General features: G+C 39.5%; 1 protein-coding gene across 7 annotated transcripts; it reads right to left on the minus strand.

Moving 5' to 3' along the window:
- Window positions 1–14,114: 14,114 nt before the first annotated feature.
- AKAP11 (A-kinase anchoring protein 11) lies at window positions 14,115–60,422 on the minus strand. 7 transcript variants are annotated; one of them, XM_055701446.1, is made up of 14 exons: window positions 59,379–59,483; window positions 51,010–51,117; window positions 45,167–45,283; window positions 41,455–41,502; window positions 40,689–40,823; window positions 39,574–39,838; window positions 37,612–39,107; window positions 34,451–36,594; window positions 32,428–32,532; window positions 31,912–32,067; window positions 26,610–26,693; window positions 25,790–25,836; window positions 23,187–23,347; window positions 14,115–18,544 (listed from the first exon to the last, which is right to left on the minus strand). In XM_055701446.1, exons 2-14 carry the CDS (start codon window positions 51,067–51,069, stop codon window positions 18,398–18,400), a joined length of 4,965 nt encoding a protein of 1,654 aa, XP_055557421.1. In that variant the 5' UTR covers window positions 51,070–51,117; window positions 59,379–59,483; the 3' UTR covers window positions 14,115–18,397. The 7 variants fall into 7 exon arrangements, with proteins under 7 accessions (XP_055557421.1, XP_027671590.1, XP_055557417.1 ...); XM_027815789.2 differs by lacking the exon at window positions 59,379–59,483 and adding an exon at window positions 60,289–60,422 and having other exon boundaries at window positions 34,451–39,107; XM_055701442.1 differs by having other exon boundaries at window positions 34,451–39,107.
- Between the last annotated feature and the right edge of the window lie 5,281 nt (window positions 60,423–65,703).

Here is a 65,703-nt window from a genome sequence, read left to right on the forward strand (position 1 = left end):
TAACATGATTGAACATGACAAGAAGAGAGAGGGAGGAGTAAGAAGGAAGCGATGGAGGGAAAGGTTCAGGGGACCAGCCCAAGGAACAGAAAAACTGCATTCAAAACAATTCAAGTTGAAACCACGTAGCAATTCTGTTCTGTTCTGTTAAAGCAGAACTGTGACTAATTTGATTGATTAAAGGATGAAAGAAGAGTCTGATCTCAAATACCATCAAAGACCATCCACTGCTGTTCTCCAGGGATGGCCAGTCAATAAGAAACTTTAAAGGTCAGGATTATGTATCGCTTTGCCTCTTCCAAGAGAACTGCTGAGATGCAGATGTTTCCCAATATTTTAAAAATTTGGGCATTTTAAATACAGGTGCCTTGCCCCTCAGGCCCACCTAATGTGACAACCTGAGCAGTGCTTTTAAAGGAGATAAATATTTGCAGTTCCACTTGTCTTTGATTGCAAATTCCTTTAAGTTCTTTGTCCCTAGTCAGTCCTCCAAATATTGGAGGCACCGAAAGTTAGAGGCCACTGCTGTCAGCTGAGTTTTTTTATGAATAGTCCAGGACTACGCAACATGAAAACTTAGATAAATACTCAGAAGAGTGATTAGAAGACAAAAGGTGAATTATTGATACAGTGCAAGTAAGGAGCTGCCTGTATTTGGGGCTGGATTTCCAAAGAGCATTGCCTTTCACGACATCTTAATGTCAGATTCCCACCTCTTCTATACATTTTTGTGTCTTAAGAGATAAACGAAGGAAGGCCGGGTGCCTGAACTGGGACTGGAGGTCCAGGTGAGCCTTTGTCCTCACTGCACAAATCTAAGCCCCCTTTAATAGCAGGTTTGCCTTCAAGTCAGCCACTGAGGGATGTCTGAAACAGTGCTGGAGAGCAAGCCAACTCTTCAGCACCGTTGGAGGATTGGGGTTCAGTGCTCAAGCTCACTTCCCAGCTCTTTCATATTTGGCAATGTAGATTTAACCTTAGAATCTTTCCACTGTCTATGAAAATGAACATGTACATCCAGCAGCCTATTCAAACTTTGGGAAAGTTGCCTTGTCTCCTTTGGGAGATGCCTCTGTCCCTTCATTTGCTATAGCAGGACTCAAGTCAATTTGGTGAGTAAATCTTCTTGTAAATCTAGTCATTTATGAAAGAAAGGAACAAACTGAGATTCCTGTGGGATTTAATTTTTTTTTCCACAAATATTTGAAGAGCCATCACATATTTATGAAGATGTTAAAAAGCCAATAATGTTTCAAGCACTTTAGAACATACTAGCTTATCTGAAATTTTAACCAGAAATACATTATTTGTTTTCATTATTATCTGGCTCTACGTGTTTCTAATTAGAAAAAGAAATGGGGTTTTTGATGACCAAACACATATTGTTTGTGTAGGCAACACATATTGTTTGTGTAGGCAAAATGAATAGGTTTTCAACAATTCATAAGCAGAAACGTCTTTAGGCAAAGAGCTGACCAAAAAGAGGAATTTCTATCTAGTGAGAAAACTGGGTGTGTCCAAATCTCTGCACACTTCCAAGTGGGGGAAGAAGCATGAAAACCATATTTTAGGGAGTTACAGCTCAGGCAACTATCTAGGCTACCAGGTCAGATTGTACCTCCATGCTATGTGACAGCCACAGATATCTGTGATGCATCTCACAGAGAAGACAAATTCTAGTATGTCATGAGTCTTGAATGGCAACTGGAATGCTCTTCCCTTTGAAAACAGGGGGGCTCTAGGACTCAAAAAAGAATCCCTTTAGCATTTTACATAATCACAGACTGGTCAGGGTTGGAAGGGACCTCTGGAGATCATCTAGTCCAACCCCCTGCTAAAGCAGGTTCACCTAGAGCAAGTTGCACAGAATTGCATCCAGGTGGGTTTTTGAGTATCTCCAGAGGAGACTCCACAACCTCTCTGGGCAGCCCGTTCCAGTGCTTTGTCACCCTCAGAGTAAAGAAGTTTTTGCTCATATTCAGATGGAAATTCTTGTGTTGCAGTTTATGCTCGTTTCCCCTTGTCCTGTCACTGGGCACTGCTGAAAAGAGCCTGGCCCGTCCTGACACTTGCCCCTAAGGTATTCGTATGTGTTGGTCAGATCCCCTCTCAGTCCTCCCTTCTCCAGGCTACACAGCCCCAGCTCTCTCAACCTTTCCCCATAAGGGAGATGCTCCAGTCCCTTAATTGTCTTGGTAGCCCTCCGCTGGACCCTGTCTCTCTTGAACTGGGGAGCCCAGAACTGGACACAGCACTCCAGATGTGGCCTCACCAGGGCAGAGTAGAGGGGGAGAAGAACCTCCCTCGACCTGCTGGCCATGCTCCTCCTAATGCACCCCAGGGTCCCACTGGCCTTCTTGGCCACCAGGGCACACTGCTGGCTCATTTCAGAGGACATGATTGATATTAATACTAAATTAATGTTGGGTGGTTTTGTTTTTTTTTTCATTTGGGTTCTATCAAGCAACTTACCAAGCATCCTGGTTCATCTCAACTTGAGGCAACAAATGTTACGTGTTGATGGAAACATTTCAGAAAAAAAAAAATAAACCTTTTTCCTGTGGTAAATTTTGATTTTTATGAGAACCACATTTTCCATTTTTAAGACAGAATTTCCAAGCAACTCTTAACTATGGCTAACAAACATATCCATAATCATCAGAAATCATTGGTTAGCAAACGGAAAGAAATCTCAGGTTCAAAACAAACCATGTGGGTTTGCAACCTTTTGCGGTTTCATCATAGGTATCATGATAACTAGACTTTTTTCCCCCTAACATCCAAGAGAATGAATTAATTCACTGTCTCAAAACCTTACAAAGAAAACAAAAATGTGAGCCCTGAATGCTCAACCACCAGCAAGCAAATAAAAACAACACAAAACACATTCTTCTCACGTCTCTCAGTTTTTACTGGTTGGGGTCCTGACTCATGAGTGTCGAAAGTCTGGGGTTGCCAAAACTTCTTTTGTTTGTCACTAATAATCACTCATCCCGAGGAAAATGTGGTTTACTGTCTCATGCCAGGCCTCCAGTGCTAGGGGCTGAGGTTCCTTGGTGAGACAGCCTCTCCCAGTTCCAAGACATAGTCTTCCGCATTATCGGAATACTTTTTTTTTTTTTTTTTTAAGCATCAAATGTAAAATAAATAGGTCTTTCCCTTGACAGACATTATGATTTATTTTTTTTTTTAAGATTAACTTTGTTAGCCACAGAACTTTTGCAATATTTCAAGACCACTGATAACTGAGCAGGATGGAAAAGAACACAAGTACATCCAGTCCGCTGTTTGTTTGGTTTTACTTTCTCTGCTATGGCTAGAGACTTCTGGAATTGTCCTCTTGGTGGAAATAAAGTAAAGCAGTTGGGCTTTTCTATCAAAATACTGAGTCATAAGGGTTGGGGAAAAAGTAACGCAGGATAAGCTGACAGTTGTATTGAGCCGCCTGGTAACCAAAGGTACATTCTTCAGAAGTGCCCAGATAAGTTGCATTTTCTAACGTGATTTCATTACCTGCCCTCTCCCTTCCAGAACAGTCCCAAGACTAGTCACGTGGTTTTCTGTATTGCCTCTTGCAGGCAGATTCAGGCTGTCTATAAATACCACCTGCCCCAGAGAAGCCAACACCGAATCCTTCTTTGGCAGCCATTCCAGGAAGAAGCTCCCACAAGAGAAGACTCCAGTCCATTTTCTACTTGACAATATCTCTGCACTAACAAGCAAGTCCGCTTCAAGTACTGACCATGATCAATGCCCATTCTCTCCTCCCGATTTCTTCCAGGACTATGGTCACCTCAGAACTAGCCCTAAAAATGGTCCTACAAGGAGGTCGTATAGACAGAAATTTAGTGTAAACTGTGGGACTGAGCAGTTTAGCCAAAAGCCAGATGCCTAAAGCAGGATTCATCTCTACTAACATCAAACAACTACTACATAACCATCCCGATACAAGAAAGAGAAGTTTTATAGTGAGTATGGTCATTCACTGGAACAACCTCCACAGTGACATGGTAGAGTTCCCATCACTGGAGGTTTTCAAGATGCAACTGGACAGGGTGCTAGATGAACTCATTGAGGCTCCCTTTCCTACGAATGATTTCTTGAAGTGTCTTCCAACCCGGCCTACTCTGTCAGTCTATGATACATATCAACACATTAGCTAGTAATCCAGACTGCTGTATGGTTAAAAGAAATACAGCCCAATTCATTTGACCTGTTTTCAGATTTCTACACGAAAATGAGACGAATCATGCCGTAGAAGGAGACTTTTCTGTTTGTTTTTGTTTTCAATGACTACTACAGGGAACTTGTGGCAACTGATTCCAACACACGCTGCAGTCCTCCAGCAAGCTGAATCACCCCTTACATGCCTATGTTTCTCACAAACAGCATTTCAGCTTTGATAAGACTTTGCTTTTGAACTAGGAATCTTTTATTACATTGCAGGTTTTATGGTCAGGGTCTCATCTACACCCCAAATCTCTGCTGTAGTTCCAAACAGGAGAGGGAAAGGCTCCAAAACCCTGCTAAATTCACTAGGGAGGCCAGATCCAGTCTGCTCAGTCATAGAGATCTTACTTGCTTCTTGGTAGGAACACTGTTCCCAGAAAGGATATGCCTACTGCTAGGCATGTCTCATCTGAGGGGGCTTTAAACCACCAAGGTCTTGCACTCCAAGAGGTGGTCCTCACTGCTGGACTCCATCACAAAATTAGACTTAGCAGTTTTAATCAAGCCTCATCTACTTGCTGCAAAACATCCTACAGATATCATGGAATAAGCAATAGAAATAACAAGAGTGATCGGACTGTAACCCCATAAACTGGCATCTTCCCATAAGACAGGGAATGTCTTGGCCTCACCTCTAAGCCTGCTTATGCATTTTAGACCTACTGCTTTGGCGAAAATGCATAAACAGTTGTAACAGAGCTGCCAAAAGGCGGTCTCCGGCCCGTTTCTGAAAATAAGACTTAAATCCCTCTTAGCAAAAAGATCTTGGCCTGACTATTCATCTGGCTGGAGCTTTACTGTTGTCAAACATGCCAAAATGAACGAAGGGGAGATGTTAAAGAAGAAGAAAAAAAAATCCATCAGCAGAACAGGTGTTTTAGCTTCTCAGCCCTTCAGAAGTGCACTACAGAAGTTTTCAGGGGGACACCTGACTGAACTGGACTCATGGCAGATCCTCAGCCTGTCCATCAACGGTCTCAAGCTGCCTTCATACCTGAGGACAAACAAACCAACAGAGGTAGTCAGCAGTGTGCCTTGGGCTGGGATAAATGTTTTCCATTAGTGGGCTGATAATGCTATCTTCAGCATGAAGCAGTGCGTGCCACTATATTGCCAAATACTGATATTTATACACAGGCAAAAGGTCATTGTCCTGCATGTTTCTGGAAAGTAAAAGCAAAGTGCTGTAAAATCAGCCTCTAGCGGAAGAAACAGATTCTATCTACGTAAACACACTGCTTTTAAATCCTGCTAGTAATGTTTCAGTCCAATAAAACAAATCTGATGACACCGCTGTGTCTTTATTTGACTCTGAACCTCAAAAAAGCCAATAACCCAGTAAGGAGCCCTAGCTTTACAGTTTTCTCTGGATTCTTACCCATTAGTGTAACGAAGTGGTCATTTTCCAAATAGGCATTTTGACAAATGCATTTTACTGATCCCTTTTACAGAGGACAGACATTGGGGGATATGTAGAAATTTCTGCAGAATATAAGTTCACTGTTAAGTAGTAAGGACATTGGATGTCTCCATCTCAGCTATCTGTAAATCATCTTGGTTTGTCTGATGCATGAGCTTTTAAAAAAGCTCAAAGGTAGTAAGGATACCCACAGAACAGCAAGCCTTGTCAGCTTCATTCTGATATGTTCTTAGCAACAGTCAGTAACAAAGGTGTCATCTTCCCATAGGATTCCTGTACTTCCAAAAATCCTCCTTCATTTACATAATGCTATCAGTCTTGAAAGATTTTTCCAGTAAGTACAAACAATCTCACAGTTTAAATAGTTGCCTAATCAGAAATCACTACCAAATTCTTCAGCATCCAATTCAGGGTTCGAAATATGTAGATTGCAACCATCTGTAACGTCGGTTACAAATGAATCTCTCCAAGTAACCCAAAAGCTTTGCGAATCTGTGAACTTGAGAACTCAGCTTATCTTCCTTCTCTCTCCATCTAAAAAATCCTGCCAAAAGGTGGAACTGGTGATGCTGCACACATTCTCTAAAGAGCTAAAACCTGTGGACAGCTGTAGAGTCTAAACCCTAAAGTTAGATACGCAGAACTGAGTTCATAAAATGCACACATCTTCAGCTGGCCTTAAACCTGGGTATTTGCACATTCATAGCAATTCGGGTGTTGAGCTGAACATGAGCTTATGCTCATAGCCAATCTGAAGAACAAGCAGACAGGCATAAGGTAGATGATGTCTGATTTGGTGACATAAATAAGCATGTTCATATTTGAAAATCCATTACTGTCACTGGGTTTTACTACACCTATAGTTTTAACTTAAAACTTCTATCTGGACTTTTATTTCTGGTTCTATAACCTGTGTCATTTTCTTCTTTAATTGTACACTGGCTGGGAGTGCACACATACAAATTAATAAAAGATCCATACTTTTCTCCGAGGATTCATATTGAGTCCTCACAGCAAAGTTATCTGGTTTCATTTTGCATTACAACTCTGACATGTTACATTGCCTGGTTTTTGCTGTGACTTAACATTTCCCCAGCTCCAACACCTCTTTGTTGTTCCAGTAATCTCTGCTTTTCCACTGACCCATATCCCCGCAGTTCTGCAACTGAGCCATACTGGGTGCACCACTGGTGCCTGTGGGCAACCTCATCTACCTCTCGGCCAACTGCTCTTCTCACTCTCTTGCAACACTAATCAATTGGGGAAATTCCTTTTGCAGAAACCTACCTCTGTCATCTTCACAGCTGGGTAAATCTGCATTTTCTTTTAAATCTAGTACTGAAAGCACTAGATAATCATAAGATTTGTAATAATTTCCTACAATCTGGAATTGCTCTTGCTGCAGTGAAGAGAAAGGTGACAGGGTTTTAAAACAACACAAGGATTTTAAAAGTAAACGCAGCTGTGAGCCAGATTTTGCTGTAATTTCTAGAGCAAAGTGATTAAAAGAGGATGCAGGAGAAAATAAAGAACTAAAAATGGGTTGATATTTAGAGAATATGTGGTCCCTGAACATAAATTATGGGACATTGTTGATCCTGAGTCTCTCATATTGTTTTGGTACACAGTATTTTCTTCAAGGTCAAGTGAAGGTGGCAGGCAGGTGGGAGACACAGAAGATCATTTAAGGCTACTGAAAATAAGGATGCATCTATCTCACAGACACAGTTCATGTATAAGTATTTAATAGGAAAGGTTTGCTTCTTAAGATGTCAAAAAGCACAACTTTATCTTAGACTTCCAGGGTTGTATGTTCACCCTTAATGTAAGAGACATGTATGTTTGAAACCTCCTGCCCACCTACAAAGAGATTATAGCTCCAAAGAAAAAAAACCCTGAGCAGAGGTAATCCCTCTATAGCATTTTGAAGTCTTAATTATGAGTCATTCTTCTCCTTAAAAGGCTGGTTTTTTAAAAACATTCCTTAAAATTTAAAAAAATTCCTTTAAAAAAAGGATTGCCAGCTATTAGTGCAAAGATTAAAGCTGAGCAGAACTGATAAAAAACCATGTGCAAGCTAGAGAGGTACAGAAAAACAGAGTAATACATAACAACAATAAAAAGTGGACCGGATGTACTCACTCATCACTAGACATTTTACATGATTAATCACTTGTCCTCATTTTAACAAGGAAGCCAGGAAATCCACAAAACCTCAGTATGTATGTAATAGTGCATTTCTAGCTAACAAATTACAGCTATCAAGCTACACAAAGAAGCTTGCACTATATTTACTATAATTTAACATACTGGCCTTCCCTGAAAACCTGGCAAAGTTTGCTACCATGCAAGTCCACAGCATCAAAACTACGTATTTCAACGAGGGTAAAAATTCAAGTGTTTAGGATTTACACGAGAGTCAGCCAGAAAGACCATGATGGCTCAAGGCAATTTGTATGAAGTAGCTTGTGTAGGTGATTTTGATGCTCTGGCTAGGCGATCACATCCATTGCTAAACATAAAAACAGAGCGAATGTCATAAACAGGTTGTGGTGGCGCTACCTGGAGCCAAAGCGCAAGCCTGGCTGCATTTCATGTCAAACCACTGACCAGCCCTACTGCCGTTTGGAAAGTATGGCTGACATCCGACTGTGGGCCGCCCCGTGAGGTTCACCAAACCACCAGCAGTGGAGTGGTTATGCTGCTTTCTTCAAAACATTTTTGTGGTTTTCTTGAGAACACAGTATTTGTCAGGTGAGTAGCACAGCCAAGATGGCTTTATCTCCTTGTTGCTATTATCTGTGCTTCGGTGCCATTCCAAAGGCCTCCCTTCTGCTCAGCCAGGTAGTGTATGAAGAACCATTCTCTGGAGGGGCTTCAGGCATCAGAACACATTTTATGGCTAAAAAGGAGCATTTTCAGTCTGAAATCTCATACACCAAACAGGAAATAGCACCCAGTTATTTATTTAACTCTACTTACAGTACTTTTTATTTCTTTCAAGCATAACTTAAAAGAACAATTTTGCCCTTTAAGTTGCAATTTTGTGACAGTCCATAAGCAGTACTTTCTCAAATGGGAGAAGACGGCAATTCTGAAATTGTTACTTCAGGTCTTCTCAAGAGGTGGTTAAATAGCTGTTCAATTAGCTACGTGCATCTCAATTAATCCATGACCTAGCGTGCCTGTTAACATCCATCCGTCACACATCATCCTCCTGACCTGTGTCCCTGGAGCCTCATCAAATTCAGCCTGGCAGAAGACTCCTTCACATGAAGGAGAGAGGGAGACAGTTCTCACCAGCTCCCTGCACAAAGGGCCGGAAGCATCAGTCAGCTTCACAAAATGAAAAACGAAGAAGCATCAGAGAAAAGACCTACCCAAAAGACCTTCCTGGAGCCCCATGTCAGAGCTGTGTAGAGAATTCCCTTACTCCTGTCAAGCAGCGTTCTAGACATCATGCACCTCAGTGCAGCCTTTACTGCTCTGGCTTTTATGCCAATGTCATGCCCTTGGAGACACGACACAAAGAGGGATAACATCATATGGAATTTCAGATCCTTGCATTTCTCCTGTTATCTCTGGGAACTCCTAGACTTTCTGGCCACATAGCCATGGGTTTGCTAATACCTTGAAGGTAAGCCATCATTTCCAACAGGGAGAGACATTTCATCCCTACGACTCATCACTGAAATGTTTCCAAAACAAAGTCAGGTACTTGCCTTACAACGTGACTGGCTTCCAAATTATGAAGGCTTTTCTACATGCAACAATTTTGGACAGTCTCTGACTGATTTCTGGATTTTCCTGAAGAGGCACACAATTTACAAGCTTTATTAAATGAAAGAATATGAAATCGTAAAATATTTGTTCGATTGTATTTGGGAGCATAAGAAAAATGCTAACTATTGTGGGAACTGGCAAATACAAAGAGTGTTCCTCATCTTGAAATTTCAAAACTCTTCAGAAGAGCTTGGGACCGTTGTTCCACTTTACAGAGGGGGACGTACAAGGGCCCTGGAAGGGCACAATTTGCCTCAGGTCAAAGCGAGGCATCAGCAGAGGTAGGCACCAAACCCAGGTCACAGGCAAACTGAAAATACAGTCCTCCAAGTCTCATGTATCTTGTCTGTCCCTCCTCTGACACAGTAAGTTAGGCTGACTTTCATCAGCCATGTGACTGAGTCTTGTTTAGCGGCAGTTCACTGTGCACCTTTCAACAGAAAGGGAGAGGCCGAGCAGCGGAGGGCTGGCTGTTTGCCTTCTCCTGGTTGCTATGCCCCTATTGAGACTGACTCTTCCCAAAGGAGATTTCACCTTCTTTGAGGTTATTAGACCATCTTCAGGGTCGGAGAGGTGTCTGGAGTACAGGAACTGAAGTTGGGAGACCCTTTAGGAGCAGAAAGCAGTATCAAAGCCAAGTCAGAGAAGCAAAAGGCAGAGAAATTCCAGGGAGCAGGTCCCAAGGATACTGTGGGGGGTCAGTGCAATCCACAACCCCTGCTCAAAGTTGCTAGACTGGGAAGGTGGACTGGCTAAAAAGTTCTACCCAGCAAGGACACCACAACCAAGAAGAAAGAAAATCTTTGCAACCTTTACTCTTCTCAACAATCCAAGACTGTAGAAGCTGCAAATGTAAAAACAGATGTTGAATTTATGACATGACTGTGTGTTTGAACATTGGACGTGCGAACAGGAGACAGTTGGTAGGAAATTAATGTTCAAATTAAGAGAGCTGCCAGGGTCAAGCCTGTGTTATGACCACAGTTCATTTGCTTTCTTTATCCTTGTTAATTAGATACAATTACATCAGCTTTAGCTTTAGTGCACTTCCAATCTAATTATCGAAAAAAGGTTCACATTTTAAGAAAGAGAATTAAAAATGAACAATGGCAACAGCCAACCTTCTCATTGCTGAAGTGTATTCAGATTAACGATTATTTCCCTAATTAATCTAAACCACTCATCCAGTGTAATTTGCATGACTGCAGCACAGATGACTTCTTTTTGTACTTGCATTTTCTCTTAACAGTTGTGGCAAGCTAATATGCAGAGAAAAATAAAATAAGTCAAATTTTAAACACACAAACTACAAGCTGAGCATATACCATAAGCAGTGGCATCCCAACACTTGAAGGAGGAAAAGAAAAATCTCACCAAGTAATTTTAAACAAAAATTACCATTACTCCTTCTCTGAAACCATGTCTCTAGAAGTCTCTGAAAAGCACTTTGATCATACTGATGAGGGCCCTCCAGACTCCTTGGGGAATTTCCAACACCCACCTCTTTATTTTCTCAGGCAGTCACAGGAAAAGAGGTTTTGTTGAAGATGCCAGCATGTACTAGGCTTGTCAGGATGTCTCAGGCTTAACCCTTTGATAACTCTGACCACCCTGAAGATATGATCTTCAAGTCATAGTTTACAGCATTAAATTAGGAAATAAGCCAAGTTCCAAACCTCCTAAACTAACAGCATAAAAAACGTGTATGAACTGTTGCCACAGAAATATTAGCTAAACAACTCACAGTCCCACAACAGTTAGCTTGGAACATCTCTTATGCCCAGTGCCTTTTAACTCCAACAGACTTACTTAGCTGTGAACTCTTAACTCTTCCCTGATACATACTATATAACATACCGTAAAGTGTTGTTCAACAGGCCAGTTGAGTATTGCCATTTCCCTTGACATAGTTTCTCTGAACAACTTAATTCTGAGGAGCTTCTTTCACAGTTTGTTTTCCACAGAGTCATATTCTAGCTTCCTTGACAAACATTATGCACCTCCTCTAAATCTACGACTTCCAGCATAAGGAGATGATTCTTTGTTGTATTTCTGTCCATACTGCGTTAGGATTTTTGTAGCAGCATGAACAGTCTGCTTGATTTTGTGTGGTTAATCAATCCAGCTGCAACATCTGCTCAGAACACAGTATTACAGGGCAATAATTATGAAACACGTTTTTAGCAGAAACCAAGACACTGACTGTTTGTTATTAAAGGTTACCATCCATTTAAACCAAGACCAGATGTAAGCAGGTGAGACAACTGGGATTTTGCCAGCTTTCAAAAAGGGTGAGTTTTGCCCTGCCTGTGTCTGGAAGCCGCTGTTATGCAGCACACTGAATATACATCCATATGAATAACATAGTATGTTAGACTTACATTATTTCAGTATCAGCTTAAAAGTTACTTTCAGATCAGCATAAAATGTAAGGGTTTTGCAAGCAATAACTTGTGTTCCAAACCAAAGCAACCACAGATTACTTTCCTACAGGAGTGAAAAACTCAGCCAAAAGCAAGTTTTGCTCTTCTTCACTGCTTGATGATTTCTGGTAGGCAAGCCGTATTCCATAGCCTCCCAGCTAAGACTCCCCTTGCTGGTTTCTAACCACTTCCACCAGCCAAGAATGAGAAGGCCAGAAGTCACATCAGGACAGCAGAGCAGGGTCAAGAAAGAAGCGGAACACGACAGCCATACTACAAGACTGGACAAGGGTCAGAAATAAGTCGAAACCAGCAACGGCCACAAGGAAAGCGTAGGAGGAGACTTGGAAGTTATACAAGGTGGAGGCTGTACAAAGTAAAGGATTGGCAGTAAGTGGGTTACAGGAGCAGATGGCAGGAAAAAAATACACTTCTTTTGTCAATATTCATCTTATTCCTGGCCAAAGCACGGGCACTTCAGGAAACCAAGTCAAGTGACTTGTACAAGTGTTCTATTTTGCCCATTCTTAACTAAAACAAACCAACCCCAAACACACACACAAAGGTTCTTCACGGTCCTCTAAGCAGCAACAACTTTTGGAGGAATGAAAGCAAGACAAACTATATTTTTTGACTACATAAAGGCCCCAATTTCAATCTTTGCAATTCCTGTGGAAAGGTGTTGTGTGGTCATGGACTAGAGCACCAGTACCTTGACCACAGACATGGTCTCATGTTTGTCACGGTTAGTTCCTTGCCCCAAGCAGTCACACACTTTGTGGTTTGCCTCAACAGCAGGGGAAGAGACAGCATTTGATTAATCTGGTGCTCAATAACTCAGTAAGGTTAGCGCTCTGGGTACATTTCTTCTGCCTTGGCATGACTCACTTTCCGTAGCCACCTTCCAATCAGAGGCTCAGAGCAGTAACCAGCATGGAATTCAGTCACACCAGAAGCTCAGGCTATGAAGCGAGAGGAAGGTCCAAGCAACAGCAGCAGAGGATGGAGTAGCACACATGTTGGGCAAAGACTACAGAATAGCTGGAGACTTAACTCTCAATTTAATACACCAAGGTTAAACAAAGTGCATGGATACTGTTCTGTGGTTGAATAAAGCCAGCCAGAACCAGACTGCTGAAAGAAAGAAAAATAAAGTCCAGGCAGGAAGAAAAAAGCTCAGACTGATCTTTCACATGAATATACTCTCCCTTCCCTTCACAGAATATCTTTTGTTGTTGTTGTTGTTCCCAAATTCACCACCCATCTTATTTTGGCTGTTAAAAAAAAAAAAATGAAGAAAAAGCTAAATGTTTACTTGCTTCAGTTAACGTGTATTTTCTATGGGATTGAATGTGAGGCATTAGCCACATAAAAAAAAATCTCTGACACAGATACAGTAATGAAACAAAGAATTCTCTTTTTGGAAGTAATCTCATAAACACTACAGAAACCTCCTTTAAACAACCACTGCACAAATAAAGAATCAAGGAGAGTTGCACATGCTTACTGGTTTAAAAGTAACTTCAGCACAAATTTCCTAATTCGTGAAATGAAACCCAGCTGAGATTAGCAGATTCACAAAATATACATCAAAAAATTTTAAGACAGCTGTTTGCAACAGCAGTACTTCTAAATCTTAGAAACCGTATCTGTGCACATCTCCGCTCAGCATTACTATTTTGGGGTACTTGACAATATGCTGTTTGGTAGATTTCAGAAGATACCAAAACACTTGAGGATTCTGAATAAGCCTATAAAACTTCATACAACATTTTCATTGTTATTCAAGCGTCTTTTTGCATTTGCCCAGAAGACTCTAAAGCTGGCTTTTACGCCGATTCCCCAAATACTGTACAACGTACCACAGACCAGTCCCAGTCCACACGGAAATATCAAGCCAACCGCCCTAACCTAGCTTCCAGGCAAGATGAGACTGAGGTACACTGGTCATTACATCCACTTGTGTTGATGTTAGACTGGATTTCTTGCCCAGTTTCTCCTTACAGAATCCATGCGACACTTCACGTAACCAGAACTATGGCTTTACCTTTCAACCAAAGACGGTAAAACAGCGTTCTCACATTCTTCCTGGGTACCAACTTAATTCTGTAAGAAGTATGCCATCTACTGATGCACTATTTACTATACCGTTCTTCAAGTGCCTTCACACAACCACTGACCAAGACCAAGCTTAGTTGTGTTAGCTGAAAAGAAAAATCATATTCCATGAATTTACAAGAAATGACAGTGCTCTTGAAGCCAGTGAAATGTTTTATTTTAAGCCACTGCTAAAACAAGGACAAACTTAGTGCAACCTGGAGTTCATAATCTGAAAATCGAATATAGTTAAATTACTAAAATGGCAAAACTCATCACCATTATACAGTACAAGACCTTCATATTCATTGAGTACAGTTACATAAACATTTATAGTTATTCAAACTGCTTTTGGTATACAATTGCATCACTAACCAGGCTGTGAATTACTGTAACACTGCACAAATAAGCGGCAGTTCCAGCAAATTATAATAAATTTTAGTATTAAATACTATTCAGACATTACAACAGAACAAAGGCCCTCTAAAACTACAACTCCAGCTATACAACAGGAATGTACAAAGATGGTATAAAATAAAGTGACTACAGTGGCTGGGCTCTGTACTTGCCCCTTCAGAGCTCAAGTACAGTAAATGCGCAACAGTAGTGGCTCTTGCTGAAAAGCCAACATTCTTACACTAAAATCATTCCTGAATCCTGTGTTTTTCTTTGCAAATCAACTGTGTAAAACTACAGGGTTTTGCGCTGGTGACAGTGTTTACTACTTACTGTGTTCCCATCTTCAACAAGATGTGGCTCTTTATAGACAAGGTCCCAGACAAAAGTTACATCAGAAAATGTAACATTTAAGATCTGATACCATTTTTGAGAGACCTAATTAGTCTCGGAATGTGGGTTGCTGGGTTTTGGGGTTTTGTTTGCTTTTTAAAAAGCTTACACAATCTTTTAAAACTCAAGAACAAAGATGCTATACAAATTGCATTCAAGTACATTGTCTTAGCTTACTTTTTCACATCCTTATTTTGAGACAGCAAGTCCTCTTCAATTTTAGCATATGGGTTTGAGTTTTGTTTGGTTTTTATTTTAAGGCTTTCTGCATACTTCTGTATTATTTATGCACCCTCTTCTGAATGTTTACATTTGTTTTAAATTACGGCCGCTTTTAATTGTTAATTTCTAGAGGAACTATTTTCAAAGTGCTTTTTCTAGAGAAACTTACAAAACATCTGAACACTTCCTTTTTCAGAACATCAAATGTATTCCTGAAGTGTTTGAGACAGGGCGTCCTCTGGAACAGTAACACCACTGGATGTATTTTCCTCAACTTAACAATTAAATTACCAAGTCAGGTTTCCCATACAGAAAAAAAGCTGGATGAAACAAACTCCACCTTACTGTGTTTGTTTATAAAGCAGAGTTGTCTGCTTTAAATGGACCAAAATGTGGCCTTTCATGTTTTTAACAGTTTTCATTTAGGCTTCTATATTTGCGGTCAGGAGTTTAAAATAAACTCAGTAATAGCACGATTTTAGACCAGCATTAGCAAAGAACAGCTTTCTCAATAATATGGCAGACAGCACCAGTTAGACACAGTCAAAGTAAGGTTTCCCAATTATTATTAAAATTATTAACTTATAATAATTTTGCCAGGCTAGTTAAATGCTTTTCCAATTCTGATACCCAAAGAGAAAAATCAAGTCAACCAGGAACAAATTTTAAAAAATTTGTATACAAAATGGGTTTGCTTTTTTGTTTAAGTAAAAATGAACATTCTTCTCATGTAAATTAGGAAACTATGCTACTTTCCCCAGAGGCCAATAAATTAATTTCTTCCTTAATATAACACCAATCAACAGTTATGTAATGTATTTGATCCAGTCTGAAAAGAAGATTCCATTTATAAAAATCATTTTTAGTGCAACTATTGTCCACTAACTTTTTGAATAGTTGTAATTAGTTGTAATAGTTGTAATAGTTGGGAATTGTGCAATCTTCTGCCTTTCTCCAGAAAAGTAATTAAAAAGAAAAAACACCTCAGCAACTTTATAAAATCCAACATACTGAATAATTCAGTTTAAAAATGGCTGTTCCTGGCATTTTGTTGGATTTTTTTCAAATGTACAGCTTTGTACATTTATAATGCCTTCAGTATCTTTCTCAGTTTTGTTTTGGACATGTACAGAAACATCATACTATTACTACTGTATCCTCATGTCTTCAAATTCCACTTGGTGAGAATTCAAGGGTCCAAACCCCAGAGCAAAATTCAGTCCTGAGGCACTGTTTTTAGTATTTTATTTTCTTGGCATTTCAATTTTATAGTAAATTTGTACAAGTACATTACTGTTGTGTTAAAGGGAATATGTTACAGAGAACGGTTTCAAATTTTTGTCTGGAACAATTTCAAAAGTCAACTTTTTTTAAAAAGAAAGGAGTATGCGGGGGTTGGAGAGAAAAAAAAATCTAGACAATTTTTGTACAACTCTTCAAAAATATTTGTTACTAGCCCCAACTTCCAAAGACAGGAATTAAGATAACTTACACACACACACACACACTTTGGGCTCTAGAGAAAAACGATTCCTGATGCTTGGCATTATATTACCTACGAAGAAAAGACCTTTTAATGGTTCTTGGTCTTCTTGTCACATGGCATATATAGATCTTTCAATCAGTGAAATCATGTATGAAGTGAGGTAATAATCTATGAGCATTACAGAATTTCAAGTTGGTGGTAAAAATTTACATTATGAATTCGTATTTGTGAGATCCTATACACATATAAATACACACGCGTATCTATGTGTGTATGCACATGTGTGAACGCACCTATGTGTGTATGCAAAAACATTAAAAATCCTCAACTCTGCCAGAAAGGTGAAATTTGCGAGATCCAGGGCAGAAATCCAGACAAATGAGGACTAGAGCAAACCAGATCTCTGTAAAAAGACCACCAAAATGGCTTAGTGAAACACAAAGACACTGCAAGGAGACTGCTCTTGAGTTTACCAGTCTGACACCTCATAGTAATTTAGGGTGTAGGGGAAATAGGAACTGTACATATGCCATTAAAATTCATTAATATATTTAGAGACTTTCTCTCTCCTTGTTTGGGATCAGAAACTTGTGCACCCTATCAACAGTGTATTTTTCTATGAAAAAGCTATTAAGATTCTTTTGTTCATCCAAAATAAATAAGACTCCACGATTTTCTTGCAAGTTATATGAGTTCTGAGGTGGCAACCTTGTAATTACCAGCACGTGCCTTTTTCTCTCAAAGAATGTATAAATAAACCCCAAAAAGCATTTTCAAATGACAGAATACATAAAGGTCCAAAGTCCTCTTCAGACACAAAGGCAAGTCAGCAGCACTGGTGAAAAACCTGATTAGACTGCTAAAAGACTTGATTAAAAGTGCCTTTAAAAAAATTCTGTGAAGGTAGTTAAGAAAAAAATGAAAAATCAATTTGAAAGAAATTTCCTCTTTATGTTTTAATTGGCTTTCTTTGCTAAATGCTTAAGTGCTCACTGAGTAACAAAATTCTCTTTATGACTGAAAAGAAAATTCATATATGAGGGCTAAGAAATAAAGAATTAGACTAGTCAAAAAGACAGCCAGAATCCTCAGAAGTATCTATCTGCTACTTTCAACATGTCTGTGTGAGAGACTAATACACAAATTCTTCAACACAGAATTGGCGTCATAGAAGTATCTGCATACAAAAAGCTTCAGTAAGAAATTTAGCAATTTAAACTCAACTGGCAAGCTTCAGGAAGCCTTGATGAAGAATTGTGTGTGAAATTATGCTCAGCTACCCACTCTGCTCTTCTACCAGAAGTTAGCAGCTCTATAGTAGTCAACAAAAGGGAACATATATTTGGACCTCGATTTCAGAGCAGACTCTCTCATCCTCACATAAAGTTAAACCTGATAAAGACGGCTATGAGGCCGGACTGTATTAAGGGGCCACTTTGGCAGGTCACAATTTTCTTCCTGGCAATGGTGCCCTTGGGCACATAACACCTGGCCAATGTCACTACTTTTCTCCATTGTCTGCTGCAAGGTATTCCAGAACAGATTTTTGCAGAATGTCAGTGCTCTTAGTCCCACTGTGAATACAGCACACACAAATGGGAAAAAGAGGCATCCTGGCACAGCAGGAATCATGAATAGCATGCCTGAGACTGTCCCTTCTGAACTACTATCATAGACAAGGGATTTTTTTCATAAATATTTCAACAGTCTGAACACAGCAGTAAGTACAAGTTATGCGTGGGTGGACAATACCAATCACAGACTGAATAAACATACCATGTGCACAGTATCACAAAGCACAGCACAGCTATTTTGACTTTCACCTCAAAGTCTTTTAAACGCTGACAACTGAACATTCATTAGTTGAATTTTACTTTACATATCTGTGTTCTTTCTATCGCCTTTCAAAAGAGGAATGAAGTGAAGAGTGTTGCATCTTTGGATTTTTCAGACATTTTCCAGAAGCCAACCAACCAAAGACTTATTTAGAGCTTGCTCTCCATCAGATGCCTTCTCTATCATTTCACAATATTTCAGCACTGCTTGCAAGAGATCTCCAACTTTCCAATCTCTTTCTCGCAGTCTTCTGGTAAGCTGAAGGGAAAACAGGGGAACACAAAATATTTTGACCGGCACATCCTGATTAACAGTTACAGAAGTTATTCTTGAAACATTAGCTCATAAGAGATCAGTTGTAATGAGTTAATCATTATTCCCACATGTACAAAAACAAAAACTTCTGCAAGAATCAGGCACTTTTCTTAAAGGCAGTTTTCACAAAATTTTCTTCTGGAGGGAGTAACATTTTCAAATGATGTGGTGCCACAGGTATGAGGACTGTGGTTCATCACGACTGCAGAAAACAGGAAATTCTGAACACAAGATTAAGACATCTGCCACCCCTCCCATGACAATAATGCACATATAAAACAGACAAAACTCAGTCTTAATAAAAGGATGTGGATTTTCCTTTCACAACATATAGTGTGGTTTGAGTGGCACGGATGCCACCCTCAACGAAAACAGTCTTCAGAGTTGGGAAATTATAACATCTTGGGGAGGAGGAAAAGGTGAGGGTTAAATTAAACTACCACTTGGGAGCAGAGATCAGTGTAGCTAAAAACATATTTATTTTTTTTTAATCCAGGATCCAAGCACAAAAAAACCCCACCAAAACCCCCCAAATCTTCCTATGCCTATGTGTCAAGCTCAGCTATATGTGGAAGAAAGTCTACCCAAGACAAGGATGAATTTGCCAGTTTGCCTAGAAATAAAAAAAATCTTTTACTTTTAAAAAACCCAAACAAAACCCAGCACCAACACAAACTTTATGCTCTGTAGCTTTCTGGACAACTATCAATGCTGCATTTAGCAAACACAATTTAGAAACGCACCCTACTTATTCTTTGGAACTGTAGAAGTTTAATTGCCTTTTACAGTCCCTACCATGACATTCTATACATTAAGTTCAAAACAACCCATAAATGGAGTTCAGTGAAATATCTTCCACAACTACAAAATTAAAAATTCATAACGTTTCTTCTATGACACCTGTCAGATTGAAATACGAAATTCTTCTAAAAAATGAAGACAATCTCCACTTCTTCACCTAGGTGATATTCCAATTGCAACAAGGCAGGTGATGGAACTGACAGAAAGAATGTGGGCACAAAAACATATAAAACCATTAACTTCTTGAGTAAACAATTAACTTGAATGAACAAAAAAGATTCTGTCTAATTTTGAGTACAATATATCCTGAACACTGAAACTTTTCTCAGTGAAAAAAAGGTCTTGTCTACTTAAAGAGAGACTGAAATCTGTAGTTATTTCTATGAATTTTAAAACAGAGCACAGAATGTAAGAGTTTTATAGTCCACAACAGGCAATTTTGTAAATGGTGTTTGGTGGTTTATGAAAGAATAGACATTTTTCATATGCCAGAGGAAAGTCTGGCTAAGCTAATGTCCAAAGACCTACTTCAGCAAATACAGTATTAAACTCCTGTCCAAAAAGGAAGATACCACCATGGTAAGATGACAGAGTTGGCACCTTGCTTCACTAATCTTTCTATTTTAATTTAGAGTTCAAAGTTCAATCCCACTATTTCTTTAGCTGACTGTTCTGTTTCTTACTGTCAGACAATTGAAATACTGGAATTTACTCAAAACAGACACCAGGAATCCTAACACAGCTAGATAAAGTCTGATTAAAAATTGAACATGTGTTTTTTTAATCCAGGCACTTGCATATCCATGCTGTCAGGCTTCCCAAAGATGCCAAGAACTATCTATGCTAAGTTACTGGGTTTTTGTTCTAGCAACTGTTTGGTTTCATACATAGGCATTTAACGTCTTTCTGCCTTGCTAAGCATAACATCTATCCTTAAGTAAGAGTTCATACCCAGCTGCAGCATAATACCTTGCCTGGTACCCACACTAGGAGTATTTTTATCTTTTTACAGTCACATCGCATCAATGGCTCATTACCCTGCTGTGATCACTTAACACAAGCCGTTTCTCCCTTCCAGAACCCACCAACTGTTTACAGTGAAAATTACTGTTTTCAGTGTGATCTGAAGTCCAGGCTCAGCCCCCATGTAACGGAGGTAACTTACCGAAGTACCTATGAGATGATCAAAACCCCACAGCTGGCGAGAGATCAGCGTACAGAGGTCAGTTTAATTTTCTGCTGGGCTGCAATGCCCTCTGGAGGTGCTTGTCTGGCTTTACAAGTGACAGAACAGTGACATTTCTAATTTAAGACCCTCAGTTTGGGTCAGAGATCATTCCAACGGGGAAATGGCATGGAATAAAAAGGAGGTAATCTTTTCCTGCCCTCTGGGGGGTAAACAGGATTTCAATTCATTTTAACATAACTGCATCTGGAGAACTAAAAATTAATTTATAAAACTAAGTGAATCAATTAACTATTGTAACATTTTCAGGACTGCATGAGTACTGCCTGCCTGAAGGTCTTGTTTCATCTTTAGGTGTCAACTCAGTACCAACTTATGACTGAAGTGTCAAGTAGAAAAATATTGTAATTTTTTAGGAGTGCATACATAATAGACACTGCTATTTTCCAGAGTGCTCTTCTCAGTATATTCTCTTATTAAGGTAGCTAGAGTGGTGGTCAGACACACAGCCAGCTAGTAACACCTTTCCTGTGTGTCTTCAGGCATTGGCTCAAACAGTAGCATCAAAACTTTGCAATCTACTAAGTCAGAGCTTGCAGAAGAATGAGAGACTTGAGGGCAGAAAAAGAAGCACCTGCCAACTGTTTTTTGTCTTCCGTGTTATGCTGCAGTGTAAGACACAGGTCTCTCTCTCATATAGACACACAAAGGAGATTGCTATTAACACTTGTAGGTCCTATTACCATTCTGCACAAGTATCTGCAACATGGCACTTCACATACGACAATCATGAAATAGATGGATAGATCTTCAAAAAATGGCAAAAACTCACAAGGTCAGAATGATTGTAGTCACTAAACCCAACTAATCCAAATCAAAACAACTTCAGAGAATGCTGAGCCAGGCACGTGTGAACAGAAAAAGTGAAGTATTTTCTTCTTCATGTTAAGACACGTATAAACCATAACAGGGAAGGAACATATAAATACAAGGATTAAACTCAACACTTTCAAAAAAAAAAAAACCAGGAAGGGAGAAAAGTATTGTCAAACTGCCTTCTAGTTTATGTAAGCATGAAGTCACTCTAAGTGTCCGAACTAACATACAGCAAAGCATATTTCTGAAACAATTCTAAATGAAACATACCAAGCTCCAGAAAAGGAGCACAGGGGATGTATTTCAACTTGCCAAAAAAACCACTTCCCAATTTTCTGGTTTATTTTAAATAAGAATGCAAGACTTCCTACTCTTGAGATCAAATACATATACCACACAATTACATAGACAAACAGAAAACAGAACTAGCATTCCTCTTCTGCGCTAGAAAGGGAGAAGCCACTCTTCGAAGAACTCAGCCCAGGTACAACCTGAACTGACCTCTAGGCACCTTTCATGCTCTTAATTCAAGTCTACAGTAACTAAGCACCATAGGTGTGTACATTTGTCTAAGTTTGGGAGTTTATTTGGTCATGCTGGCCTCTGCTTACCAGCCACTCTCCTTTTCTCCCAAAATGATGATTTGAGCTTTGGAAAGCACCAAGTTGAAGATTCATTGCTAAATTTTGAAACACAAAGCAAGCTTCTCCTTCCTTAATGTACTGATATGCGCATTAAGTAGTTTTTATCAAGATCTTAATTATTAAAAACATACTAATGGCATCACATTAACACTTTTTCATGTTACCAGGTTACAAAATAAAAATTTTGGTAATCCATCATTCCTATTGACCTTATCATTAGAGACAATGCCTATAAAACTGTTAAGTTAGCCTTTCAGTAGCCAGGTAATGTTAAAATAATCCCTGGTAGAAGATTAAAAAAAGAAGGTCAAATGTAATAAATGCCACATTATCATGTGCAGTTTTGTGTGTAGCCACAAAAGAATAATTTTAGTGATTTTATAGGAATAAGAAGTTTCTCTATGTTTGTGATGGAAATACTCAGGCCAGTACACATACCAAAATTTTGACCCTTTCCTAAGAAACACAAATTGCTAAAGCCTCATTGTTTAAACTTCCGCCTTCTATTTGTTCATATATTAAAACTGATCTATAAAACCACAATAAAGGCACCTAAAAATGAAACAATCTTAATGACCCTTCTTCCTTTGATTGCCGTTGCTTACAGAATAAAAATATACTTAATATTAATTAGAATCTAAACTTCCTTCTGATAAGAAAATGAGCATTTGCCAGCAAAGAAACCTGAGGCAGAACACATTAAGTTAGAAATTAATTTGCACGACCAAATTCTCAGATTCAATTTAAAGACAATCAAATACTAAGAAAAAATGCTTGAAAAAACAAAACTTCACTAAACAAAAATGCTGTAATTGTATCCTCTTTAGAGAAAAACAAGGAAAACAACTTGTGAAACAAGTTAACTCAGCTTTGATTAATACTGGTTTATGCAAGATATAAGCACATGCTGAACAGGCTGTTTCACTTTGACCTCTCAGGATTTAAATAATTATTTTCAACAGCGAATACTCATTACTGCTGAGTGGCAAATAAAACAGTAGCAGCTGCTGTATCAACGCAAATGGAAATCAAGCAAATCCTTCCCCTTCCCCCCAACCCATCCAACCCAAATACTTACAAAGACGAAGTCCCTTGTAACGCTGTCATGAAAGTAAAGTTCAGACACCTCTGTTTCAGAAGCCGCCAGCCACTGAAGAGTTGCTCTGAGCTGGGGGTCCACTAGATTTGGTTCCAGATCAATGTTCACTATTGCTAAAGTCTTTCGTATTTGCTCCAAACCTAGTATTAAAAAAAAACACAATCAAATCTATAGCTTCAAATTATTTCAAAAAAATCTCTGTAGTTCACTGTTGAGACTATGTTGTCTTAATAACCTCAGTTTAGTACACACAGATAATATGAAAGGAAAAAATCATGCTGGTCTGAAGTGTTTCTGTACTTTCACATAAGGAAGTACTGTTTACCCCATTTACAATTATATACAAACACAGCTGAGTATTAAGACACCTAAACTTTAATGTATATTCCAAATTACAAGGAATTTAACACAGCCTTTCATAAACTGAACAGCAATGGCTCTCACGTTGTCCATCAGTCGTTTCTGTTTCCAACTGCTATTTTTTGGTGTACTTCATGTACTAAATTTTAAAAAAAGTCTGTATTTCAGAATTCTTTCCTGTAAAGGCAGACTGATCAGACTGCCTCTGAGTTTTTTCAAAACAGTGCTGTTTTTACTAGTCCTACCCAATTTTTCAACACTTCCTTTACAGCATGATTTCAAAAAATTAACACATTCTTAAAAAAGCAATTGCATTAGTAACACAGAGAAAATACAGTATTGTCATCTTCTATTCCCACACTGAATTTCTGTATCCAGCTATCACAGTAATCCTTTTTCACACTCTCAGAACCAACTAAGCATATGTATAGTACTCTCCAAGTTCTTCTTGAAGTCTCTACTTCCAGGCTATCAGAGTTGACTCTCTAGAAACAAGGAATATATTTGCAATAAAAACATATGTTCATGTGCAATTTACCTCAATCTCACTACTCCTTCAATCAAGCTTATGAAAATTGAGGTACATAAGGTATTCGTTCCCAATTGGCAAAATTAAGCAAGGTGAAATTGATTCTCCCAGAAGGTAAAAGAGAGAGAAAATTTAATTAGCAGAACTGTCAATGTAAGCGTGCTTTTGGTAGATAACAGAGTATTTGTCTAGGAGTCCCAAAATCTAGAATCTTTATAGGAGAAAGTACTAATCATAAAAAAATTATGACACTTAGTGGATGGAAAGCATTGTGGTAATCTATCGCTGGGAAGTTTTGACCTATTTTTTAGTTCTACAAACAAGATGTATGTTTGGTAATAACAAGGCTTTGTTTCAAATTCCTTGGTGAATAAGGTGCAGTCAGCTTAGAAAAAGCCACACATTTCTAGGTATGACATAACAAAACTTCCAGATGTTCAAGAACAGATACGAAGGTTTTCTGTCTGGAAATGGAATGGAAATGGAAATACTTAAATGGTCCTACAATGAAAGCAACAGAAAGAGTCTTTTCAGAACAATAGTGAAATGGTAAAGAAATTAAACCGGGAAAACGTCACTAGAAAATCCTTAATATAGCATAAAGCAGTCTGTTGCTCTCCAGTTGACACCTAAATTGTGTAAAGAAATAAAGCCAAGCACTATTTTAATCAAGCCATTTGAATATTTGAGATGCTGGAAAGAAAGCAATGGTATATTGATAACCTAGATAAAACCTATACACAGCAGAAAATATTATCATTATTCTGAGGAAAACAACCTCAATAATTTAGTTCAGTTTTATTGACTGATAACCTTTCAGTCAGATCTGATTAAAAAAAAAAAAAAAAAAAAAAAAGAGATGTGGTTCATGTCTATATATGTTTCCAGGAACTTAAGTGATTACCTTAAGCTAAACACACCTATTTCTGCTTACATCAAGACTATTTGAAGATGTGCAACATGGCTGAATATCTTCCGTAAGCAGGTAGCAGGAATTTCCTGAAATGCTTATTTCATCCTCAGAATGTACCCAACATAAAGACAAGCTCTGTTACAACCTTCTGTAACATCAGCTCATCTTTAAATAAGCCTCATACGCTGTATAGTCAGGCTGTTCTCATTTGAGTTAACAACCTCTGGCACTTCAGTCAGACTGGAACCAGTGCAGAGATCATCTACGAACCAGAGAGCGGTAACATGTCTGGATAGACCCTATTTCATATTTCACTAAGAAGAGAGAGTTTATAGCAAATGCATTGAATCCAAGTTTTTTCATTATGTCTCATGACTTCCCTTCCCAAGGTTAATATGGTCAGTTTGAATAAATTCTTCAGTATCTCAACCATTGCCATGCAGATGGCTCCTTATCAAATATTTTACAAAGAAGTCATTCTATGCATATAAATTTACGCATTCAACAAGCTGATCAAAGTTCACTACCATACATTATTAAGTACATGCATAAGCATCAGACTACCATTTCCCAAAGGCTGTAAACTTCAGAGCATTAAGAGCTGTATGTAGGGTAATAATCTAAGAATATATTCTGACACTTGACCCACATGCATTATGATGAACAGGGATAACTGGGTTGTCACCTTGTTTTGCAGACTACAGAAGCAAAGAATTAACAAAGTAATTAATATAGAGTGCACAGGTCAAGAACAGCAATATATGCTGGATATGACATTACCTTCTACAGCATCCTTGGAGTCTTCATCTTTATCTTCTGTTCCATCACTGTATTTTAAAAACAAAACAAAAATATTAATATAATCCAATATATGCACAATAAACGTAGTCAATCCTAAGACTGTAATGAAGGTTAAAGGACAGGAAGACCATAAAAGAATTCAGATGTGATCATGGAAAGAAGCTTTGCTTCTCACACCATTTCATGTTGGAAATATTTATCATCAACCTCACAAGATTTGCTCTTAGGGAAAGAAGGGAGAAGACAAAAACAAAAGAAGGCTGTTAAAAAGGACTGAAATATGAAGATTTTTTAAACTAAGAAGAAAACTTTTATTTTAATTAAGGAGGTCAGTTTAGTTTTGCTTCACACGGGAAAAGGTTGAGTCATCTTATGTCACTGGTATGAACAGCTATAGGTTATTCAAAGCTGTAGGTCATAAGTGTTCTATAAAAGTCAACTACCAAGCAATTTTGAAAGTTTCCACAAGCTAAAGGAAATAACAGAAATCCTGTAGGAAGCAAGCTCTAGTTTGCATGAAAAAGTAAATCTAAAGACTCTTAGAACTGCAAGCAAGAACATGCACAAAAGGGACCTTTCATTTTGCAAGCAGAACACATTCATCAGTTCAGCAGAGCACAGCAAAATTTAACCATTCAGTATGGATTAATTAATGAAAAAATCATATTGTGATTAAGTGAGAAGAGTGTGAATAATGTATCAGCATAAAAAATGCACCATAATTTTATTTTCCAAAATGATGATTTCATGCATTAATTATGAGGAACCCATCTGGTTTATATGTCTCAACTGAACCAACCTGTCTGATGTTGGAAAGGATAAATTCTCCTCATACATATCCCCTTCTAAACCAAGACTGCTCCAGCTACTGCTGTTACCATTACTGCCAGAAGAAGAAGAGAACACAGCTGAACTAGAAAAGAACAATAGCTCAAACTAGAACCTTCATTTTCCTTAGAGCTGTTTTGTCAAGACATTTAATACAAGAGCACTGAAACTTCCTAGACAGGTTTGCTGGAACAGAGTACAAACATGATTGTCAGTGCTATTCAGAGCAGCAATGTCCACAATAATGCAAACTGCTAAGTGTCGGCACCCAGGTGGAAGTATAACTTGTACTCATTAGTTTTCTAGATCAGCGCTAGCCGTAGGTCTGTCCTCAGGTCTAAGCACATTGCTCACTATTTATACAAGCTCAACAATTTCAATATGATTACTAAGAGCAATATGGATTACAACTGTAGTATTTACTTAAGGACTAGCTAAGAGTTCATAAAATTACACATTGTGAAGACAACTGCGTAAAATCCCTCCAATTCATTCTAAAAATCCAGTAATGATCTCCATCAGCCTCATGAGAACGAATCCTTAGAGCAAATACAAAATATTGTTTTTATAAAGTAATTCTGAATACTGTCCTACAAGCTGATCTTTTAAAAACAGGGGAGTTTATAGATCAGTGAAAAAAATACTAAAAATATTGATTACTTCCCTCACAGTTCATAAACATACTGCATTTATTCCATGACCACATTCAAGTCAAAGTGAAGAACTGAAAAAATGGAGCACATCCTTACGCTAGTACCTTTTAGGCATTATAATTAGCAGAGTTTGTTAAACCCATGCTTATGTACAACATTGAGCTATTCGTATGACTAAATCTCTGTTCCCCAACTTCATACCTCCCCCAGAGCACGTCTGGAAGCCTTCCAAGTACAGTATTTCAAGAAAACCAGCATTCTTTGAGAAAGCTAAATTGTCTACTATAGATGGTGTAACAATCCATGAAATAACTCCAGAGAACAACTGCTGCAAGAAGATGCTTTCTTCACCTAAGTTGTGCGAACTGTTAACGCTCTTCTTTTCCACTTATTCCACTCAAGGCAAACAATAAAATTTAAAACCACAAATGGTGGAAGCATTTCAAGAGACAGACACTGATCTGTTTCAAGAGTCTGCCAGTAACAGTATCACCTATCAGTGTCCTTTGCTTTCCAATACACCTGCTTGGATCCCAAGTTTAAAACAGTAACAGTAGGTTAGCAAGCCTGCAATATGAACACAGCCTAACTGGAAGAAAAAAATAAAAAGTTGCAGGTCCTTCATTCACCACACTGTTGCTTATTTAGACTACATATGCAAAGAACAGTCACTTTCCTAATTATGCTAAAAAGACAAAAGAAAATTAAAGAGGAGAACCTTTCAAAGAAACCAACTTGATTTCACAGAGAATGCAAACATAGTCTTAGGAACATTTCTCAAGTTACTGTGTGAGACTATCACAGTATGTATGAAGCATTAAATTTGCTTTGAATTACACATATAGAAAAGATTTAATATAGCCTATTGATACTAATACTTTGCACTTAAACAGCCTCTTTCACTTAAAGTTATAGATGGATAACATAAGTGGAAGTAAAAGCTGCCCCAGTTCTTGGACTAAAGGAAACAGTATTTGCAATTTAACAGAATGGCCTCATGCATACTACTATTCTGATTTGGTAAGAAATTAATATATTTTACAGATGTCAAACGTGGTCTGAAATAACCATATATATATTGAACCATATGATTACAATGCATAACAATCTATGAAACACTTTTCATAATGTGACTTTTGTTTTAAGATGCCAAATTAACGGTCTTGAAAATAAAGTCCTGCAACCACAGAACAAAAAATGAACAAAGGCATTATAATGCCTCTATAATGCTTCATGCAGCTGCTCCACATGAACCAGCAGAAGAATTACAAGAAAAGCTTTCAGCTTTTAAGTATACACTGTACCTATGGGAACTATAACTCAGATCATCTGCTTTGAGATTCTGCATTATGTACATAAAGTCAAAGGCAAGAAGCTTCTGCTCTGAATAATAAACTAACCTGGATACTCTGATTCATCCCCTGGAAAAGCCTATGTCCATGCTTATACCTATATATTAACTATAGAGAAAACTTAAGATTATTTCATTTCTAAATTTAAATTGTTAACATTAGGCACACAAGGCAGAAGATACAAGCATTCACCTGCATAACTCTGCAAAGTCCACTAAAAAAACTTGAACCTTTTCCATTCAAATGGAACGAAAGACCACACTTTGATAATTCTTTCCAAGTTGTCTTGCTCCCTTGTTTACACATAGTTTAATCCTTTGAGAAGTAATGAAGTACTATTTTCATACTGATCTGAGATGCAGAGGGCACGTACCATTTCAACAGAGCTACTACAAAAAAAAGTCTCTTTTTTTTTTTTTTTTTTCCCTGAAGTGAAGCAAAGCAAGGTACATTGAACTGGATGGCTGTAGCTTGTATTGTTGTTTTCTGGTGACTGTGATCCTGTGTTCCAAAACAATTTTAACTACCATTAATAGAATCTCTAGGTTTACTCTTACGAAAACAATTTCCAAAATGTCAGCTGAAGGAGTCTCAAGTACCACTATCCACTGAATAATGCAGACAGCCTGGAAAATACCGGGGAAAGGGAGAGGTCCTCCCTCACCAAGTGAAACTCGCTTTACGCTCACTATGCCACTTAATTATATCGTACTAGCACTACAAACAAATTGGTCTGATGATATCTAGTACCTCAAAGATGGTACAAGCAAGACTGCTGACAGACGCTTAGACACAAGAAAGCCACTTACATTAAGAAATAGCTGCCAGGGGAGCATGCTACCTGATAGTGCACTTAAATGCTTCTGACTGACATGGTTTACATATAACCAGCATGGTGTTTTTTCAAACAGATGGCCCTAACTATAAGAAGGAAAAAAAAAAAAACACACCAAAACCCAACAAATCCAAAAAACAACAAAACCCAAAACTTTCAGCTGTTGCACCTGTATAAAAGAATGTTGCTCTATGACCGAATGGCATTTTCCTATTTAACAGAACAGTTTCTGTTAAAAAAAGGAAATAAAAGCAATAAATCATCATCATTGTCATGCAGGTTTTTATTTCCTTAGAAGATGCTAGCACTGTTCCACACATGGTTGTGCTGGTTTCGTTGGGATAGAGTTAATTTTCTTCAGAGCAGCTACTATAAGGCTATGCTTTGGATATAAGGCTAGAAACTGTTGATAATACAGAGATGTTTTTGTTATTGCTGAGCAGTTCTTACACACAGTCGAGGCCTTTTCTGCTTCTCACACCACACCACCAGCGAGTAGGCTGGGGGAGGACAGGACTTTGGGAGAAGACACAGCCAGGACAGCTCAACCCAGCTGACCCAAGGGATACACCATACCATATGATGTCATGCTCAGCAAATAAGCTGGAGGAAGAAGGAGGTTGGGGGGGATGTTTGGAGTTTTGGCATTTTGTCTTCCCAAGTAACCATCACACATGATGGCGCCCTGCTTTCCTGGAGATGGCTGAATACCTGCCTGCTGATGGGAAGTGGTGAATGAATTCTTTATTTTGCTTTGCTTGTGTGCACAGCTTTTGCTTTACCTAACTGCCTTTATCTCAAACTACAAGCTTTCTCACTTTTCTGATTCTCTCCCCCATCTTGCCATGGGGGGAGTGAGTGAACTGAGTCTTTTTTTGTTACAGAGGGTTCCCCTCCCCCCCCCAATCTTTTTACTCAGAGCAATAAGCCCAGATCCTGTCACTTCCACCTGCTAAACCACAGAAACACAAACACATCTGCTGTTACTAATCCACATACAGTTTTGTAAAAGTAGCTGATTAATTTGTGCATGCCAGTTTCTTCTGCCAACACCTTGCTATTCCAATTATGCTTCCCCTTCTTTGAGTAAAATGCTGATTTACGTCATTCCTCCTCTAATGAGCCACAAATTTTCTTGCAAGTTATAAAAATTACCTTTTTTCATTTAAATCTACTGGGGATGGCAAACAAACAACAAAATACAATATGCAAACTACAGGTCCTGCAATTTTTTTATACTTTTCTTATCCCAGCACCAACTAACCTATAATTTATTCGCTATTTAACTGTCAATATGCTGAATATTCTTCCTTATACTGTAAATTTCATCATGTAAATCTAACTCACTTTCACTCACTCAACAGATCATGTTTTATTAAAACAGCTTTAAGGCAATGTATTCTCTTACAAAATTATTCAGTTGTATAAGTGATAAATTATAGTAGTAGTTTAATTAAAGTATTTATTGAAGCAAAACATGAACAATAGTCTAGACATTTAAGAGAGCACTTTGGTACCAAATAACTTATTTGTACACCACATAATGAAGCAAATCTCCTATATTTTCTTTAATCTCAGGGATGTTGGAAGTGCTAACTAAAAAGAAAAAACCTCTCCCCCATTTCTGCTGTTCTTCAACAGAAATGCTGAACTTTCTACAGTAGCATATGTGGTGTATCAATCATAAAAAATATACGTTTACTCATTCCTCATATAGCCTTTACATAGAAGCTCGGGCCACAATTCTCAATATAATTTTCCCATTTTCTGCAACAGGCAGAGATGTTGTAGATTTTTTAAATCCCCATTCTAATCTTTGTTAGTTATCAGTCAGCCATGGGAAGTGTAGTGAGAAGCTCTGTGGAAAAAATTACTACTCTAAACAGGTAAGTTCCAAAATCACATACCTTTAAGCTTGTGGTTAGTAGTACACAAATACTCCATCAGTATCAGTTAGAACAGCTTACAAATTCAAGTCACAAAAAAAAAGACAAATAGAGCTGTTAAAGCTCCTTCTGCAAATTAAGCTCTTATTACTTCTTTTCAAGAATAGATGAATTTACATAAAATACATTCTCAGTGATTAAGTTTTAATATTTCAGAGCAGAACTTATAAACAGTACTTTCAAGTTGTATTTTACACATGGTGGTTGTTTTTAACACACCTGGATCTTTTGTTAATACTTATATATGTACAGTTTCACTTGATGTGACTCCCTGACATCGATGCCAATTCATACTCCCTATTTTACAGTGTACAATATGAACATTTGTGGGCAACAACATTTTGTAAGAAAACAAACAGAGCCATTTTTAATGAAAAAGTCATTGTGTGTTGAGAACAAGATAATCTCTTCTCCCCAGCCCCCAGGAGAAAACCACTTGATGACACGTTAATTGATCTCATAACTGTCCCAACATGTTTATAGTTACCTGTCACTGAGGTGAAGAAAACTGCTGCTCTCATCAGGATGTTCATCTTCAAAACTTAGATTGGACCAACTCCCAGTGCTATCATCACCAATACTAAGACTCATTTGCTGGCTAACAATAGATTCAACAGAGTGAAATCCTTCTCTTCCAACAGAGCTAAACAAAAATTTAAGACAAAAACATCACTGCATTTCACGCTGATCTGTGTTAGTTCATTTACAGCAATTTAACCATTTCAAAGATACAAAATTCCAGGGGAAAAGGAAAAGGGGTGGGGCAGGGGGGGATCCATTCATTTGGGAACAGGGTACAACACAAGAAATGGAGCAACCAAATTAATCTGAAATTTCAACAGGTTTAGGTCAGGGATTCCTATTTGGACTTCTTTTACTAGAAGACAAAGGGAACGGCATGAATAATTCCCTCATTTGGAAGATTATTTGCTATAAAGCATAGAAGGCATTGCAGCTTCACAGACTGTATGTCAAAGGTACACTTTTGAAGCAGAAAACTTACCATTTCTGAACTTGTTCCCCATAGGACAGTTTGGCTATTTTCCCCTGACTGCTTTCAGTACAATCAGCTAGGTGGTCTGCTATCGTAGGCATGCTTAAATACACGCTGGTGTTAAAAACATTAGGATTCAAATTTTTAAAAAGGTCTTTGTGTAGATAAAAGATTTCTCTTCCTGCTTCAAGAAAGTGTAGCAACACATGACTTGTACAGAATTTTTCCCTCAGGAAACAAATTTAGATTTTTTTTATCCAAAAAACAAACAAGCAACAATCAGGCAATGATGCTCAGTAGAAGGCACTCTTTAGAAGACATTTCGAAAGATCCAGTTTGGTAACTTTAAAGAAGTATGAACTCCTTATAAAAAAAGTTACAATGTCAGAACATGCAGTTATGAAGTAACCATCAGGGGCAAACTCTCATTACCTACATACAGGTGAAGTGGTAGAAAGTTCAAGAAAAATGGTCATCCTACTACCACCACAGAAAGCAGCCACTGTAACATTCACTATTTCCAAAGCCAACCGTAACCCACATTCCTGCTAACACTTTGCTCCAGTGAGCAAGGGTTTGTGCAAATACGTAGCTTGAATTGGAACCCCTCTGGGCAATACAAAGGTGATTTTTTCCTCATTTTTATTTACAGTTATACCAGCACTAGCAGCAGTTCTATTCACCATACAAGGGAGATTCTCAAGAAACATGTGCGTTATATACCATACATTAGATGACAATGTTAAAAACATTTATAAATTTTTTCATAGTAAAACCATAATATTGCTTCCTTATCACAGATATAAACATTATCTCTTTGAACCCTGCATTTTGTCATATTCTAACTAGAATTTTTAAATAATATCTTTAAGTGGTTTAAAGTGTCATCTTTGATACTGTAGGTATAGAAAAACAACATCACATTATTTTTTTTGTCACACAGTGAGTAATGGCTTAATCCTGTTGTGCAGAGAGCCACAATATACATCTCATGAACACTTTTATGCTACTAGTATGTATGTATTTCATATCAAACCTTGAAAAACTTAGTTCGGTCCTACTGTGGCCTTTAGCCGCTGAATATATAAAAATCAGGTTTATTATTCATCATGATGTCTCTCTAGAAACCAGGAAAAGAAACCTGTAGATAGTGTGAGGAATACCCACACAAAAAAAAAGCAGGAAAATAAATATTACTATAAACTGGAAAAAAACCAACAAAACATGGTAAAGATTGCTCTCAGACCTGAAGAGAAAATTGCAGTCCACTCTGATCACTACACAGTCTGTTTTAGGAAACAGTTGCTGCTTGCTGCCAAGTTACTGTGGCATGTATTTCCTATTTATAGGCCTATTAAAGTAAACAGTATAATTAGCCTTTGCTAAATACTCCAGAATTCGAAAGTCAGTTTCTTGCCTATTGTATTACTATTTCATAAACTAAACTGCGTTATAGTAAGTTGTTTTTTTCTTAAAGGGTTGTGGGGGTTTTATTTCCAGTAATAAGGACACTATCACAACACAGCCATAACCAAACCCTTCATATTATAATGCAATGGCTAGTCTGGCCAGTACCAGATGTTGGTCCTACTGACAACAGCAAAAATAAATTCTATTTTTCAGCAAAGAACAGGAAACAGAAAGAGCAGGCTACAAACCAGAATTCTGTCATGGCTCAAAAATCAACAAAACCCGTAAGTTCTACTATACTCTACTGTAGGTAAAAATAACAGTATTTCAAGTTGAAATAATAAGTTCTACTTATCAGTCACCTACTGGAACATATGCGTGCTGATATACATAGAAACCTCGGTTTCAAGCTCCCACAGGTGGAAAAAAGTAATTTTTTTCTAGTTCTGAATCATTTAAATATCACCAGAAGAATCAAAAGAAAACATTCACAATATAAAGTGTGTATTTCTAAAATTAAAAAAAAATAATAAATTAAAAATTCCTTATGAGAACATATTTGTATTAAAAATCCTTCCTTTTCAGGTACAGAACGCAACAAATAAGAGAAAATTAATATTACCTTACGTTAACTGTCTGACCAATATTAGTCATAGCTGATGTCATTATTTCAGTTGTAAGGCTTTCAGCAAAACTGACTCCATCTTGTCCAATACCACTGTCAGCCGTCAGACTTGTGTAACTCAGCTCTCCTTCTGCCTTCTCTATGGCCGCAGTAGCCCCCTTGTCAGAAAGCACTGTCTTCTGTTCTACATCAACATGAATTTTAGGAATATCAAGCTGAAACACTCTTGATTTTTGACAGGCACCACCCAATCCAGAATGAAGAAAATGCCTCACTGGGATGGAGGATTCATGCGCAGGGAGATGATGAGATGTACTTTCTGTACAGTACCGATGTTCCTTCATACTGCAGCATCTACAGACAGTTCCAGAAAAAGGAGACAGTTTCTCAGTATATGAGAGCTTATCCCCATTTTTTCTGTTTTCAGCCACATGGAGAACAGCTGACCCTAAACTCATTTCTAGAGTATCATCTGCTACTTTCCTAGCATACTGTTCTATAGCTTGAATTATGCCTTCACTGTAGCCATTGTCATTTAAACTGCCTGTACTATGATACAGTTTATGATCTGGGGAGAAAGGAAGAGATGTCCTAGAAATTCTTGTTTTAATGAGATCCCCTGTGACTTCATCAAATTCAGTCTTTTTATATAGACAGGAATCTGTTAGAGACTTTGGCAAACATGCTCCCGATATTTTCAACTTCTTCCTGACATCACAAGTGATACTGCGAGCAAGGGATTCTGAAAAATGTAACAACTCTGTACATTCTGTTCTCTGTGTGCTGTTACTCCTTCCGTACGTTTGGTCTTCACAGCAATGAACGCTGCTTTTCATTTGCTGTACTGTATCTTTATTCATTGCTTTGATCAGCTCCAGCTTCCCATGCACCTGTGCATTTTGCCCAGGAAATGCCTTTCTGTTGTATCTCAATTTGTTTTTTCTAGCAGCTTGCTGTAAGCCTGATTTGATAGACCTGTAAACAAGTCTGCTAGCATACTGATCCATTAACAGTTCAGCATTACCACCTTCTCTTTTCAAAACTCGAATAATATGATCTGCGTATTCATCAGTCACACTTTCACAGCTTGGGTATTTGGAAGTCAAACCAGTCATGCCCGAATCCTGCGGTAAAGGAAGTGCAGATGAATCTCTCTCCCCCAGCCACTGCTCTCGCGCTGGACCACATCGGTCTTTTGAACGATAATCACCTTTTCTCACATAAAGGCAATCCACCTGACAGTTAACCCTCTTCAATCTCAACAGTTTACAATGCCTTGATTTCACTATTTTCTTGGCCTCACTGATGACTTTTCCTGCCATATCACCTGCATAATTCCATAAAGAATTGCACATCTGTTCTGGGACATTTGTAAGCGCAGTATATCCGCATCTTTTGTTTTGCATACCTAACTGAACCTGTCTACATGCTTCTCTTTCATTTGTTTTACCATCTAAATGGGAAGCAGCCATTTCAGTCGCTACTGAAATTATATGGCTAGCTAAGCAATCTGCATACTGATTTGTTTTTTCTGAATGCTCCTCTTTCTCAACAGCCATTTCAGAATGATCTTCATCTTCACTACTCTCCACTTCTTCAGAAAGTGACCGCATGAGTTTCAGCATAAATTCTTCATTTTCCAAAGAGTCATGTTCAGTTTCAGACAATTCAGTAACAGATGGATTGTACGGTGTAGAAGGTGGTGTCGCAGGTGCAAATTCCTTTGCTAGTTCTCCCTTGAGTTTCTTGGATAATTTTCTTAGGTTTCTTTCAGAACTACCTTGACATGGTACTAAAGGGGTTGGGGGGGGTGTATCAGGCATTACACGGGTATTTCCATCTTGGAGACTTGATTTATCTTCCATCTGCAAAGCATCTTCACTGCCAAACATCACTGAAGAAAAGCTATTTGCACGCAGAAAACAATCAGCCTGCCTGTAAGCCAAAGGTCCTGGCGATGGTTTGTGAGTATCGTGTTTTTTAGAGGGCCTGTTTAAGCACGTTACTGAGCAGCTTCCTGTGTCAGTGAAGTCCTCTAGAAAGTGCCTAGCAAAAGTCACAGCGGAACAAGGTGGTGGCGATTTTGAAGAAAACCTGTGTCCTTTTTGATCCTGCCAACAATCTTTAGATTCTGAAAAACACTGAACAGAATGAGTTGGAGTAAGAAGAAATTTACATGGATTATTCAAAGGCATCTGTTGTTGTTCTGCAATTATAGAAACATTACTTTGTTTCTCAGCCTCTTGCTTCTTTATCACACATTGTTCTTTTCTACCGATACCTGTGTAAGTCTGTGAGCTCACATGACATGCTAAATTCTCACTAGTGCTGCACAACACAGTTTTACTTTCATCCACAGACTGTTTTATGACATACTTTGCCAAGTGATCTGCAAACATATTCTTGGGGAAATCTTCACCAATACATTGCACATAAGGTTTTTTATCTATTATTTTTCTCGTTAAAAAATCTGTATACTCTTCTACTGCTTTTGTTACCCTAGATGAGGTTATGGCTTCGTAAGCTTCATTTACTATCATATCTACCATAGTTCCAGAGAAAGTATTAATGCCTTTTGACCCACTTGTTAATTCTGAATTATTGTTCATTCCAGATCTGTTATTTGGACGTTTTGTATCATTTTGGTTATGTAAGCATGATGGAGTACTTTCGGTGCTTTGACTGTGATCTGAAGTTAGGTATATATTTCTGAAAGAAGTGACTTCCTCCTCTCTCTTTCTGCTTGTGGAAAGTGGATGAGCGGGGTCTTTGTACACTTTCATATTGTCATCAGAATTCAGAGCAGGGGATATTTTTGCTTTATGAGCAACAGAGGAAACCTGAGGTTGACAAAGAGCTCTTCCAGCTAAGGGCACAGGTATTGAACTTACAACACCAGAGGTGCAAAACAGAGCTTGCTGTACTGTATATTCCTTCTCAGAATCTTGGATTGGCTTCAGTGTTGCCCTGTCATTAAGATTAGGAAAAACTGTGGAAGTCCGTGTTGACTCCAACATACTTTCTGCACTCACATATTTAATGTTGTCCATGGAAACACTAATGGCTGCTTGTGTTGTGAAGGTCACATCAACCTGAGACAGTTCAATAAAAGCCTCCTGAATGACAGATTCAGACAAATCTCTGGCATAGGATCTTACCACTTTGTCTTCGTAATCAAATGATGAAGGCTGTGCAGCTGTAGGTGTCGATGGATATGAAAACTGGCATACTTCCATGATTCCTTCAAACACAAGCTCTTCAGCAAGGTCTGCTGCAAACCGTGCAACAGTGTTGGTAAATATTTGTTTCTTTACATGCCGCAGTTCCTTCAAAGCACCAGTTATAGCTTCGCTCACCAAAAAGCTTGCTATCCCATTAATGGCACGCTCCTTCAGGGAGACTGCTCTACGTCTTCCAATCTCATAAAAAGCCATCTGAAAGACCGAAGAAGTCAACCTAGCAGCCAAATGGCAAAGTGCATTGGTGCATGAAGAAACACCTTTTTGCAGGTCTTTAAATGCACTGCCAAAACTTTTTTCAACTAATTCAGTTGCAAATTTTTGAATGCTGTCTCTAATCATCAATGACTTATGTTTAGATTTTGCTTGTTTATCTGGCTCCTTACTAGTTTTCATCTTGAGATCTCCAGCTTGACCTTTTTTCTCTTTCAAAGCAATCCCTTTGTGTTTTGAATCATTTTCTGCACATACTTGTTCTGATGAGGACTTGGAATGAAAAACAGAACCTAGTATTTCAAATGAAACACTATCAGCATATGCTGAATAACTGTTATAAACTGCATCATGGTGATTTTGACCCGTCCCATCTCCACCAAGGTTAATTCGACATAAACATTCAGAAGAACCACAGCTCCCTAGTGGACTGAAAGCTGATGATCTAATAGGGCTGAACAAGCCTCCATTCTCTTCCCCTGGTGTTTTAACTGGGCGAGGGGAATCCGGGACATCAAAGACGCTGCTATATGGTGATTCTGGTTTAAGAGGAGTTGGTTTCTTTACATTGGCTGGGAGAGTGGGACGATCAAACTTGAATTTCTGAGGATTCATTGTAATGCTTGCAGAAGATAATTGTTCATGGCCAGTCCTCCTTTTCTGGGAGGGATTCCCTAGGATGGGATCCCTAATAACTTTACAAGAGTTTTCCAAGGCTTGTTCCAGCTCATCAAACTGATCAAAACTATCAAAAAATTCACTTACTTCTGAGTCTGAATCCTCTATACCATCTTTCACTACTGGAATTTTTGGCAGCTGAAGTTTTGCCTTTAAGCTTTTTTGATAGCCTTCTTCATCTAAGAAGATTATGGGGCTTGGGCTGGAGCAATCTGACTCAGAGGATTCAGCTGGAGAGGAAGAAAACAATGTTTTACACAAAAAATTAACACCTTGATCACAAGGATTATATGGCTTATAGAAACTCCTTTGTATCCAAGGATCAGAAATTGAAGTTGTAACTGAATTTTTTACTGAGGACAGTTCCTTAAGTCCCAAAATATCAATCAAAGTAGAAGATCTGGTAGATGACTTTCGATGTGCAGAACCCACAAGGAACTTTGAGTCAACAGCTTCTAAACATTGAGAAGGGATGGTCTGTGAAGCAGTATCTCGATGGTTTCGAGAAGTAAAGCTGGATGTACCTGAAAAGAAATTAAAAAAGAAGGAAAAAAAAATAATAAAAAAAGATTGCTTCCAAACCAAGACTTTCCACATAACTACATAAAACAGGACAGATTTTGACGGCAACAGCTGGGCTTGTTATTGTTGCAAAATGCTAGCTGATCTTTCATGATTAAAGCATCTTTCATTTTTTACAAATCCTATTATACTAATCTAATCACTGACAAATTCACGTATTTTTTAGCACATGAAGTAGAATAAGACTCTATTTGATCTGCATCTGACACTGTGATTAGAATCTTTGGTTTAGATAAACTTGTGAAAAGAACAACAAAAAACTTAAATTTTCAATTGCATAATACCCCTTTACAAACCATGACTAACGTAAAAAAACTCCTGCTTATTTACATTTACTTTCTCATAAGATTCTGACAGCCTAAATTTCAAATAACAATTTCTACAAGTCAACAGCATGCAAGAACTTACCAGCACTTTGTATCTTTGAAGGCTCATCTTCATCTAAGTGTTCAAAAGCAGTGACAAAATCATCCTCAATTGAAGAAACTGACTGATTAGTGTCATCATCTTCTCCATGGGATGCCTCTGTTTGATGTTTTTGCAATGAGTTTACTTCCACTACATATCTTACGCCTGTGGTATACTTGCTCAGCAAGGTAAATATATAATCAACCTTGATCCTTGGGAACGAAGGAGACAGTCTCATCACACAAAACACTTCAGGAAGCTGATTCTTGAAAAAGAGAGCAACAAGAAAACAAACATAACAATCTTAGAATTATTTCAACTGTCAGGAATGGCAAGAGATTCCTTCAATGCATTTTTATGAACAGTAAACAATTTACAAGTATTTTAAAGACAAGAAAATGCACGTTAAAAATCTGTAAAGGAAAACAGTATTTCAAAGCATGTTTATGCTGAACAGTACCTCAGTTTATATGATATTTGTTTCTTCAATGTATTTTTTCCCTTATATGCAACATAACTACATTTAACATGTATAATTAGTCGATATGGCTTTAAGAAGTTTGCTTTAACAACATTTATAATTGGAACTAATAAAATTAACATAATAATAATGGAAATACTAGTAAAATAAAAATAATGGCACTTATACAATTAACATCATTTATAACTGTAAATAATTTTTTGGTAAGAAAAGAGCCCACTGAGTTTCATGAACACCTGACACTCTCTTAATTTTTGGCACCTCTGTTCCAGGAAGAAAAGTCCGCTGAGGGTGAAAACTGTATCTGAGCAGAGATAGGTAACTTGACACGTTTCATCTTCTTCCCAAATTGGCAGTGAAAGGGACTAAAGCCTAGCAGAAGCATTGGATCAGCACTATAATTAAATATCTGTTAAATATTTTCTGTTAATAACACAGCACTTGAAAACACCAAGTTTGAGATTTTCTAACATTCATTTTAAAGAAACCACAGAAACATAACGACATTAATACTACTGTGGTTAAGATGGCTCAAAAACAAAAGCAAGGCAAGTTGTGATATGACTACACTCTTTATGAAGCCAAATATAAAGCTTCTGTAATTAAGACATACAAGAAGACACAAAATTTTTACCTGATGTTTCATGACATAAGGTTTTGCCAAGGTTTTCTTTAAATCTTTTAGAAATATAACCTCGTTTTCTTTCAGTTTGCACAACTGGAACGATTTCAAAACATCTGGAAGCTCTACAGAAACAGCTGCCAACTCCTGATTTAAATATACAAACATATTGAGAGTACAAAGTGAAATAAATAACATGTAAATGATAATGGTTTTGATCTCATATCCCCCATAAAGAGTAACAGCTGCTTATTTTGGTAAAGTTTTTCTCTTCTTGCCTATTCCCTGACCCATCCCCCACTTATTTGTTTGAACTGTGGTGTAAAGCTCATGTAAACAAGCTTTAATTCAGTCCACACTCATCCCCAGCTCACTCTTCTACCAAAAGAAATTCCACTGTTTCTCATGGGACAGAAGAGCCTTGAAAGTCACATAGGAGAATCTTGTAAGCACTGAAAAGCAGCTGCACATCCTGTAAGGTATGAAACTATAAAGAGGACACTGAACTCTGCTAATAATGGTTCTCAGTGGATCTCTACATGCTCTTAGTGTGCTTTACTGGAATGGTGTTTTAGTCCCCTATTACAAAAAAAAGGACAAGGCACTTCTTTAACCATGATCTTAGATAACTTGTACATTTACCTACTATAAAAAAGGCCTATATTTTTTTTTTCTCAAACACCAAAATTCATCCATCTAAAGAACTAGGTACTACTAAGAAGACATCACCAGTGCTGAAGAACATTATTTTCCAATATAGGTAAGATATATACTGTACCTGCAAATGAGCAGTACCCATCTCTTCAGCAAAACCTATAAATGTAATCTGTAAAATAAATACATGAACATATTGAAATACAGAAATAACTTTTTTGTCTTCCGCAGATATTTAAGAGTTGAAATTCAGCAGGATTTACCATAAAACTTCATTCTACTGCCATGAAAACCGTATCTTGAGGGTAGCATAGCTTGCTCAAACAGTAGCACAAAGTCTTAGATATAAGAATAATAACGCTACACTGTTTGATTTGTGAAAGGTCAGATCAGACTGAAAAGCATATACAACATTTAAAACCCACTACACAAAAGCAGCCCATTGGCTGGTATACACCGAGCAACACATACAAGCCTCATTACATCTGTTAAAATAAACATGATTTTGCAAAGATCAGTGCTCATCTGTCCTTGCTTCAGGCTGGACACATATAAATCAGTTCCAGTCTGAAATCTGTCCATGCTAACAAACTGTGATACATTTGGATATACTGAAGAAAGCATAATGCTAACACATTATACAATTTACCATGTAAATTGATTAGCCTAAGGCCAAAACACAACAGATTACTTAGCCACATGTTTGCATGCAATATCCAAGTAGACAAATCGCTGAAGTAAAAGAATTAAAACCTCCATTCAACCTCAAAAAAAAAAAAAAAAAAAAAAGTCGTCTTATCAGGCTCAGGAACCTGGAATATGTCAGAAATGTCAGCTTTACCTCAGGTTTTTGTGTTTGTGGACCGGGAGGTATTTTATCCCATATTGTCCGTCTATTCTGTCTGCAGGTACCTTGTATTGTTCAACATGAACAGACCAAAGTGAGACAGTCACTACTCAAACTTTGTTTCAAATGTCGGATTGCCTCAGTCCTCATTTCGTATCTCCCTGATGACAAATCAATCAGGTATCTGCATGCTCCAAAAAAATCCCAAGGCATTTCTTTTCAAAGCAAGGTTGTAAGAAAGTAAATTTTGCTCCCATTTTGTAGATATGGAATAAAGCACAAAGATTAAACACTTCCACTGATGCTTGGACTCAAGTCTGATATGGCTTGGATTCAATTATTTCAGAGTGATATGCAATAGACTGAATTTTATGTACTCAAACCACAGCTCATATGAAATTTCTAGCAGCTACACCCTGTTACTCTAAGGTAGCTGGTTGGTTCTCAAGTTTAGAAACAGCAAAGAATATAACTATGTTTATAATCATTTATTATTAACAGATTCACCTACTTGCTTGGGCATATATAGAATCTCTGAAAGGGACAGAGCTAGAAAAAGAAATGGCTGAAGAACAATTCTGTTTTGAACTGTATTTGAGTTCTGAATGTCTTATTTCAATGTGTGACCCAAAAAATTCCAAGTTTTCTTTTAAACTGAAACCATACTGAAGTATGAAAAATTCTGACTTTTTTATTTCAGGGGGTCTTACGCTGGGAAGCTATGCACCCCCAGAAAAGATCTTGTTTACATCCACTTACCCTTAGTTCAGTTATGACATCGTAAGTGAAACAATGCTTCGCAGTAGCATTCCAAGTAGCTCCAGACAAATTACAGGTCTCCAGCACTGTATTCACTGTGTTAACTATGAAATGATCCTGTTTGAGCAACATAACCCTCAATTCTTACATCTTTTCTTCAACTCCTAAATCTCTCATCTGCTCATCTGCAAGACACCTTTCAACTACTACATCTTTTTATCTGTACAGTACCCACAATATGAACTGAATTCCTCCACAGAAAAGGCAAAATAGCAAACAATTTAAAGGACTTGGAAAAAACTAGTTCTCTGAAGAACATTATGGAGGCTTTAGGGTTTGTTGTTCTTGGGGCTTTTTTGATAGCTTGCTTTTTTTTTTTTTTCTTTGTATGGGTGTTTCCTCTTTTGTCTTCCTACATGTCCTTTCCTTTTCTTCAATATAATGATTCCAACCCTTTCCTTCTCCCATGGGACAACTCGTGCAAGGTAGGGCAGTACGCAGGAGTCACAGCTTCACACAAATGAAGGCCAACCAGTCCATATGTACACTGATGGGCCACCAGACTGCTGTCAAAGAGAACACACCACTGCAGAGTCTGCGTATTTTTGCCTCAATGACAACACTAATTTGGATTTCTTTACTGTGCCTGAACTCCAGTTTTCACAGGATAATCACCTTTTAATACCTCGAACATATCTGAAGTTAGTACACCAGTTCAAAAGTTGTTGGGGAGTTGGCCAGGGTGATAGAAGGCCAACAGTCAGTAATACAACTCTTTTCTTTAAACTAAAAATAGTGCATGAGGCACTGTATTTGAAGGTTATCATAACCCATAATCCCAGAGAAAATGAAATAAAATGATACAGGAAAACCTAAATTCTGGGTTTTACAAGTCTAATTATCTTTGCAGTCCCAATAACACTCTTTTAACGTTACTCTGCAGGTGTCATTCCCTGTATTTCCTAAGAAAAAAATACCTGTTCTGTTGCAGGATATCGACCCCCATATTTCAACTACAGGGCTCTTAATTGCTTGCGCTAATAAGGTAACTAAATATAGTCAGCTATCTTTCTCCATAGGGACCATCATTACAGGCATATAAAACATGCTGGCAGCTATTTGTTAGGTTTGCTACAAGATGAAAACAAAACCTGGGGGTGGGCAACATTTGAGGGGTTTTGTAGATTCTAGAGCACAGCCTGTCTGAACAGGCACAGACAAGGTTTTACCTCCTCCTCCACCATTTAGGTCTTCTTCCTTACCTCTGCTCTGTCACAGCTCTTCATCTTTAACAAATTCAGCTTCCTGCCTGCTCCCTAAAGGTTTCATACAGCCGCAACCACACCGTGCAGCAAGTCCCAAACCCCCTGGTGTTACCCATGCAATCCTAACCCATCTCTGCTGGTCACACAACCTGCCTCTCCCCTTCCTCCTTATCCAATTGTCAGTCTTCCTTAACCACTTCCTAAGTCTTTTTAGCTTTATTTCTCCCTATTTCAGTTCCTCCACCTGGCGAGTTCAAGTCATCCTTTCCTTCTCTAAGCTCCTTGTCAGGCCTGTCAACTACTACTTAGTAGTCTTCTAAGACACTTGATAAGCGATATATGGTACACATTGCTTCTTACTTTTTTCTTTTCCCTTTGGAGAAGCTGCTGTCTTCTAACTCAAACTGCTCTAGTCATTTGCCCACACAGCTTGAGATTTATCTAGACAGTCCTGCATTCTGCCCAGATCTACTTCTCTCCACACCCTGTCCAGCTATTGGCCCATCTGTATTAATGTAAAAGAAGTCTAGATCTGTGATGTTGAGGCTTGAGCTTTTAGTGCTGAGCACAGGACAAACCAAGAGCAATCAGTTAAAATTTATCCTCAGAGCTGGATCAAAATGTTCTGCTACTTTGTTAGGATACTGTCTCCACACCCTCAACCACAGGAGTGCTCACAAATGCAGAACACTCAGTTACACAGTTTTTACTAAATCATCTATCTACACATTTTGGTTTTTTAGTTTCATAAATTCTACAAATCAGAGAAAAGTCATCTTGAAATGTCACAGCTCTTTTCAAGTCTACAGTGACTGAATTCAAGAATGACAACAGCGGGCAGAGATTTTACAGCCAGTAACAGCACTGTTCACATTTAATATCATGCAACGTCCCATACTGCTTCAAGCTAAATGGTTTTATATCATAGCCACAAAATATATATAAATGGTCAAGTTATGCCACACCTCAATAAAATTATCTTGTTCTTCCTGACTTAGACACTCCTCTGATGATACACTGCATAACTCTTTTCTGCTGTGTAGCAGTGACTTCATAGAGTGCAGTACACCTTCACCAAAACTCTGAAAAACAATGAAAAAAATGTAAGAAAAAAATGCATTTTCAGTTTTGGATACAGGGTCCATTCATCTATCCCCTGCCCCCCATCGGTTTCCCTACTCTAAGTACCATGTTTGAATTTTAAATTTACTTCAGGACATGAAAGTGAAACAGCTAAGTTGTTTTCTTCAAGCAATACTTTTGTTCCAAATGAAGTGGACCATTCTGTATTAAAAAAAAGGTGAGAACATGCTGACTTGGAAAAAAGAAACAGATGAATCCAAGAAGAAATCCAAGCCCCATCTATTCCTTGCATCAAAGCCCGTATATGGAACTTCTTCATCAGCTTGTCCTTAAAAAGGATGAAAAACAAATTTAGCCAAGAAAAGTAATGGAGGTGGTTTCAAAAGTCAGAGGGGAAGAAAAACAAAAAAAACCCAAAGAAAATCTACACACATTCTCCTTTCCCATTCCTTGAAGGATATGAAACAACTGTAATTTAATTCCATGTAAATACTTCTTGCAACGATTCTTATATTTACACTTATGGTGACATGCAAGTACCCACACATGACTATAAAAGGCTTAAGAATCTAAGACTTTCTCCTAGTGTAACAAAGTGCAGCAGAACAGAAGAATTATCATCACTAGTATCTGAAGGCAAATAAAACATGACAACAGAACAACAAATCCTGTTTCATTCAGCTTGTAAAAATGACAACATCCCCTCACTTGTTTTAGGAAGTCAGCAACTTTTTTACTTTAAAATTGTCAACTCATCTAGCAAGTGGTAGCGTTAAGAAGAAAAGTAAGATCACGATGTGGTTACAAAATGTTAATCTGGTTATTTATCTCTACACGAGTGCCCTGTTAAAAACGAAGTGAGAAATCAGTGTGTCCAACTTATGACGAGTTATTTCAAATCTGCTATTGTTTAAGAAGCTATGCAAAAGTACTAGGTAGCCAAATCTAGACAGATAACGTTTTGCATTTCTGATACTCCCACAGCAAAAACTTTTTTTTTTTTTAATTTATGGTAAAAAGTGATCTTACATATTACAGTTAATCCTCGAAAAAGATCTGTTTTTTCCCTGTAGAAAAAAAGGTATCAAGTACTACTACATGGGAAGCCAAATTATTATATCATGTCCAGTGTCACCATGTTTGCACTCATGCTGATAAAAAATTAGGAAAGCATTTCTAGAATGAATAGACAAAAGCAAAATAGAAACTTCACTTCAGAATCCTTCAAACTACCAAAACATATTTCAGATTGTTAGCAAGCAAGGCTCAGACTACCACCCTGACAACCAAGGCCAAGTGACACTGAAGCAGTCGAACCAGTCATTTTTATAGAAAATAACAGCTGAACTATTTTAAAATGTGTTTTAGGCAGTTACAGGGTCATTTGAAATAAATTGATAAAATGTTCATCTATTTTCCACTTTCATCTACTCCTTTGTCTCTACGTTAAGATGCAATCTACCTCCACACCTTAGTAACACATCTTTGTACTTTCCAAAGTATGCTCACAGTGTCTTTCTCTTTGATTCTCTGGATCTTCCAAATTTACAGGTGGCTGCAATACAAGTATTGCTCAAAGACTCTTCCCCAGTAATTGCTCCATTCATATCATACAGAACTCATTTGTGAAGTCCAGCAAGCATGTTGAAACGTCTCATTTTCAGCTTCTACAATAATTTAATCACTCACAGCACTCAAAATAATAATTAAAAAAAAAAAAGCCATAGAACGCAACCTGCTAATTTTCTGCAGACCAACAGTGATCCAGTTTGAGAAGGGCTCATCATTATTCTCTATTGGTTAAGTTTTCAAAGGCTACAAACTATTATATATACCATTTTTATAAGCAAGTACTTCCCCCTAGTTTAACATCCTGAAAGGCAGGATGAATAACTAGAACAGAAGTATGGTATTAGGAAGTACTGAAGTGAAGGAAAATTCAAGACTTTGGAGAACCAAGTTGAAGTAGGAAAAGAAGAATGATGCAGCCATCAGAAAAATCTCCCCTAGGTCTGGAAGAACCAGCATACAAGACTATATGCAGGTCTGGCAGCACACTGATGGTGGCACTCCACAACTGAAGAGATAAATAATCACATTTAAAAGGGAGGAGGAAGGAGGTAGTGTGTGTTTTTAAGATCATATTAATGAATATTAAAAAATCAGAACATGAAAAAACAAAGATATGGAAATTAACAGGCACAATACATACACAGAAAAAAGATCTATCTATTTGGACTTCCATAGATTATTTACATTGAAATATATGAAGAGTTAACAAAACCAGAAACATACACAGAAAAAAGATCTCATCTATTTGGATTTCCATAGATAATTTACACTCAAATACATAAAAAGTTAACAAAACCGGAAAAACACAGTCTTTACTAATAAAACTGTTTCTGGAAAAGAAGAATTTGCCTGAATGCAGATAGCAAAGGGGGTTTTTTGAGTATAGAGTAGATGTAGTCAGTAACCCAGTAATCAACTTCCTCAAAATTTATCTTGAGACTGAAGTCAAGTATCATCATCATAATTAATAAATTTAATAGAGAAAAAAAAGTAAATATGTAGATGAAACCTGATGATAATTCAAAGTAAGCAGAAGTCATCAGTGAAGAGGAAGAATAGCAAATCACACGGGAAGAACTTGTTCAACATGAGAGTATTTTAAAATGCAACTATAAGAAGTACAAATTTATGTCCTTAAAACTATAAGCAAGCTTTAAAACAGAATTGTGAATTCACAAGCTGTAAAACGGAAGACCTGAGTTGACTTCTTGAGGTCAATATGACACAGCACTGAAAATAGCAAACGTGACCCTAGTACTCATCCTTTAGTGAAAGAACTGACATCAGTCATTGAGAAGGACATCCTATGTAATTGCACGTACAGTAACATCCACATGTAAAAAGAAGATTAACTCACGACAAGCCCAGAAAGTAGGACTATGAAGGATAATCACTGGAATACAGAGGCTTTCATATAAAAGCAGACTAAAACCATAGTTTACAGAGTTTCCAAAAACCAAGGCTAACAGAGGACAGATCACTCACTGTAAAAACATCACGAGGGTGAACATCAGCCGAAGAATAATGACATCCATGAACAAGCAGGCATAAATTTGCTGTGAATAGCTTCAGCCTGGAATTCCCAAGATTCTTAGCTATTACAGCAGTGTGGTTTGTAAAGACTTAAAACCAGCAGTAGGTGTTTTTTTGTTTATCTCTCCTCATTAATTGTGAGACTACATTTATTAAGCTTTTCATATTCTTATCAAAATTGGGCTTGTGACAGCAAAGGACTGGACTTATTTTCAGAGAAATTCTGTAATCCAACAATGAAAGCAAGCTCCCTCACAACCCCAGCCTAGGAGACAGACAACTACATTGAAAACTGAAAACCAACAAGTTTCCAAGACTATCAGTTCAGTTTAAGTAAGGACAAAAGGTCATCTTCAACAAAAGCATGTAACTTGTTTTTATAAATAGTATAACTACTTCCAATATACATCATCACATGGGCAAAAAAACCCTAAAGGAATCTAAAAAGCTCTACTTGCTAAATCTGCGCAGTCTTTCCTCACAGAAATTCAAAAGTCACATCTCTCAAGAAATCATATTTCAATCACGAGCACAGATATCAAACTAAGTTATACTAGGGGGAAAAAAACAAAAATATCCTCAAATGTGCACAGAGCAAGACAGACCCGAACAATGCAAATCCTCGTCACACCTCAGCTCAAGTGAGCAATTCAAAGTTTTGCACTGTCCCTTTTGGGGCCAGCAAATCAAGAAGTCATTATCTATGGATCCTTCACACTACACTGGAGGAAATTCTATACTAATCAGTTGCATTAACTATTGTAAACATCTGTTCTCTAACATCCCAAACAACCCACAAACCTCTAAGATGCCATGATCAGCAGAGAAATCAAGTCCAGTGCTAGAGACATGTTTACTCTGCTCTTAAGTAATAAAGCAGCTCTTCCTGATTTCATGTGCTGTAAGATTTAAATGGACTGAATATTCTGAAGTCATTTTGTAAAAATGGAAACTTAGGCTTTACCAGTTTAGGCTGCACTGACTTTGAAGAGCTACTATTGCAACAATTCTTGTTAAGTATTAGGAAGTGTTATGAAAAGGACGTGAATCAGACTGAAAGCTGTGAATCAACAGAAAATGAAACACTGTGTGATTCTGACCACCCTACTGCCTGGCTCTATGAGAAAGAATCGAAGTTCCACACTATAATCTCAGTAGCCACCCCTCAGGGAAACACCAAGAGGACACAGCCACAAATCAAAACACTGGCATCTGCCTGTATGAAAATGCAGAATTCTGAAGAACACCTGAGAAGGGCCAAATTCATGTTCCTAGAACCACACAATCCAGAATGCTCAATGGCAATTAACAGAGTGGTTCTCAGAGCTAATATGGTAGGCAACCATTAGAATCAGTGACGAACCACTGGTCACTATCATTATTAGAAAGATGTTTCTGCAACACAAAGGTCTAAAAACCTGGGGGGTAGGGGGTATCAGTTTGTTTGGGTTTTTTTTAACTGAAGAGGAAAAACAAAGGGCAGACTAAAAAAGTCCTCTAAAATCCAGTTTATGTTTAGGTTAAGAATGCAAAATGACTATGTAGTTAAAGAACTCTGTTAGAGCTGGAAATTTCTCATAAATCAATAACATACGTTTTTATACCATGTGTCTTAAAATGAGAAAGCATCACCCATAATTACAAAATCCTTAATATGTGGCAGTTAACATTCCATATCAGGAACAACAGATTGATTGCAGTTTCTACAGGATATATACCACCAACACCGTTTCCTGAAAACAATAAAAGCTGCTTATGGAATAAAATAAAGCTATTTTCATGCAACAAGATACTTCCTTGCACAGTTTCTCCTCTTAAGTGTTGCACACACCTGCAAATAAAGAATTTATTAGTAATCAGGGAAGACCTAGAAAAATACTCATCTGTATTCAACTGCCTTGAGAAATATGACTGGATATATAAATTTCTTCCTTCAGGACAAACTGCAGCTTTCATTTGAGTAAGTACTCACAGCAGTTGCAAGAAAAATTGAGGAAGAGTATTGCAGTCCTCCAAGCTGAAGTGACAAAATTTAGAAGAATAAATAAATAAAAGCTGTTGAAAAAGAGCCTACTAATGTCCTTCATAAATGCTAGACATATTTTCTTTTTCACCAAAGCACTGCCTAGAAGTTCATGTAAACACAAGAATAAGACAGTAAAAAAACCAAGATGTAAAGATACAGATATTACAGCAAGCCCTAACACAGAGTTCACAGAACAGTTTTCAATGAACACTACATATTTTTTATGACATATAAACTTGAAAAATCTGTGCTCAAAATAAAAGTTACACTCCAAAAAATAAAGCAAATTTTAGCAAGCAAATGCATCATGATTTCATCATCTCACCTTAAAACAAGAGATGAAGACAGGAGACAAAAGCATGCACCCCTTGCTTAAACTACTGTCTCCCAGGTCAACTACACTGAATATGCCAAAGCATAAAGCAAAGGCAGTTTCTTTGCCTCCTTGAAATGTTAGACAACTAAAATTAAAAGGAAAAAAAATGCAAAAAACCCCAACCAAAACTACCAGTCCACCTGGTTCACTATTAGACTGTCGTGATAAAGACTGAAAAGCTCTGAAATATTTTTCTTTTTTTAAATACAGATAATTACCTTTTTCATGGATATCCTTGGTTTCATTCGATTGCCCTGAGTCCTGGCGTACATATCCATGATTTTACCAATCTTAGTATTCGATGAAAGAAGTCAACCCAAAAATACCTACAAAAAACATTTATACCCATTATTTTGTTTTCCCATTTAGTTTGTATACATTTTGAAAATGCAAGTAGAGAAAACAAGAACCACTAAAAACAATTAAAAAGCATTTTAAAACAGAAATATTGAACATCACACTATCCATTCTGACTGTTGCCCTTAAAAAAGTATCGCCTTAAATTTCATGCATTGTTTTAAAAATTGTTAAAACACACACCTTCCAGTTAGTTCCAACATTTTTCTTTAACTAGATTTCAAGGCTGCACTGGTGGGGTCATGGGAACTTTACATTAAATATGGTTTCACTATCACTGATACCCTGGTGAAGTTTATCAGCAGATTCCTGTACCATACTATGCATCAGAATCACCAGAATTCAACAATTAAGAGGAAAATGTACTACTTACCCACTCAGCCAACTGGCTTATTTATTTGTCAACTGTTAAGTACCACAGACAAACACTAGTGATCCCTGTTAAGGCTAACATGTATCAACAACCTTGTTCTCTGGCACTGCTCTGGGCAGTCCTGTCTTTGCTGGTGAAACACAGGCGACCAAAGATGCATTTACCAGCACTCTTACTTCACCAAAGCAGGCCAGAAGCTACCCTTATTGATCTTAAACGTAATCCTAATAACAAGAACCAAAAAAAACAAAATCAAGAGCAATGAAAATCAAACCAAGTTTAGCAAGTTTCCCTGTTTAATCAGCAGCAATGAAAAGAAATAATCTATTTTGTTTCATTCATCTCTAAATCCCCCCAAACAGACAATAAGTATAGAGTATTAATGAAGAAATTTATTAATATTATTATTAATGTGCTGTGCTTGTAAGTTCTATGAAACTTTTAATACTTCATCTTTTCCCACAGTCACACCATTTAGCCAGGAAAAAGAACTCTTAGACTATCCAAAATAAACCAGGTAAGGAGGAAATGCATGTAAAAATGACTGCAAAATAAAAAATAAACACCAAGACATCAGAGTATAGGTCTCCTTTGCACAACTGCTGGCTGGGTTTTCTTGATCTCATCTCAAGCACATACTTAACCTTTATATGGGAAAGAAATCTTTATATAGGTTTGTTCTTGAGTATACGTAATCTAGATGAGTAGTGGCACCAAGTAATTGTATTATCTTCCCCCTCCAACACCTTTAAAAGTAAAACCTCCTCAAGAGGCGCTCCAGAGAACTACAGGCCTGTCAGCTTGACCTCGGTGCCGGGGAAGGCTATGGAGCAGACCATCTTGAGTGCCATCACACAGCATGTGCAGGACAACTGGGGGTCAGGCCCAGCCAGCACGGGGTTATGGAAGGCAGGTCCTGTTTGATGACACTGATCTCCAAGATGACCCACCTAGTGAATGAGGGAAAGGCTGTGGATGTTGTCTACCTGGACCTTAGTAAAGCCTTTGACACCATCTCCCACAGCATTCCCCTGGAGAACCTGGCTGCTCGTGGCCTGGGCGGGTATACTCTACGCTGGGTAAAAAGCTGGCTAGCTGGCCGAGCCCAGAGTAGTAGTGAATGGAGTTACATCCAGCTGGTGACCAGTCACAAGTGGTGTTCCCCAGGGCTCAGAACTGGGGCCAGTCCTTGTTCATCAACAACCTGGATGAGGGGATCAAGTGCACCCTCAGCAAGTCTGCAGATGACACCAAGCTGGGTGGGAGTGTTGATCTGCTGGAGGGCAGGAAGGCTCTGCAGAGGGATCTGGACAGGCTGGACCAATGGGCTGAGGCCAGTTGCATGAGGTTCCACGAGGAGAAGTGCTGGGTCCTGCACCTGGATCACAGCAATCCCACACGTGGCTTGCAACAACTACAGACTCGGGGAAGAGTAGCTGGGAAGCTGCCCAGCAGAAAAGGACCAGGGGATCCTGGTTGACAGTCAGTTGAACATGAGCCAGCAGTGTGCCCAGGTGCCGAAGGCGGCCAACAGCATCCTGGCTTGTATCCAAATCAGTGTGGCCAGCAGGACCAGGGCAATGATCATCCCCCTGCACTCAGCACTGGTGAGGCCGCACCTCGAACCCTGCGTTCAGTTTTGGGCCCCTCACTGCAAGACAGACACTGAGGTGCTGGAGCGTGTCCAGAGACGGGCAACGGAGCTGGGGAAGGGTCTGGAGCACAAGTCTGGTGAGGGAAGTGGCTGAGAGAACTGGGGCTGTTTAGTCTGAGGAGACTCGGGGGATCTTACTGCTCTCTCCATCTACCTGAAAGGACGCTGTAGGCAGATGGGGGTCAGTCTCTTCTCCCAGATAACAAGCATCAGGACAAAAGGAAATAGCCTCAGGTTACACCAGGGGAGGTTTAGAATGGGTGTTAGGAAAAATTTCTTCCCCATAAGGGTGGTGAAGCATTGGAACAGGCTGCCCAGGGACATGGTGGTATCACATATCCCTGAAGGTGTTTACAAGTAGAGCGGTACTTAGTGACATGGTTTAGTGATGGACTTGGCAGTCCTGGGTTAGCGGCCGGACTTAATGATCTCAAACCTCTTTTCCAACCTAAATGATTCTGTAATTCTACAATTAATACAACAGCAAGAGATTATTAGGTACACCCATTCACATTCCACTTTGATTTCAGTTTTCCCTCTTAAAGATAAACTTGCTAGAGTCTGAGGGAAAAAAAGTTACACTGATGTAAATAAACTCCAATATTTTAATCTCTGGGGCACAGCATCTCTCTTAACTGGATATCTGAAGTTTGGAAAATTCTGACAATGGCATGAAGCAGCTAGGTCCATGTTAGATTACATAAATAATTTATAAATACAATAAATACAACTAAAAAACTCAAATCGTAGTAAACTTGTGTGGAAGATTAAAAAACACAACATGTTTAAACACAACGTGTTTTTTAAAAAAAGCCATGTATACAAGAAAAAGAAATGCACCTCGCTTTTCCCCACTGCTGTATCTTAAATGACTAATCCAGTCTGTTAATCTAATCATATCGGGGAAATACCCTTAGGAATATCCTTGTTCCAAGAAGAGCCATCTATGTGAAAAGCTGGTTTCTCACATAGGGTCAAGTCAATTACTTGAGCTCTATGTTTTTGGACTGATCATTCCTTGCAAGAATTTTAATAAAGCCCAGCATAGCAAAATCATGGAGGTGACTACAACCATGTTGGATTCTGCAGTATTTACTCACTACTATCTACAGTAGTAGATATCAGTGATACAGTACTATTTACTTATACTATCTACAGTTGCGCTGCCTTCAGGCAGTAGGTTAAGTACTTTCTTATGGCACCGGCTAGTAAACTCTGGAGACATGAGCATCAACACCGAGCCACCTGCACTGTCACCTACCTCATGAAACCAACAGACTTGTAAATCACAGTACAAAGACTGAAAGAAAGATGCTGGACAGAAACTGTGCTGATTTATCAGCATAACACCATAACCATTTTGTCCTGTCTGCATAGTGTCGTTCAGTACTTGAATTATACAGGTTCTCCCCATGACCTGTAGCACCTCAGCTCTCCATCATCCATTTCAAAGAAATCTGAAGGTTCCCACTTGTCCAACAATCCAACAAAACCTGAAAGTGTCTTTTTAATATACAAAAATACTATCCATTTTCAAAAGAGCAATGGTCCAACCAACTGAGAAGTACCTAAACATTAAAACTAACTGGAATGGAAGTGAAAGCACTGACAAACAAAACAGCCTGGAAATATCTCATTTCTTGTGTAATTAAAACCTACTCTTTAAAATTATTTTTACTTCTGCCTACTGTATAAACTTAATTTCCTCCTACTGAAAACTCAAAAAGGGGGGAATAATGAAAGAAGTATCAGATGTAAGAGGAACGGGAGTTTCCTCTCACTGAATACTTACCAGAAGACACTCAAACAGAAGAAAAAAACTGATCATGCAAATAACAGATGAATACCCACACAAAGTTTAACCATCCCTACCCTTCTACTGAGTCGGATCACCTTAAACACACGCAGCATGGGCAAGAAACAGGAGTTGAAGGTCATTGTGCTGCTAGAAAGCTACGACCTAGGTGCCGTTTCTGAAACATAGTCGGACGAATCCCATGACTGGAGTGTGGTTGTCAGTGGCTACAGGCTGTTCAGAAAGGACAGGCAAGAAAGGAGGTGTGGAGGCACTGCCCTCTACATCAAGAACCAGATAGTGTGTGAAGAGTTGTCTCTGAAGAATAGCCACAAGCAGGTTAAAAGCTTATGGCTAAGAATTAAGGACCGAGGCAACAAAGAGAGCGTTATGGTTGGTGTCTACTACAGGCAACTTGATCAAGGGGAGCCTACTGATGAAGCCTTCTTACTCCAGCTACAGGACGCATTGTGCTTGCAGGCTCTTGTCCTGCTGGGGAACTTCAATCGCCCTGGCATCTGCTGGAAAAGTCGGGTGGCGAGCTGTAGGCAATCCGAGACTCCTGGAATGCATTGAGGATAACATCTTAAGCCAGGTAACAGACAGCCCTACCAGAGGGAATGTGATATTGGACCTGTCAGTCACGCACACAAGTGAGCTGATCAGTGATGTCAAGGTTGGAGGCAGCCTGGGCTGTAGTGATCATGTACTGGTGGAGTTCACAGTCCTGAGGAGTATGGGTCAGGTGAAGAGTAAAGGCAGAACACAGAAATTCAGGAAAGCAAAATTCCAGCTTTGCATGGAGTTAGTCAACAGATGTCCCTGGGAAACTGCCCTCAGGGACAAGGGAGCAGAAGAGAGCCGGCAGATCTTTAAGGACGCCTTCCATGGAGTGCAAGAGCTCTCGATCCCCGGGTGTAAGAAATCAGGAAAGGAAGACAAGAGGCTGGCATTGCTAAGTTGAGACCTGCTCATCAAACTAAAGGGCAAGAAGGAAATGCACAGGCAGTGGAAGCAGGGACAGGTATCCTGGGAAGACTACAGGGATGCTGCCCAGTTCTGTAGGGATGAGGTCACAAAGGCCAAGGAGCTGGAGCTGAAATTGGCAAGGGATGCAATGCACCAAAAGAAGTGCAGCCAGCAGGTCGAGGGAGGTGATTCTGCCCCTCTACTCCACTCTGGTGAGACCCCACCTGGAGTACTGCATCCAGCTCTGGGGCCCTCACCACAGGACGAACATGAACCTGTTGGAGTGGGTCCAGAGGAGGACCACAAAAATCATCAGAGGGCTGGAACACCTCTTCTATGAAGAAAGGCTGAGAGAGTTGGTGTTGTTCAGTCTGGAGACGAGAAAGCTCTGGCAACACCTTATTGTGGCCTTTCAGTACTTTAAGGAGGCTTATAAGATGGGGAAATACCTTAGCAGGGCCTGTTGTAATATGACAAGGGGTAATGGTTTTAAACTAAAAGAGGACAGATTCAGACTAGATATAAGGAAGAATTTTTTTATGATGTGGGGTGGTGAAACACTGGCACAGGTTGCCCAGAGAGGTGGTGGATGCCCCATCCCTGGAAACATTCAAGGTCAGGTTGGATGGGGCTTTGAGCACCCTGATCTAGTTACTCATTGCAGGGGGGGTTGGACTAAATGACCTTTAAAGGTCACTTCCAACCCAAACCATCCTGTGATTCTATAAATCCACCTTTCCAGCGATTTGTTGAGGAACACCTTCCTCATCAGACCATGTAATAAGCATTTAGTTAGCTTTTCCAATCTTGTTTGAATATATGTAAGGAACAAAATTAAATAATCAGCTTAAGGAAATCCAACAGGAATTCTGCCATGGATTTAATCTCTTTGTATAAATTTATCCTATGCCTAGAATTTATTAAAAGTCAGTGTGTATTGACAGTCATTAGCTGACAGAAAGGAAGAATATCTTTTTTTCTGTAAAGTACAAAAGTGCTGAGTAAACCTCTTACATTGCTATAAGGGCATACATGTACATGTGCACACCTACGTTAAAGGTATACAAGGACATGTGGAATTTGAACTGTACAGGCAATAAATTTGAACAACATGTAATATGTTCTTATTAGATTTCCAATAAAAGATTCTGGATGATGACAACAGTAGATCTATGATTATGTCTGCAAAAAGTATCTTTGTAGTACTGTCAATAAAGAAGATCTTTTAAAGAAAAAGTATTATTTTCCTTCAACACAATGACCTGAAGTGGCAAAAAGTATTTTGCTACAATTTGCAAAAGCCAGGTTTATATCAAATACTGGGCTTAGAAAGACTCACTCCAAATACAAAATTTAAAAATACCTTAAAAACAACAATATGTACTTTTATAACCTTAGCAAAACAATTGCTATTGAAAATCAAATTAAACAAGCCTACACTGACAAGCAGGCAGAACAGTCCAATGGATCCTTCTCAATTTCTCATTTCTAATGATTTATCACTTTCACTAATTGGGTTGGCAGTCCTGAAGAAGTCCATTTATAAAATGACAAGCTGTCTTGACCACATCCACACTAGCGGGTGCTTAGGGGTGGGCAGGGAATACATCATTGTTGGTCAGCATTAATGACAGTTATGAAAGGTTGGATCTGCTTTTTCTTGTTTGGTTCTAATTGTTTTACATCGCACTTCTGTCACATAGAACAAGCTTCAATAATTTCAAAAGAATCCTTCATTTTCTCTGCCTAGATCATCACCAAAAATCACGCCCACCCTTCCCCCTAGTCCTGGGTCTGGATTCTCAAATACATCCTGGGAAAAAATATTACTTGATGCACTAGAAATATCCATTAGTCAGACTTTGTGGTTTGCTCAATTAACTTTAAGTTTCTGTACTTTATTCTGTTGTGTATCTTGTACATAAACCAATTACGGGGGGGGGGGGGGGGGGGTAGGGGTGGTGTTGTACTATTTTCTAAGCAGTAGCTTTTTCTTAAGAGAACTTCCTCTTAGAGGAAACTTCACCAGGGAACACCTTGTTTAGGAGGTACTTTTTGGTTTTGTTTTGGTTGGTTGGGTTTTTTTTAAGATTGTATCATATCAAAAGATGAACAGGAAAAGGAAATAGTCTCATGTATTTTATTATTTTTCCACACCGAGCAAGACTTTCTCCCCTATACTTTTTCAGCTGCCAACAGATGTTAAAGAATCCCTGAAGGATATGAAATTACAAGGCATCAACCAAGATGGCATCGTTCAATTACCATACCTCAAAGAGTCACCTTGCCTGCACCCCAAGAAATACTCCTGGATGAATGGGACCAACGTTATTTAAAAACACTTATTTTCTCAAGGATTAAGTAAATATTGGCAGTATCTATCATTAAGGCTAACTACAATTCTGAAAAAATCTTGCAAATACGAAGCAACGTAAGACTTACCAAGTGTAACATGGTTAAACTGGGTGCACTATGTCACTTCTCATTTTAGTACCACTGATCTTTCGCGGATACAATAAAAGTTGGTTTTTTCCTCCTAGTCTCACTCTGGCAATCTATCAGGGCACCAGTCAGAAGCCTATAACATCGGATCTACAGTTCATAGCCTTTTGGTTGCTTTTTCCCCCCCGGTGGACATCGGGGGAAAAACAGAGAAAGGTACTTCAGTCGTAACAGACATCCCCTCAGAAAAGCCAAGAAAGCAGACGAGCAACACCCGTCGTTCCTCCTCCGTTCAGTGAGGACAGGAATGAGGAGGAGGACGTGGGGAGGGAGGGGGAGGAAACACTTTAAAAGCGCGATGTTGAGACCGGGCTGAACTTCTTTAACCCGTGCGCATCAAGCACAAGGCAACCGCCGCAGGAGGCAACGCCAGCACACCCAGCCCCCGCACCAACCGCAGCACCACAGCGCGGCTCAGTCCGGCCGAGTCCGCACGCAACCCCGGCCGGGCAGCCCCCGGCTCCCCGCGAGGCCGCCCCGCCGGCGCAGGCCGCCGCGCCCACCGAGGGGCGCTCCGGGCAGGGCGGGGGCAGACACGGCGCGACCGCCCCACGCCGCGGGGCCCCAGCGCGGCGCTGCCCGCCCGCCGTTCCCGCTCCGCGCCGCGGCGAAGGGCGTCCCGCGCGGCGCGGCCCCGCCGGCGCCCTCCCCTCAGGTGCGTGTGCGCGCCGCCGCGGGGACCCGCCGCGCCCGTGCGGAGGGGTGCTGTCCCCGGCCACGCAGAGCCCGCGGGGGCAGCGCCAGCGGCGTTTCCTCCCCGCGGGGAAGGGCGGCGGAGGATGCCCTGCCCCTCCTCCGCCCCCCGGGAGCGGGACACCTGTGGGAGCGAGCCCCGCCCGGCAGGCCGCCCCCCGCCCCGCGCGGGGAGGGCAGCGGCGGGCCCCTCGGCCCCCAGCAGCCCAGCGGGGTGGGGGTGGCGGGCGAGGGCGCCCCGTACCTGGCTGACTCTTCAGTACCCGGCACGCGCAGCCATTTCGCCGCCGCAGGCAACGGAGCAGGCGCCCGGCCCCGCCACCGCCGCGGCGCAGCGACCCTCGGCCGCCCCGCCCCGCCCCCGGCTGCCCCGCCCCCGGCGCGCGCCTCCGCTCTCGCGACGCTTCCCACCAACCCCACCCGCCTGCCCCGGGCAGGAGGCAGGAGGGCGTCACGTGGCGGCTGTCGCCGCGCTCCCATTGGCGGAAGCTGGAGACCGCCCCGGAAGGGAGACCCGTGGAGGGCGGGGTCGGATGGCCGCGCGCAGTGGCACATCGGGGCCGCGCGCGCCGTTCGCGGCCGTTACTCGGCCTCCCGCGGGCAGGGCCAACCCTCCCCGCCCCTCATCGCCCCGCCCCGCGCCCCGCCCCGGCCCCGGTCCCGGCCCGAGCCGCGCGAGGCGCCGCCTGGTCGGGAGAGGGACGCGCCGCTCGGCCTTGCCAGGCTCCCTGGCAGAGCTGGCGCAGGCCGGGCGGAGCAGCTCCCCGCCCGCAGCGCAGCGCCCCCGCCGGCCCCCGCCCGGTGCCGCCCCCGGCACCACTGTGGGTCGGCGCGGTCACGGTCGGGACCTGCCCGGCGGCACACGCGTGGTGTGGCACAGGCCTCGCAGAGCCCTGGGGAGTCAGGGGGCCGGCGAGCGGTCGTGCCCGCCTCGTCAGGCTGGGCCGCAGGCCTGCCCGCTGCTGGCTCAGGAACATCTCCCGGGCCAGGCTTGCGTGGCCGGCTGGCGTGCTCACAGCAGATGGGTCAGAGGCTAATGTCTGGGTTCAGTCAGATGAGGCACAGACGCGGCTGAAACTTCCACACCCTTCCTCCCGTACCACTCATTTTTAAACTGCTGCCAGATTCCTGTGTATATCAGTTGAGTGACTTACCCCAGCAAATACGCAGTCAATTTCAAATCCTCATGAGTTAGGATGGAGATGTGTTGAGGTGTATATACTGTTGGGGCCTGAGACTTCCATTTGTATGGAAATGGTAATCTCGTGTAGCTTCCCAACGTTACTACATTTCGGCAGCAGCTCCTTCAGAGACTAACCTGACAAACAGCAAGGACACAAATGAGGAAGTGTGTTGAATGATATGCAATAGATAGTCTAATGCTGTCAGCTAACAACGCTGTCCCCCAAAAAAAGGGGACTCTTGGAGTCTGGACGGGTCTTTCTGAGACTTGGCATGTGAGAGTGGAGCTCGGGGAGGAACAACAAAAGTGGAGTTCCACTGTGACTACAGACGCAGACAAGGCAGCAATGTGGTTGCAACAGCTTCTGGAAGACAGAAAAGAAGGAGCCCCCAAAGCTGAATTCAGCAAGAATCTGAAACTTTGTATAGTGGGGGAGGGAGTAGGGAAGAAAAAAAGAAAGAATCATGAAAAGATGCTGGCCTTGTAGCTTTTTCTGTACTGGGGGATTTCAAAGTCTAACCTGCCCCACTTTAGAGACAGAATGACAGGCAAACCAAAAGAGACAACCCTGACCTCCTTATAAGTTACCTTTTTCTTCTGGGCACCACCTGAGCCCTATAAAAAGGATATGAGAATTTTTGCTACTGGATCTTCATTACTTTTCCATATAATTCCCACTTCTGCTAGCTTCTGGTTTTGCTTAAGCTGTGGTTTTTAGTTCTGTTTAGTCCTTGATCATAAGGTGTTTCTGGGTTGTGTAATTATTTTAGGTACTTCAGAAGTCGGAGGATGTGTATTTGCTTACTCATTTAGCCAACGGGTAGATAAACTAAATTTTAAGTTACCATAAAACCTATAAGCTGTGTGACAAAGCCTGCAAACAACGCAGACTACATACACAAAAGAAACAAAAGATTACTGGTTTTAAAGTATGTCACAGTGTTAGCTAAGTGGGACAAATAAAAGGTTTTTCATATTCCCAGGAACTGCAGGTCCCTATGGGATGGGGGGAAAGCAAACAAATAATAGAATCAAGTTTCACTCAAGTTAGTCATCATTTAGGTGCCCGTTGAGACCAGCCTGGCTTGGAAATACACTGTCATTTGAGTGAAGAAATTTTCACAGTTTGCACATCTTTGGTTAACCAACAAAATACTTCTTTTTGACCAACTCTTTCATTCAAAACTTTTCAGTTTTCATGAAAACTAAAGATTCTGGAAGAGGCTTTTGTTGGTTTTTATGTATCAAAATTTACAGTTAAGTAAAACATTTCCAACGCGAAATAGTTCTGGAAGCAATAGTTCTGGAAGCAATGTAAACATAAAAAAGCATGCTTTAAAAATAAATTAAAGCCTTTTATTCCCTTTGTTTCATAATTCCCCTTAGACTATTCAGAATAATGAGTACCTATGGCTTCCTGCCAAAACCTTGAAAAAAATGAAGATTTACCCTCGTCAGGAAACTATGAAACATGACCCACAGCATGCCATTGTTTGTCAGAAAAGAATGGGGGTTTATATGACAATAAAAATGGGTATAGCTTTGAAATAATGATATTTTATTTTTTACAATTGATTGAAATAGTGCCTGTGTAAAAGCACAAGGAAACATGACTGGTCAGCCAACACTGCTTAAAATCTATATTAATTATGAAGAAATACGAGTCGGTTTCTGGGCTCTGATATTCTGTGTCCTGTTCAGTCTTACATTTCTCAGGGCAGGGTCTGGCCAGTCAGCGCCTGTCCCGCTACCCCCAGCCAGGGAGCAGGGCAAGCTCGGGACAGCCCCAGCCTGGGGCGTCAGGCATCTGTGGGGACAGGGACGGGTCAAGGCCAGACTGGGAACAGCAGTCCGTGTGTCGGGGGGGTGAGGATCAGGCCCAGTGAGGGGAACCAAGCATCAGGTGAAGCTGGACAGGGCCATGCACCTGTAGTGTTTTCTGCCTGTTCTTTTCGTATGACAGATAGGCATCTTTAGAATCTTTCTGTCAGAACTACTGTCATGTCCCCGGTACTATCCTGAATCACTGTCTGCACCTGTCTTTTAAGCTTGATATTTTCAGGATCACTGGCTTGGATCAACTTGTTGAAAGATAATCTCAGACTGTCTTATATGTCATCTCTAAGCTATTGAATGCCGGTTCTATAAAAGGTATTGAATAACTAGTCTGTGACTTTATGGCCGTTTTCTGTCCATTTTATTACTAGTCCCTTACTTAGATTTTTTTCCTCTGTACATGAAAACCACACAGTTGCATGTTTGGGTTTTTTATGATACTGCCTCTGAAAAATGTCCTTCTGTAACTACAGCTTTATTCAGTTCAGACAAGACTTTATATGCTGTAAGCTCCACTTATAATAATAATGATTGCCTCCTCAAAGGAAGGTAGGCAATTTATAGTCTGTATTCCTGCCTTTAACAGGAGGCATAGCATCTACTTCTTGCCTCAAAACCCAGGTAAGCCTTTTCCACTGACACCCTTGAAGCAAGCTGAGAAGGATCTGCCATGCTTGATACTATTTCCACCCCCACCCCCTGCCCCCAAATCTAAAGCTCATATCATAATTTCATTAATGACTTCTAGTGGCTTCTCTGCTTATAACGTAACCCTCCTGCTCCCCAGCCCAGCTACTGGCTTCTACGTCCGTACTGCTTCTGGACTGTGCCAGCATGAACATTTGTGAAATCAAGCAGTAAATGAGATTGAACTGAGAAGACTAGGAGACAACCTGCTTCCCTTCCTTTTTGCTGATCCACTTCACCAACATAATAAATGTGTCAGCGTGGCACTGGGGATAGCACAGAGACAGCCAAGAGCAGAAACTGCTTAACAGGGCTTATTCTGCCCCAAGTGCGTACCCATGTGTTGACTTGCTTTGCCATTTAGACCCTGCTCAGCATCTCCTTAAAACACTCTTGACACATGTGCCAACTCCAGAACTGGAACTCTTCACCCAAGTGCATAACTTCATTAGTCACCCTGTCATGAACCTTTGGCCTGGGCTGGATCGTGGTGTTTGTCTCTGACAAGAGTTCAGTTATGGCATTATGGTATAATGTGATGGGATTTCCTGGTTTCTTTTCACTGAATGTTTCATGAAGCTGTTATTTCCAGTGACATGTTTGAGAAGTCATTTTTATTTGCATGTTCATGGATATTTTAACTTTTTTTTCAACAGTGAAAACCGAATAATCTTTATATATGTAACTATGTTGCAGCTATTACTGTTTTTTCTTTCCCTGGAGTTTGATCTGTAACCCTTGTAAGTCATCTTCCAAAATAATATGCATAAAAGGCACAAACTATATACTGCGTTCATTCTTCAGTTCACCAGTTATGTCCTTGATAAATGAGTCTCCGAACCAGCTTAATGGGCTTTTTAATGCAAAATGGAATGGATCACATACTTGTCAAAAGATGCGTTGTACTACGTAGAGATGGTTTCAGACTCTATGAAATTCTTATCCAAAGCCTTGGAAGGCTGTCTGGATTCACATCCTTTCTGTGCATTGTGTTTACTTAGAGGATGCGATAACACCGTCACTGTGTTACACAAGAGAGTACAATAATAACTGGAGCTGGCTGGGAAGCAAAATTTTTATTCTACAGGAAATTCCAGCTTGTCAATATTTTGTTTCATCGAGCACTGGAACAAAACGCGTTGGCTGTGCAGCCTTTCTGGCAAAAAGGGAACAATCTATTTCTTCGCCAGCTGACGAGCCTGAAGAGCCAAGAAACCAACTGAGCAGCCGGCATATTGCCAGGGAGCCAGACAGCCAGTCAGTTGAGCTACAGTAAGCAGCCAGCTTGGTTGGATTTCTGGCCAGCAGCCACAGCCAGATCACGGCTTAAGCTTCTGTAGGAAGTTTTGATGGAACCAAGGTGACGCAGCATTTCCAGTGCCAATCAGTTCAATTAGAAAATGGTCAAATACCCTCTTGATAACTGACTACTGTCAGAAAAGAATGTAACTGTACTGAACTTTGTGTTCCTTACAGATTTCTTCAGCTTTTGCCTTGTGAGTTATGCACACATTTATTGCTAGAATTAGCTGATTAATTAAATTAATTTTCCCTTAAGGATCAATGATGTTACCTAAGCTTATGAGGGAGTTTTCAGGGTGTTCTTCACTGCTACTTTTGTGATTATTGTTATTCAAATAACGTTGCATGCCAGCAATACCTAATAGTATCTGCTTGTGTGTGCCTGCTAACCAGAAGGTACAGTTACTGTAGACAATACACTATTAGACTGAAATAAATTCTGATGTTTGCTATCAGCTGACACACTGTCTCATTGTCTTCAGTCTGCACTTGTGGATTAATTTAAATTAGGATGAACGTGCCAAAAATGCAATAATGAGAGAAATACATCTTCTGAACTAGGTAGAAGATAATGATCTTTACTGGGTAATTGGTAATGTTGCGGTCAAAACCGCCTTCACTGGAGAGGAAGGAGAAACCCCCCCTTCATTGTCAGAACTAGCCATGCTCAAATGCTGTTTGCCGAATGTAACCTTAAACATTATTGCAGAATTCTTGCAACGTTGCAGGTTTTTTTCCTTTTTGGTATACACTTGGGAAAGGTATCAGACAAGTTTGTAAAAAAAATTATATCTTTGCCTTCCTGCTGTTTATGGTTATGGTATCATAATAACAGGTGTTCAGCTGATTTTTTCAAATGTTTAGATAATGTCTCTTGTAGGATAATTCTCATGATTTCTTAAGTCTGATGACATTGTATACTTTATACACCTCTCTGATTTGTTTCCAACCAGTTCCTGCATATTCCTCTTTAAAGCCCAAAGATGTCATATACCATCGTTACTTCAACTGCAGTAACTCCAGGGAACAATGAATTCCCTTGTAAGTGTTCAGTGGTAATTAAATTTTCTGCAACTTCATCTGTTTAAGTAGTCTCTAATACTCCTGCTGTGAAATCAGAGGAACAACAGATGCTTTACTGAGCTACATTTCAAATCTTATTCCTTCCACATGTAAATAAACCTGACTTTAATTTTCTCTCTCAAATTTAAGCTGCTGCTGAGATGCTACAGCAGTCTTGGTGAGTCCCATCCTCTTACCATCTGGATTCCAAATGAATTTTTTGGCAGTGGCTTTGCTTTTCATTGACCTTTATATTTTCTATGCATGACCAGTTCATTGCTGTTTTTACAGAGTTTATTCTTGAACTGGAAATTGTTTGCATTGTGATTTCATTCCCACAATGAAAATAGTTTAATGTAGTGTTCATGGTGTGCTTTATTCTTCATTTCTAGTGGATTTGTTACACAACTTGCTGTGCACCGCTGCAACGTATCTTAAAATGTCATCTTCATCTCTGAAGCAGTAACTCAAGCATATGTTTAAGGTTTAAGTCAGTCTA

This window comes from Falco cherrug, chromosome 2 (genome assembly GCF_023634085.1).
Source record: "Falco cherrug isolate bFalChe1 chromosome 2, bFalChe1.pri, whole genome shotgun sequence".
Taxonomy (NCBI): domain Eukaryota; kingdom Metazoa; phylum Chordata; class Aves; order Falconiformes; family Falconidae; genus Falco; species Falco cherrug.

Coding starts and splice junctions, on each gene's coding strand:
- AKAP11 (XM_027815789.2), bottom strand. CDS start 51,069: ATGGATATGTACGCCAGGACTCAGGGCAATCGAATGAAACCAAGGATA. Junction 39,839..40,688: donor CTTATGTCATGAAACATCAG/GTAAAAATTTTG, acceptor CTCTTTTTCAAG/AATCAGCTTCCTGAAGTGTT. Junction 23,348..25,789: donor CTCCAAGGATGCTGTAGAAG/GTAATGTCATAT, acceptor TTTTAATACTAG/GTTTGGAGCAAATACGAAAG.